Here is a 67,373-nt window from a genome sequence, read left to right as displayed (position 1 = left end):
AACACTTAAATGGCTGGAATTCTGGACGGACTAACCAGGAAACTATAATCGGCAACTGGCACCTTTTGGTGCCTCGAAATTTTGGTACAGAAGCGGCTAATTGAATTTTCTGTTTTACCAAATGCTGCTGCTAGCGGAAAAAAAACCTTGCAAAAATGCATGTTTGTGTTGGTGTTAATATTACGACAGCGGCCGGCGCAGCTTTCAAGAAACATTTGTCTCTGCCATTTCATCATCTATGTAGCCCATCCCTCTTTCTATTTATCTGACGAAGCCTTGGTATAAAACGTATCGTTCGAACATTTCACCCCATCAGTTTCATTATTAAACCGTACCGGATACATACGGACGCTCGGAGGAAAAACAAAATAGTACCGGTCATCTCGTGCCGGTTTGATCCGTGATGCTGGTGGCTACTGCAAAGTACTAAAATGGCTGGAATTCTGGACGGAAACCAGTAAACAAGAAATCGGCAACTGGCACCTTTTGGTGCCTCGCAGTTTTATAATAGAAGCGGTTAGTTGAATTTTATGTTTTACAATTGCTGTTGCTAGCGGAAAAAAAACCTTGCAAAAATGCATGTTCATGTTGATGTTAATTTCACGACAGCGCTAGGTGTTAGCAGCTGAAAGGAGGAAAGACAAAATAGTACCGGTCATCTCGTGCCGGTTTCACCCGTTATGCTGGTGGCTGTTAGTAATAAATGGCTACTGCAAAATACTAAAATGGCTGGAATTCTGGACGAAAATAATCGGAAACTGGTACCTTTTGGAGCCTCGAAATTTTGTTACAGAAGTTTTGTAAAAGAAGCGTTGCAATTCCCTATACTATTTGCTTCAATGGAATATTTTTTTTTTTTTAAGAATACGGTAGTCAACGTCATGCGGTCGTGTCTTGAATACCACCCTCCTACTTTTTTTTAATTTTTTTTAATTTGTTTTAATTTTTTTTTGTATTTTCAGTATGTAATATTTTATTTGGGTATTTTTTTTATTATGAAATTTTTTTAAATACAGGTCGGACTCGATCATCCGAAACATCAGAAATTTTTTCATTCCGGATAATCAAGTTTTCCGGATAATCGAAATGCGTTGGCCAAAAATTGCAGAAGTATCAATACTTGAGAATCGATAATTTCTCCCTGGTTGTATTGATGCCAGGTTGATATCGAGGGCGGAGCATCGATACCAGCTGTATCGATACTCTGCCTGCTACTTGAAACAGGTCTATGAAAAGCTACCATTTTTTCTTAATCATTAATACGGAAAATCAGAGATGCCAGGTGTTTTTGAAAAATTTAAGAAACTATTCGAAAAACTGACAAAATCTGCTTACAGTCTGTAAAAAATTTGCCTGTGATTTGAAAAAATGCGTTCGCGCAGGCAAAAAAAAGTCTGCAAAAATTTTCACAGATATTGAGAAAGTCTGCGTAAACATAAAGAAACTCTGACAAAAATCTGCAGAGACTCTGGAAAAAATACAATTATCTGCGAATCAACAAAAATCTGCACACCGACTCTAAAAATCTGCGTTTTGAAGACAAATCTGCATATTTTGTATCCCTGCGGTCAATAGGCAATGGTACCAGAATGGGACAGTGGTGACAGAATTATATGTCACACACACAAATCAATGCAATACGCGCGTCTGCGGCCTTATTTGAAATATAGGGCAGCACGATAATCCTGGCTTCTTATTCTTAATTACCTGCCTTTTTGCAAAAACTCGGGGCTTACGATTTTGCTCGGCACAGATAGTATTACCAAATGCGGCAGGATTTTTCTCGCAAGAGGCATCTAAAACCGACTTAGAAATGAGCGGGTATATTCAATCCTTTTTACAAAACGAGCACAAACCAAATTTCTGCACTGTTTGTAGAAGACTTTAACGCGATGGATCATATCCGCGCACTTCTACAAGACTTTTCCGTTAGACAATTTGTAGCAATCAACAATATTTTCCGATTTTATAGTTTCTCTTCAGTATCGAAGAAATATCGGGGTGAAAGTATCGATCCAGCATTATATCGAAGTCGCTTGCATCGATAAAAAATAACGATATTTAGGCCCTAAGGTGTCGATACCGTAAGTATCGATACGATATCGGCCAATGCTAATATCGAATCACACAAAAAATACTGAAATTTTGCAATTAACGAACATAAAATAAATATTTCTTTTCTTTATTCTACTTGTATGACGCAGTGGCGTAACCAGAAGTTACTTCTGAGGCGAAAGGGGGTAAAATCTTAAGAAGTAAAAAAAAGAAATTGGACATTGATTATTTTCACTCAATTCGAACTTGTCCCAAACATGCCGAAAGTGACTTGAATGGTAACAAATATGCCAGAAGGGATGGTAAAGGCAAAATTTCGGAAAAAAATTGAAAACGGACACCAAAAAAATAAAATTCCGGATAATCGAGTCTAAAATTCCGGATCATCGAATTCCGGATAATCGAGTTTCCGGATGATCGAGTCTCCGGATAATCGAGTCCGACCTGTATTTTCAAAATTTTCGATTTATTTTAATTTTATTTTAATTTTTTTACTTTCCATCAAGCGTAACGTATTTTATAGATGTCCTCTTACGACATATTAGCTCTAGATAAGTCATATTTGAAATTAAAAAAAATTTTGTTTCTATATATAATCGATATCTCTATGATCGGATAGTTCTCAATGTTTAGGTAATCTTTCGTAGTTTTTATAAAATAAAATGGATTTTTAAAAAATGAGCTTATAAATACTCCCAAGCTCACACATACATACACACACACATCGATACGCACACATACACACACATACATATGTACGCACACACATACACACGTACGCACACACATACACACGTACGCACACACACACACGCGCGCACAGGCACACAAACACGCACAGACACACACACACGCACAGGTACACACACGCACAGCCACACACAAACGCACAGGCACACACACACAAAGGCACACACATTTTTTTAATAAAATTATTATTTGTTCATTGTTCATCAAAACAAACAAAATTAACTTTCGTTTTTTAAAATGAGGAATCCATTCATTTCATCGGTGTTAAGTCAAATCGAGTGATATAATTATCATTTGGAGGAAAACGAATTTGAAGTCTACTTTTTACTTCGGATTTCGAAGTTTTCCTGTGCAATTTTGATCTTATGGTTCGGTTATTGGTCGAATATGATACTGACACTATGGTAATCATACTTGACTTATCATGAACGAACAACATTTAACAACACCAATTTATCCGAAACAAGGTCATTAGAAAAGCAGCACATCTTTTCAATTCAAAAATGGTATATGTGAAAGTAAATGCAGTATGGGTTCGATTTTAAAATTACAGAAAATCGAGATGAGTAAAACACTTGAACAATCGGACCTATACTGTACTTACTTGTACCAAGTACTCACTTATCATTCAGAAATTGAGAATTATTCTCTATTCTTGATTACAATTCGAGTATTTCCAAAAGAAAAACAGAGGTGTATTTTAAACTACACTAAGGGCGTTTTTTACGTGTTTTTTTTTACGCGGCTTTTTTTACGCGGATTCCGGAATTTACGCGGTTTTTTTTTAAGCGGACTCGGGAATTTACGCGGTTAGTGTATATAGCACTGGAACTTATTGAATAATCATTGTGGTAGTGCTTTTCAGCAGGGAAATTGTGCCATTAGCCCGAACAATTTTTTGGTCATGCTGGCCGATTCAACGTCGGATATCACGGAAATCAGAAAAGTCTTTGAAATGATTTCGCAGCGTGTGGTTGCGTGATTAGGTGGAACAATAAAACGAACGAATTTTTCGAGAGCTAGAAGATGAATTGTCGCTATTATATCAAAACTTCTAGCGCGTGAACATAGTTAATTTAGCACACCCTTTTGGCAAACAGGATTCAATATAAGAATTCTGATTTATAAGAGGGAATGTCCTTTCACCATTCGGTGATTCTTTGTAAAAGAGTCAATCCGGAAGGAAACGATGAAAAAAATAAAATATTACACGTACCCTGGAACCCTGAAGCTAGAAAAGAATTATTGTTATGTTTAATAAAAATCTTAGTTCAATACGACTAAAAAGAAATTAGTTTCATGAGATAGGTTCAAGCATTTGAATGTCTACTAATTAGCACGCGAAGATGACTATTGCGTTTATTTCGCGTCCACGTCTCACGATTTATCATGCAAATTATGCCAACCTTGTGTTTTTTTTTAAATTTATTTATATCAGGTAGCCACCTCCTCTCTCTTACCTCTCAGCACTACCTCTCAAATCAATATGAGGAAAATGTTCCCTTCACCAAACCATAACAAAACAAGAGGCAGATAAATTCTTCGACATAACCGCAAGCTTATCGTAATTCGATCTATTGAATAATAGCAAAGTTTAGTACCTATTCGTTTTTGTATTACCTGCTTGAGCAGCCTTCTTTTAAAAATGAATAGAACAAAAAAAAATCCTATTATGTTTCAGACTACTCCAGCAGTTTTTCATTAATTGGTGTAGCAAACCTGCTGAAAACAATCGTTGCCCAAGTAGTCCGATAGCCTAAAATAACTCTCCCTCCCGCCGTCACCATACCACATCATTGCTACTGCGTCACTGTGATACGGAGGGGACAAGTCAAGTTTATTATTCTCTTTTGCTATCGTTTTTCCTCGTGCGACGAGCCACGTACGGAGAAAAAACACAACGAGTTGCGCGGATCATTCTCTTCTAAGAGCTGTATATAGTCTAGTTATGTATTTATTATTTCCGAGTGAGCAATGCATCAACATTTTGTTACGTACTGAGAGGATTCAAGTTTATTCATTACTTGAACACATCGCAATCTGTACACTTTGAAACAAAACGACAATCGGATCATAACCGTTTCGTTTCCATCGCTGCTCAGGAGCAGCGCGGTTCTTCTCAGCGTGTGTCGCCAGACTGCCATTATTCCCCCACTGTTGGGGCAGCATGAAGATTGCCATCAGGAAATTCAATTTTGAAAATCAAAATGCCTTTTTCAAGGTGTTTATTTGACTATTATTATTAGTCATTGAAAGTTAATAATTTTGGACAACGCAAGCAAGCATTCTGTGTTGGATCCTAGCAATTTAAATCTGTCGCATCCGACATATTTACTGAATGTGAAATAGCTTCCACAGTGCATGTTGTTCTTGTATCTTAATTCCCCCACTGTTGAGGCAGCTCAAAGGTTGCGATCAGCATCCGATTTTGAACCGCAAAATGCCCTTTTCAAGGCAAATAAACAAATAATTGAGGGTAATAATTTTCTGACATCAACACAAGCGGACATTCTGTGCGGGATGCAATCAAATTCTGTTGTAGTTGTCTAATTTTTACTTTATTTAGTAAATCCCCCACGGTAGGGGCAGCGCAAAGGCTGCGATCAGCATAACCGACTTTGAATAATAAACTGCCCTGTTAGAACGCATTCACAAAAGCAGTTAGTTCGACTATGCAGAGCTAATATGAAGTCGATTCAATCAATCAGCATGAACAGAATTTCGTCGTCTCCCAGCTGCCAAGTTGCAACATGATGCAACACGCAACAGCGAGCAAACGAAATCGCTTGATGTTACAAATCGCATTAAGATACGGGTTAAAACCGTTGCGTGTGTGAGAGCACCATCGGTGTTTACTCGCTGGATACAAAAATCATATGCGAATTGTCGAATAATTTGTCTGAATAACATTAGGGAATGGAGCAACTTAACTGAAAGGCGTGGCCTATTTCGTAGCGCCCTTCGGCTATAAAAGAGTGTTTCTGGGAAAACTAGCTACATTCATTAGTCGGAAGGTGAGCTAGATGGACCGTCCACAACGTTGACAGCAGTAGCAGCAGATATCAGCACTCAGCGGTAACAGAATATAGCAGCGGGTTGCGCCTGTGGCTGCCTCCAAATTGAACAAATCACTTGCCCTGTGGTTGGTCACCACGTCTCAGGCCTCTGCCTGAGAACGAACGCCAACGCGAGCGATCGGGCGAGAATTTTGCCGTACATCAGCCGGCACTTCCTCTAATGGAAAAGTTGGATCATTTTGTTCAGAAGAATATTACTGTCGGTAATATTACAGAGATGCGATTGCATTATATCCGATATGGAATTGAACAATTGTTCTTTTGAGGACAAATAAAACACTTAATTTGAAGAGTTAATAGTTTTGGGTACCAGTAGCAGTATGGTACAGCCTCAGCGGTAGGTGCAGCCGGTACTTCCCTAAGACCGATGTTATAAGGAAGTAAATGGAAGCGGCACGGCGAAACAGTTAGGGTGTGCTTAGACGCGCGTCATTTTTCGTTGTTGATATTATTCCCGACATGAAACGACGCGCTTTCGTACGAATGCGGCGGTATTAGCGGTGGATGCATTTGCCAACACTTACTCCAGTAAAGCCGTGTCTAATGTTCAATGTGAAAGCACCTTTCTATTGTGTTGGCCGTGCGCATTAGGCCTCTGCCAGGCTAAACGCGAAAAGCGGCGTGAACCGATTCGCCCGGCCGTAGGTTAATGCACAGCCGTAAGTAGAGCTGTGTAAAAGTATTCTACTTCAACCCTCCTGTGGTTTTTTTCAAGTAAATATTAAAAATTTCAAGAGTTTTACTCGGGAAGTTAATTTTCCAATTTTTACTGAATTTGAGTTTTCAAGTTGTTATTGTCATTTGAAATTTAGGTAATTTTTTTTTTTAACACACATATTGCATCGATTTGAATGAAATTTTCACAGCAGATGCATCCTAAGTTGTAGTTTCTGAAAATATTTTTTTTGGACAAAAAAATATTTTTTCAATAGCAACTATTTAAAACAATATGTTGAAAAGCTATGTTCTGGAGCCCTGAAAAATCTGAAAAAAATCACAAGTATTTTTGACGAAACTTCGGAATTGTCCTGAAAATTTCGATTTTTGTTCAAAAGGTATAGGGTTTCAAAGTTGGTGGCGCAACCCATTTTCAAACGAGAAGCTAGCAAGTGGTACTACTATTGAGAATCCCAGTTCAGTTATGTGCAAAAATTCTATAAGGCTTGCAAACTAAGTTTGATAGAAATGATTTTTAGCCGCAGAACGGTCAGAATATGCTAAGTCTGTTACCCGATTTATTGACGAAGACATTAAACTTTATGCCACAAACAACTCGCAAGTCTACCTATACACTTTACTAACAAACAATGTAATATTTAGTTATGGGACAACCGTACAGAACGCACCAGTGGGCTAAGATTGCTCACGCTTTTACTGTTAGTCATTATAAAGCGTTTTTTGATATGAGAACTGAAAAAAGCTCGGTTTATGGGTGTTTCTCGTTTGAAAATGCGTTGTGGCACCAACTTTGAAACCCCATATCTTTTGAACAAAAAATATCACCAACTCGAAATTTTCAGGACAGTTTCGAAATTTCCTCAAAAAAACTTTTGATTTTTTTCAGATTTTTCAGTGCCCCAGAACATAGTTTTTCAACATATTGTTTTAAATAGTTACTATTGAAAAATATTTTTTTGTCAAAAAAAAATATTTTCAGAAACTACAACTTGGGATGCATCTGCTGTGAAAATTTCATTAAAATCGATGCAATATTATTAAAGATATGTTTATTTAAAAAAAATATTTACCCAAATTTAAAATGACAATAACAACTTAAAAACTTACTCAAATTCAGTAAAAATTGGAAAAATCAACTAGCCGAGCGAAACTCTTGAAGTTTTTAATATTTATTTGAAAAAATTAGACATCGTGATTTTTAGTGATCCGTTTCACGAATTCTGACCCAACATTCGAAGTACAAGTACAAGTAGGTAGGCTGAAGGCTCTGCGATTGTTAAGTCTTAACAGGACAAATGAGAAATCACCATTTGAGATTGGCCACACAAAATATTAAATTGATAAGGGACCGTCCACATTCCATCGTCATTTTAAACCCCTCGTGCCTCTCCAGGAAATTAAGTCTCTAAGTTTAAAGAGGCCAAAAACAAAAATACTATTTAAAATGTTGCCGGAAACTTCTGTAATAAAAGCGGAATTGTCTCATAATGGTTGTTACAAAAAAATTGATTCAAAATAGCTTAGAAATCGACCAGACCAGAGAATTACATGATCAAAATTCAGCCAAAATTGTGGGAACAAAAAGAAATCAGCCAAAATGACTAGAAAACGTGAAATAGCGAAAAAGCCACCACAAAAAATAATCAAAAATTTAAAAAAAGAAACCATTCGAAGCAGCAGAGAAACACCTCACAAAAAAAACATAAAAAAAATTGATCTAAAATTAGTATCTGTCACTGACCACGGTAATAAGAAGTAACTTTTTCTCCCGTTATTGTCGATAGAGATGCAGAGGTAAACTCAGTTTCTGGCAACAACGATTGCAACACTTCCTTCTTTCCTTCCCAAACCACCGTAGAGACGTGGTCGACGCCGTAATCGATCTTCACAAAGCTACTGAATTGTTGTACATTGAGGATGGTAAATTAATCCCAAATAGCCATCTATATGTGGTTCTTTGAGCAACTTGACTAGCTGAGTGAGATTCATCGCGAAGGAGCAACTACGAAATGTGCGGTCGTTCAAACTCAAGCTCAAAAACTACATAATGCTAGCTCAATGTTTAGCAAACATTGCGTAGAACTCATTTCGCACCAACTCGACTGAGTGGTTGGCCACACTATGAAAAAAATATATTGGAATTTTTTTTAAGAGTGCCTATTGTGATTTGTTTATAAGAGATTTAGGAAACTTAATTATCTATCTAAAAAACTTTATTTGAAAAAAAACAATCAATTATTTTCACTACAGGTTTTTGAAAATTGTTTCAAATGAAAATTCAGGCAATTCCTTAAAAATATTTTTTTTAAGTATTCAAACATGCTTGATTTGTTAGATTGGCATCACACCTTTGCAAACTTAAAGAAAATATTTTTTTCCAGAATAAATAATTTTATTTATATTAATATATAATATATTATTTATATTGAGACTGACAACATTTTCATTAAAATAATAAGAATATTTTTTCCAATAAGGATATAATTTTCAATTTTCTTTTTCCAATTTTCATCTCAATAATAATATTTTGCGGTGTATATTTTTTCGTAAAGACAATTATTATCTACAACTTTGCCGAAGACGTTACATTGATTAAGCTAACCATTCTGGCTCTAAAAATAATTATAATCATCAAAACCATTTTAACATGAGGGCGTCACACACAATTTACGTAACGCTAAAAATCTAGATTTCAGACCCCCTCCCCCTATGTAACCATAAGTAACCCTCCAAATTTTTAATTTTGAGCAAACATTTCAGTTACGTAAATGTAACAATAAGTAACGCTACATTTCATTTTCAATCAGTTTTCTGCACACATACTTGTCCGTAATACTGTGATAAGTTTTATCTGATCGGTATAATGCTCTTAGTGATAAATTTTTGATGTCGTAATGTGTAGCTAAAAACACTCGTAAAAAAGTTCAGAGTAAAAATCTCAAAATACTCAAAGTTCATAACTTGTTGTTTATAATTCCTCCATCACCAAATTTTGACAGATAGTAGTACATATTGTCATCTTCAATGTGTGAAAAAAATTTTAATACTTTTAAAAAAGGTACTTTTTAAGATATTTAATATTATTGACAATTTGGAAGATTTGTCACGAAAAAAATTTTTTTTTCCACAGTATATATATATATATATATATTTTTTTTTTTGAACCGCAATTTTATCACCTACAACTTTGCTGAAGACACTATCACAGCGGTCACGATTCTACATGAAGAACTGATAAGATAAAATAACCTTTTTATCAAAAAGGAACAACTGTAAAAAGTTTCGGCAAAATCATAAATGACATGCTGAAAAAATTTTTTTTTACCTATTATTCATGCCATGCCTCACAGCGCGTTTGACATTGCATGTGTGTGCTGTCGTCAGTGGCTTTCGGGCTGTGTACCGAACGTATGGGGAGCGGGAAAAGCTGTGCAGTACAATGAGAGCCAAATTAGTTTAAAATTGGCTGTCACAGAGAGACAGTCTTTTTCAGAAGCCTGGCCGCAATAGCACTGGCCGATAAGTATTTGACGTAGGACTACGCCTTACTTTAATAGAGTGCCATAGTATGGAAAGTGTAACGAAAATGTGCCCTCTTGGCCTCTTCAAATGCGTATTCCGATGCTAAACGGATTTTGAACGCCAATGTCTTGATTGAAAGGCGATTCCACCTTTCGGTCACCTCACGATCGTCCGTCAGAATACTTCCACCTTTATCCCGGCTCATTTCTGCTCGCGGCACAAATCCTCTGCGGGATGCGTGGAGTTTCTGGTAGAGCCTTCGCGTTTTCTGAGAATGATGCAACTGTTCCAGCTCTGCAAACTCCTCCTCCTCCAAGCGGCGCTTCTTCTCCAGGAAAATTTGGGTTCACTGCATCTTCTTCTGTCGGTGTCTTTCCACATTCTGACGAGTGGCACTGCGCATCTTTGCTGCCCGCGCAGCATTCTCCTCATCCATCACCCTCCTACATTCGTCGTCGAACCACTCCTTCCGTTGGGTATATCCCGATGATGCCCGATGACGTTCTCCGCTACGCTGTTGATGGCTGTTTTAATTGTGTTCCAACAGTCCTCGAGAGTACTTTCCTCCAGATGGTCCTCTTCCGGCAGCGCAGCGTCGAGTGAATGCGCATAGTTTTCGGCGACGTTGGGTTGCTTCAGTCGCGCGAGATCTAACCGAGGCGGGCGCCGGTACCGAATGTTGTTAACAACGGAGAGTTTTGGACGCATCTTAACCATCACCAGGTAGTGGTCCGAGTCGACGTTAGCGCTCCTATAGGATCTGACGTCGATGATGTCTGAGAAGTGCCGACAATCAATCAGAACGTGGTCGATTTGTGTTTCCGTCTGATTTGGTGCGTCCAGGTGTACTTGTGTAGGAGGTTGTGCTGGAAGCACGGCCTTGTTCTTGGAGGCGGTAAAGTCGATGAGTCTTAGGCCCATCTCGTTGGTCCGCTGGTACGCGCTGAACCCTCCAATCACCGGTTTGTATTCATCCTCCTGGCCGACCTGGGCGTTGAAATCCCCGATGACGATCTTGATATCATGTTTTGGGCAGTGGTCGTACTCACGCTCCAACTGCGCGTAAAATTCATCCTTGTCGTCTTCGGTACTTCCGAGGTGAGGGCTGTGCACGTTTATGATGCTTAGGGATCATACTTAAATGACGTAGCATTCATGGGGGGAGGGGGGATATCACCATTTTGTGACAAGCTGTGGCAGGGGGAGAAGGGTTGGATTAAAATCGACGTTGCATTAATTTTGAAAGACAGATTTATTTTACAGCGAAAATGTATACTAAGATACACTAAAATATTACACAAAGTTTTCCAGCGAGAGCTATCGAAAGCGTTTTATATGTGGGGTCCTGAAATCTTCTATAAGCTCTGCTACTTATGCTTATTTAAATCGTCGAAATAAAATCGTAAATCGAAAAATTAAATCGTTGTTTCTTTGTGGTTTTTAATAGTGAAAATTTCAAGATAGGTAATCGTTTCCTTTCAAAGCTGATAAGCAGCGATGGAAGAAAATCGTTTCTAGCGATTTTCGAATACATATAAATCTCCTTTGTGATGCATTAACATCGCTGTCAGTGTGTGATATACATTTACTCTTCTCACATTTGCAAGCAGATCTATGTGTAACACGAGTTACGAGGATTGCAAAGGAGCACCATGTATATAGTATCCCTGCTGGCGTCCTCTCTTTCGCTTCCTTCGCACTATTCACCTCTTCTCGTTCGTGCTAACAACAACATCTGTATCTAAATGTGCACAGCTGAGTATATGGAGTTAGTCGCAATATGTACATATGATGAACAAAGATCTTTCATGATCATTCTGCCAATGATTGTGATTTTTGTCAAAAAAAGGTCAATATATCCGCAAAAAGTTCGGCAAGTTTTCGCAGTAGAGAATGGCGGTTTCAGATGCATCGCGGCGGAGAAATGCACTTACCGGCCAAAAACTATAATCATTTCAAACTGCCATCGGCATCTCCGGGAGCAGCACCCCATTGAATTTATATTTTAAATTTCGGAAAACGGCTTGATGAAGATGACGAAGTGAAAAACCTTTTGCGCCGCAAAAGAATTAAACACGCTGGGCAACCGGATGAGTCCACGATAGTGAGAGTGCACCGGCGGAAAATTATTGGTGGGCTGATTAAACTATGTACACTAGGGTGCCAATCATCGTATGGAAACCGGAATATCACCCAAGGAGGGGGTACGTGAAATTTTGGTTTTTGAATTTTTTTTTGATGCCAAATGACTTAAAAACGCATGAAACGTCGAGAATTGGTGTCATCTGAAAAAAATTTTTTTTTTTGCAAAAATCGACTCTTAAAACATTTAGAATTTATTCAATGAAATTGATCGCTAGTCTTTCGAAATAGCCTGTATAATGATATACACTATAACTAGCATCGAATACATTATGTTTCATTAGGGTGGCTCATTTATTCGGCATAGGGTGGTTCGTAATATTGTGTAGAAATGGAGATGAAATGAAAAAAATCACTTTTCACTCAATACCAAGAGAAAAATTCCTGAAAATATAATATTTGTTACATAATTGTCCTTAGGGTGGCAATGTTGATTTGGAAAAAAAAACATGTAAGATGGCAAGATATTACGAAACAAATTTACAAAATGTTTCGAAAAACCAGTCTGTGCAAAAAAAAACTATCTCAATCCAAAATTAAGATTGTGTCTCGCGAAAAATGTTGAATGCTTTCATGTCATTTGCAAAATCACACACTTTGAATATTTAAAAAATGTTTTCGATTCCAAATGTCTTAAAAGTGCATGAAACGGTGGAAACTGATGGAATGTTTATTTTTATTTTGTTTGAAAAATCTACACTTGTACTTGTTTTTATGAATGTTGTACCAGACAATTTATTCGTTTTATTTACCACAATAATTTCTTTTGCCAACGGACGATTCCAAAGAACACACAGTGCTCTGGCTTATATTCTCGGACAATAGACTGTATTGATGTTATTCAGTGATAATGAGAGTGTAGGGATCTCAATCAGATACGGAACACAATTGACTCGTTTTTTTCTGGGTTTGCGTCGTTTTGACAGTTCGACCATACATTTTCTGTCAAGTTTACATCATCAGAACGCGAACGTGCCCATTGGCTGAAACTTTACATAGACGTTTTTATAGGCAAAAGATGCCATTTTGTGCTATTGGTTCAGTTTTTTGAAACACAACTCATATTTGAAAAGCTATTGAAAAATGCTATTTTGGATAGGTATTGATGATTACAAATATTTTTAGAGCCAACACGGTTCGTTTGAGCGGTGTGACGTCTTCGGCAAAGTTGTTTTGTCTTCCAAAAAAAAAAAAATATACACTCTAAAAACATACTATTGATTTAAAAAAAAAAGTTAAAAGAAAGTTAAAAATTAATTATCCAAAACAGCCCACTTAAAAAAACGATTTTTTTTATAAAAACTACGAAAGATTACCTGAGCAACGAAACCGGTCATGGAGGAATCAGAAAAAAAATGTTATTTTTTTAATTTAGTTTTTTTTCACAAGGGTACATCTTTTTTGGAAGAACAAGGTTATTATATATAACTAAGTGAGATACACTATGACAATCCAATAAACCTTTTTGACTGTACACATATTCTTAATTCCTCATACAGTGCTCTTTTGAAAAATAAAAATATGTCTACAGTCGAAACGGTTTGATTGATTGACATAGTGTCTTCGCAAAGTTGTAGATAATATTTTGTCCTTCCAAAAGAAAAACATTCCTTTAAAAAAAATAATTGAAAGGATATTTTTTTTTTCAATTTCTAAAAGATCGAATTGTTTTTATTGTTTTGGTTATCTTTTGTAGGTTTTATTAAAAAAAACAAATTTAAAAAAAATGAGCTCATTTGAATAATTAATTTTTAATTTTTCTTCTAACTTTTTTTTCAATAAATAATTTTTTTAATTGTAAATTTTTTAGAAAGACAGAAGTATTATCTACAACATTGTCGAAGACGTCACACCAATCAAACGAATCGAAGTGCTTTTTTAATTTTATACTCATTTTTCACAATATTATGAACCACCCTAATGAAACATAATGTATTCGATGCTAGTTATAGTGTATATCATTATACAGGCTATTACGAGAGACTAGCGATCAATTTCATTGAATAAATTCTAAATATTTTAAACTCCGCCTTCCACACTGATAAAACGACTAAGTCCCAGAGTCGAAAAAGATTTTTTTTCAGATGACACCAATTCTCGACGTTTCATGCGTTTTTAAGTCATTTGGCACCAAAAAAAAATTTTCAGAAACCGAAATTTCACGTACCCCCTCCTTGGGTGATTTTTCGGTTTTCAAAAAGGCCAAACTTCAATCGCTTTGCACCACCCCATTTTAAGTCTGATTGAACTAATATTTTGCACAGGGTGTTTTTTTGAGCAGATGAACATTTGCATAGTTTTTTTTTAAACCCGAAATGACCATTTTGGCTGGCACCCTATTATAATCGATATCTCCATGATCGGACAGTTCTCAATGTTTAAGTAATCTTTCGTTGTTTTTATAAAATAATATGGATTTAAAAAAAAATAGCTTTTTTAGATAATTAATTTTTAATTTCACTTTTGAATCTCTTAAAAAAATTGTTTCAGTGTATTTTTTTAAAGCTGAAATTATTATCTACGTCATTGCCGAAGACCTCACACCGATCAAACGAACCGTTTTGACTATAAAAATATTTGCAATGGTCGACTAAATTGATTGCCCGTTTTTGTGATGGAATTGCTCTGATATGTAACATGATGGTACAACATCGACGTGTTATATAACAAATTACGTAACGTTATAAATCTAAATTTCAGACCCCCTCCTCCTCCGCTATGTACCGATAGGTAGCGTTCGACATGACTCCCCCCCCCTAAAATTACGTAACACTAATCAGTCTGACCCGCCTCCGAAATTTTCAATTTCGAGCAAACATGATAGTTACGTAACTGTCTCTCATACACCCCCCCCCCTCCATCCTGCGTAACAATAAGTAACACAGTGATTCTTTGTAAAAAAGAGTCAATCCGAAAGGAAACGAACGAAACGTACCCTGAAACTTATTGTTGCTAGAAAAGAATTATTGTTATGTTTACTAAAAATTTTAGTTCAATACGACTAAAAAGAAATTAGTTTTAGGAGATAGGATCAAGCATTTGAATGTCTACTAATTAGCACGCGAAGATGACTATTGCGTTTATTTCGCGTCCACGACCCACGATCAATCACGCAAATTATGCCAACCTTGCGTTTTTTTAATTTATTTAACGTGATTGAATAATAGCAAAGTTTGATACCTATCAATTTTTGTGTTACCTACTTAAGCAGCCTTTTTTTAATGAATAAAACAAAAAAATATTATATATCATGTTTCAGACTACTCCAGTAGTTTTTCATTAATTTGTGTAGCAAACCTGCCGGAAACCATCGTTGCCCAAGTTGTCCGATAGCCTAAAATAACTCTCCCTCCCGCCGTAACCGCACCACATCATTGCTACTGCGTCACTGTGATACGAAGGGGACAAGTCAAGTTTATTATTCTCTTTTGCTATCGTTTTTCCTCGTGCGACGAGCCACGTACGGAGAAAAAAACACAACGAGTTGCGCGGATCACTCTCTTCTAAGAGCTGTATATAGTCTAGTTATGTATTTATTATTTCCGAGTGAGCAATGCATCAACATTTTGTTACGTACTGAGGGGATTCAAGTTTATTCATTACTTGAACACATCGCAATCTGTACAGTTTAGGATAAAACGACAATCGGATCATAATCGTTTCGTTTCCATCGCTGCTGATAAGTGCAGGGATTAGGTTTTTTTGCGAATTCCGGAACTTCTCTATGTTTTCTACAGACATAGATCACGAGAAGTTGATCTTTCCTTCTCGTACCAAAACACAAACCCTTCGAAGCAGATCAGTTAACTGTTAACATCATATTAAATGCTGTCACAAGTGTATGAGTGATAATTAAATTGAATTAGACATGGTGATTTTTTTTTTGAAGTAATATTTTTTGTATTTATGTTACCACTTGTATTTTTGTACGTTTCTTTCAGAACAGGGGGGGGGGATTATTCGAATGCTACGTTTTTTTCAGGGGGGTCTAAAGTTTTGTGACCAAATGCTACGAGGGGGGAAGGGGGGGGGTTGAAAATCACGAAAAAAAATGCTACGTCATTTAAGTATGTTCCCTTATGTTTAAGAACCGGCCCTTGATTCTCAACCTGCACATTCGAGGGCTGATTGGCCACCACCCAATCACCCGTTTCCGCATCTCGCCCATCACTATAAAAGCTGTCCTCAGCTCATGTGTGTTGCCGCAGCTCTGGTAGATGGCATGACCATCCCGGAACGTACGTTTCATTGAGCCCTTCCAGCATACCTCCTGCAGCGCTACGACGTCGAACCTGCGGGAGTTCAATACTTCGGGGAGTACTCGAGTGCTCCCTTGGAAATTGAGAGATCGGCAGTTCCACATCCTGAGTTTCCAATCGTTAGTCCGTTTTCGTCGCATGGGTCTGTGCCGATTGTTCCAGTCCGAATTTATTTGTTTCTCGTTTATTACTTGTGAGTGTGTTACAAGCCGCCACGGCTTGTAAGGCCTATGCACCAACCCCCGTCTCGCTGGAGGACCATCGTGCACAACACTGTTTAGAGTCCCACGTTGGCATGAGGACGGTAATAGGCCGCCCCAAACCTCCCAAGTAACAATTTAAGTCGTATTGCATTCTTTTAGCGGTTTTCATGACCAATTTCGCAAAACTGCAGTTCAAACTAGAATTACTATCAGAACCTCCTGATAACCGCTATAAGTTTGCTTTACAGCCAGGTGGCTCACCCTTGCCAAGCTTATTGAAGCAATTATAAGAATGGCAATAAAACTGCTTTAAAACCACATGAAAAGAGTACCGTAAACCGGGGTGACTTTGATCACTTTTTTGATTGTATTTTAAATATTTTCAGAATATACTGAAAACAATATTGTTTGATATTTTTAAAATAAGTACTGGCATGCATTGAGAAAGATTCAGTCACTACTTCAAAAGTTTAGTAACAATTTTGATGTTTTCAAATGTGCTCTAAAAATTTTACACCAATCATCATTCCGGGGTGACTTTGATCACTTCATTATTTTGATGAATTTGGGGCAACGCTTTGCTACTTTCACTAAAATAAACAGCCTAACACGACTTAAACGAGTTCATAAATATAGAAAGCAATTTGGGGGCCATTCACATTCTACGTGAACAGTTTATGTTGGCGAAAGTCCAAGATTCATACAAAATTTTTAGAATATATATGAATGATTATCCACTGAGAGGGAAGGTGGTTCAAAATCGTCAAAAAACCAGTCCACGTGAAGTATGACTTATGCAACTGTCCAAATTTGCATGTTACTTCACGTCTTGGGTTTCTGTTAAGAAGAAATATGTAATACGCTGTTGAGATTATTGGGACTCAACATTGCCTTCGAGGAAAAACTTGCAAAAATAACAATGAAATGCATTGTTATAATATTTGTTCATCTTACGAACTAATCTGAGAATAAAATAAAAAACTTTACGTATTGCAACTTGTTGTTTTGAATCTGCTTGAACCGATTGTTTGTATGCAACAAAAATCGCCAAAAATACACTTTATTTTCAATTAATATTCTAGCATGAAAAACACTGTTCAAATAGCAGGAAACGCATGAATAGTAGCAATGCAGACATATATCCACACAATCAGTAAAGATTACGACAAATCCCTAGCACTACGAGCGCATTTTAAAAAAAGAGGTACAGTGATCAAAGTCACCCCGGTGATCAAAGTCACCCCAGTTTACGGTACCGCATACTATAAGCAGCTGGCATTACCTCTTTAAGAGCGCAATAAGTTTGGTTGCATTATTGCTAATTTATTCACTTATGTTCGAGCGTCTTGATAGAAAAATTTTCACTACTCTTTTCACTTTTTATTCACTTTCACTATTTAATTCTAGCACTTTTCTTTATCACAAAAAGTGATAGAATTAAATAGTGAAAGTGAATAAATAGTGAAAAGTGTAGTGCATTATTGCGCTCTGCTACTTGCCACAATAAATCCAATTCAACTTTTCATTGCTTGACAGTAACCGTAATAAGTTGATTTGTTGTGCCGTTCCTGCACACACACCAGAACATCACGCCACTTTTTTTAATAAGTTAATCTCTCGTCGCGGGAGAAATGTTTCACCTGTGTTGGTTATCATCGTGCAATCGATTTTATTTGATGGTGATATTGTAGAAAGATAAGGAATAAGAGGGTTTTATGAGATATTTTTCATAGCCAACTAGTAGTTTTTTTAGATTTTGAATGACCGCAATACAACTGGTTTCTATGTTATATGACAGGAAGCTGGAGTGGTTTTATGGGGTAATAGATAGTAATAATAAATCCAATAATAAATCGCATTGACTCTTGCCGGTTTTATTGTAAGTTTTATTAGAGTTTTATTGACAGCTATCAGTGTTTATTACGACTTGCCATTTTTGGCAACGGGTTTAACCGCCATAAAACCGTTGGTAATAATCATTAATGTGATAAAACCGTTAGAAAACCAAGTGGCTATAGAATTCCTACTTGGGCTGGAGTACAGACGCCGTTTTGAGCCGCTCCTAACATGGAGGACAGACGCTCAGAAACTCAAAAGAGCCCTCCTCACCTGTCAGCATACGACCAAGTTCCCACCGGGGTTGGTTACCCGATCTTCCCTTGGTTGCTCGTATCACAGCTGGCACCGCGTGAAGGTTGGGATAGGAGTGGCTGGATAAGAGGCTAAGGACCACGTGTGGGGTCTATTGTATTCCTGGAGGTGCACTTAGCACCGATGGTACGCATTATGCAGCCGTTTACCAGTCAAAAAGTGTTATGGTCAGTATTATCGAATTGTTGTAAACATCCCACTATAGCATAATTTCAATTTGGTGAAAGATCCACTCGCTTCACGAATTTTTATTTCATATCAATGTTGGTAGTGGCCCCGCCCTTTTTTCAAGTTATGTCATTCTCTTTGTTTCGCAAAATGCAGACATTTTATTTCGTATCAAAAATGTACGGGAAATAAAATATTGTAAGTGATCCCGCATTTTTTTCAAGTCATATCATTCCCTCAGATTTGGCGAGACACAGAGATAGTTTAGTCTATTTTAAGAATGTCGAACATAAACATCTAGTTTCGTGTTGGCAACCTTCGAAAGCTTCTACCAGCCACGCAACAATACAACACGATGTATCATGTTGCTTCTTGGGTTGCGGTTCGGAAGGAGAACTATCATACTCTTTTCATTTCTGATGGAAGCAACTGACAAGAGCGCAGCACTCTCAGCCACGCAACATCTTGCCACGTTGAGAGCAGCCATCTTGCAGTTGCGTCTGGGGGACAACCCAACACACCAATTTTCTACAGTAAATGATGAGTTATTCTTAAGTTTTTTTTTTCTTACATAAACAATAACACTACTTTAAATAAAAATAAAAATAGCTTGAATTGCATTATAGTCATTAAAAATAAGAAAGATAAACATTTCATGACGGACGTCAAGATGTTGCCGTTTGTAGAGACGGCAGCAGGCTGATGCTTTTCGATTTCTTACTGATGCAATAAATACCACTGTGACTTGAGAGTTATGAAAACGACAACCAACCACAAAACAATACTCTCTACTGAGTGAATGCATGACGTGCGAAAAGTGCGCAAGCTCTATGTGCGTAGTCCTACGTCAGGCCTGTGTTTGGCACATAGACGCTAACTTCACATCTGTTTTTACTCAGGGTTTTCTGAAAAGTTGGCGGCGTGTGTTATTGCAATTAATTTCCATTCTTGCTTTTGCAAAAAATTATACAAGTATGGGTCGCATCTGTAACATTTTAACCCGCATAAACTTAATTTAACTTATTGAACACTTGTCGATTTTAAATTAAATTCAATGGCACTTCCAACGTTTTGTGATACCTCATTAACGCCAATTAACGCCAAAAGATGCAGTTTGACAGAGAAAATCATATCAAGCAAGTTTAGTTTTGTACACGGACGCAGTATTTATCCAAAATTAAAAAAAATCATATTCAAGGAGAATTGTGGGTTGATTTAGGTTAGGTAGCTTGTTCCAAAATAAATCTGCAATATTTTGAGTCGTAACTGTTTTGACAGATTTTAAGTAGGTCGATTTATCAATTTTCTCAAAACATCGATAATCACATTGACATTTGACAATCTTGATTCGCACTAATTACATAAACAGACGTCAACACTACGTTTTTGTGAAGCGAAAAAGCCCTTACACTTGTTTCTGTCAGACTGATAAACGCCTGTACCTCGATGGATGGCAACTAATCAACTACCTAATCAGAAGCGTATAATTAACGTGCAGCCATTCTTATCAGTAAGTGTAAAATTGTAAACACTTTCCAAAACAAAAAGTAATTTTTATTAACCAGTTATTGTTGACAAAACCTAAGGTTCTATTGCATGGTGTGCGCTAGAACCCACGCTCTTTGATTGGATACTCGAGTGAACACGTCTGGATGGAGACCACCACAGGACATTCCCCAAGACACAATACCATGCAGTTCTCCATTGTACACCAACGGAGAACCAGCATCTCCCACACAGGCACTCTGACCCGCTGGGTATGCAGAGCACATCACAACATCCGGTATCAATTCGTCATTGAAGTGATCTCTGCACTCCTCCTGGGAAATTATTGTGACCGACAGGTACTGCAACCAGTCCGGGAAGGCAGGGCTGCCCATCTACAAAAAATAGATCAAATAAATATCACTTTAAGAATCGAGCTTGTAACTTACCGATCGTCGACCCCAGCCGGAAAGTACAGCTCCGAGAGCCGTGTCTAAGCGATAGTTGGCCATCTGAAGAGCGAACGTATCGGAGGCAAGAACTATTGGTGTTCGAACTCGAACAACTGCCACGTCATTTGCCAGATAGTTGAAGTTCGGATGGATGATGATTCTGTCAGCCTGGTGGTTGGTTCCACCTCGCGTTAGACTTTGGCTGCCCGTCCAAACCAACACGTTGGCCGGATCCATTCCGTTAACGCACTTAGCTCCCGTAATGATCCATCGATTATTCAGAATTGCTCCACCGCAGAAGTGAACCATCTGCTGATCCCGCAGCGATACCTGGTAGGGAAACTGTCCCTCACCGGCGTTCTGGCCTCCGGTAATGCGTTGTCGCCAACTTGCTGAAATTACCGTTAACACAAAATTATTTACATTCCAAACGACGATCACGATCGCGTAATAACGTACGGCTCGCCGCAGCCACGGCTAGACACAAGCTCACAGCCAGTACACTGATTCCGTGCATTTCTAAAGGTATTCTAAGGCGCGGGTTCCTCGAGAGCAGCTTTAAAAACCGTCAGATTATCGCGAAAGCGCGCAATAAACGAAAATTTATCAATAAAGTCGAGCGAGATAATCTAGCATACTTTGGCCATGGGTGAGTTATACCCAAAAGATCCAGCCTTCTAAAATGGGGCTACTTCCAAGATGCGTTCGCTAGCCATTTTTAGTTTCGTTGCTTTCAAAATTTACTTTCAACTTGATTCTGTTTATACAATGGTATTGACTCCCTTTTTCCCTTTTATACCCCATGATTAAAAATATCCTGAACGACAGAGGCCCGCTTGTCATCATACTAACGTGTTTTAGAATGTGTTTTGAATCCTACAACGAAGATAGCTTTGCCAAAATTTCTGGTACAAAGCATCACTTCATGATTTCGCTAAAGAAAATTGCACCACTGTAGTTAGTGAAGTGTTCGCTAAGCAATAAAACTCCGATAAGAAAAATGCAATAGCAGCACTCGTAATTGATTGCAGGCTTAAGCCCCAAGATAACCTCGCAGCTGTTATAGCATAATGATTCGTTTTTTTTGTATCCTTTGACGTAAGAGTACCTATTACTGCACTTTTCTGATTATCATTATGAAACCATACAGTAGAATAATGCGGTCAACAAAATGGGATTCACATTACTTAAATTTCTTTTTTACAAAAAGAATGAAATGCAGATGGAATAAAATCAATCATACACAAGCAACGTGATGCAACTGCATCAATTGCGTGATGATCATGATGTTGATAATGAGAATTGCTACTGAATCAATTAAATCCAGTTGAAGCTTCTTCTGAGAAAATTGAGTCGTAATTATTTGCTGTAACCGAGATATTTAAAAAATATCGTTATTGTTAGTTAGGAGCAAATAAGTTGCAGTCGTTTATTAGCATTGCATAAGTATTTTTGTATACCTTAATGAACGTCCCTCGCGAGTTGCTGGGGGGCTTTCCAGGGATTAATCTAGCTCTTTCCCTCACATGCAGTCCGAATGGTTATCTAATTGACTGTACTAATCTAGTCTGTCTCGAGCATGATTTTCAAGCTTGCTAAGCAATAAACGTTTGATAAGAGGACAAAAAATGCTTTTCATTGTCCACTCAAGCAGCTCTGAAACTGTCTCGAGCGCTGTGCACGAGATAACCGTTTTTATCTCATTTTTTTCGGGTCCTTTTCATCGATAACTTTCTAAATGCACAGCTGATAACACGATCAAGATCGATAGACTGGATCCGCGAGAGACAGAGAAGAAACTCTAAAATTTAACCTTATCGACCCAGTTTACCTTGTATCAAGGTACCGATGGAATTCAGCGCTGTGGATTAGCGTTATCCTGGCCTTATAAAGCTACGTGTTCTCAGTCTAAGCGCCAGACGGTTTTCCACTATGTACAAACTTAGTGTCCTACTCGTGAGCCTGTGTTTAGGTTTATCAGCTGCCAGCCGTAAGTAGACTAGACGGGAGTTACGTAATGATTACTTCTGGAATTCGATTGAGGAAATGATAATTTCAGCAAATGGGCGCATCGCTGGAGGCATCGATGCAACCGAGGGCCAGTTCCCATACCAGGTGTCCCTGCGAGACCAGGAGTTGACACACTTCTGTGGCGGAGCGATCATAAACAATCGTTGGATCATTACGGCGGCCTCGTGTGCTGTTGGAAGAGAACCAGCGAATGTGCTGGTACTAACGGGAAGTGCGCGTTTGTCCACTGGCGGAACTAACCATCAAGCGGATAGAATTATAGTGCATCCATTTTTCAACGAATTAACGCTGGAGAATGATGTGGCGGTGATTCGAACACGTACGCCCATCATCCTGACTGGGGACACTTCCGCTATCCAGATGGCAAGCAGCTATTTATCAATAGCATACGGAGCCCTGATTTCTGGATGGGGACGACGGGCGGTAAGTTTTTTAGAATAATTACAAGAGACAGGAATAATCGTGCATTTTCTAGATTGACAGTCCCCAGTTCCCGGATTGGTTGCAGTATATTTCGACTACGATCTTAACTCACACGGAATGCCAAGGGAGATTCGAGTCTCCGTACGATGATCGGATAGTGACCAGTGTAATTTGCACGGCAAGCCCGCCAGGGGAAGGAGCCTGCCTTGGTGACGCTGGATCCCCGGTGGTTTACAACGGCGAACTGCAGGGTGTTGTGTCATGGAGCATTCCATGCGGAATGGGACATCCGGATGTGCACTCTAGGGTGACTAGCCACAGGCCATGGGTTATGGTGCACACGATGATTTAAGCTAGGAATAAAAAATTGAATCCACAGTATTCTGCACTATGCATTTGGGGAAGAAATTGTTTAAATAGGACGACAATTACCAAAACCTAAAAAACCATCGTTCTACAGTTACTTGTTAATATACCAAAATGAGCTTGTTATTACACCAACATGTGCTATTCGAAGAAACGAAAAAGCCTCCCGACTCAAGAACTCCCCTAGTCCTGGGGCGACCTTTTTTTTGCTCGTCACCTTCCAGAGTTACGGAAAATTCCAAACGGAACCACGAATAATACCGCTAGACTTTCTTCATTTGCAACGCATGCAAGATTCATGACTCACGACGTCCAGAGATGCCATTACGAGTACTAATCATTATTCTAATAAGACCAAAAAAGAAGATAACGAAAAATAATACAACTTTATTGCTTGAATGGTGAATACCATGAGTTCTCCCAGATGGTCTCGAGGTACGATGCTGGCCTAACAAACCAGTCGTCGTAGGTTCGAGTCTCGGCTCGGGAGAGACTGTTAGTGTCAGTAGGATCGTAGCGCTAGCACCGCAATTGTCCTGTACTCTGTCTGCGAAGTCTGTGTATAACAAACAGAAGGTCAAGTTCCGATTCGGAATGTAGCACCAAGGCATTGCTTTTTTTACCATGAGTTCTGTAACAACATCTGTCAAAAATATGATTTTAGGAAAATAAAGCCCAAAGATATACGTAGATTATCATAGTTTTTCAGCTGTTACTCAAACCAGAGTTTTGAGTAATTTTTAAAAGAAATTTAAAAAACGTGAGTTCATCTGGCTACGATCATGAATCTTGCATAGTAACATTTTTTTTCTAACACACAGATGCATTATTATTATTGTTTTAACGTAGGACTACCTCTAACGTTAGTAAGGTGGCAAACTGTGGAAAGTGTAACGAAAATATGCCCTCTTAAAACGCATTTTATATTACTTCCACTGAACGGATTTTCAACACCAATGTCTTGAACGAAAGGTAAAGGCTACCTCTAACTTGTCGTATGATAGTCGGCATAGCATTTGAATAGTAAATCAATGGAAAATTGAGTTAAAAATGAATCATTTTTGGTTCAGTTTCGCAGTATTTTACTAAAGCGTTCATATTCCGACAGATTCAGCTTCCTAGGAAATGAATATTTGATTTCCCAAGAAATCCCGGGAAAAAGTACAAGAAAAATTATTAGAAAAGCATAAATCAGCGAATTTGAACATTATTTTTTTCCCCGCATAAAAATTACGTAACGCAATTGTAGAATTTGCTTAACGAAAATACTCATTTTGGGAGTACAATTATAGCCTTAACAGAGATTTTTCGTTACCTTCTTGGTCAACTTTAGCTATTTGAAGAATCCAATTTGATTTTTTCATCTACTGCACCTTGGAGCTGATCGGCAATTCCCTAGTCGTCAAACTCTTGTTCTACAAAAAAGCATCAAGGATACTAGCTCCTTGTTTTGTCGCGTGATGATGACATGATGAAATACCTAAATACGTTGATCTGGAACGTTCCATTCCATACTCATGCCTAAATTGCATTTTTTTTCCACGAAATACATGGCTCAGATGTTTCTCTTTCGGTTCTAGGTGAACCAGTGAAATGACATTAACGTGTCATCTTTCATCTTCAACAAAGTGGAAGAGATAATTCAAACTGTTCCGCGCCGGGTTTGTTTGTATAAGATTATGAATCTAAAAATAAGAGGAGTGAAACAAAGTCATTCACAAGCACGCGGTTATATAATCTTACTAAACATTGCGTAAAGATGTACTCAGTTTTTAAAGAACCTGTAATTTTTATTCAATTTTCCAATAATTTTTATTGCAGAAAATATTTCCTGGGATTTCGATAATTATTTCCCGAGACTTAAGATTCCTGGGAATTTAAAATTTCCTGGAAAAACCCAACCCCTGACTTCCTGGGGGAGACAGACGCTGAACATTCAACCAATCGCCAGATTGCTTCTATAGCTAAGAACAAGATGGAATAATGTAGAATAGTACGTGCCATGTGCCATTCAAAAGAATGCACGCATTGTTACTAAACAGATCTTGAACACAAATATCTCAATCAATAAGTGTAATTTGCCTCAAGTTTGTGGTAAAATAAAAAGCTTATCCTTTTAATTGCAAACCAGGTGAATAATGAACTAAAAACCAATTTAGGAGTAGGGGCTGACCAATGACGAGCTGGCTTTCTGTACGAAATGTTTATTCAAAATCCATGATAAAAGTGGCCCCACCTTTTTTCAAGTTACGTCATTTTCCCAGTTTAGCAAGACGCAAAGAGATTTTATTCCGTATGTAATGCGAATGTTCAAAAAACAAATCTCATTAGGTGCTAAGCGGACATTACACGAAGCAAATATTTGCCTAAAATGACGGTCAATATTTGTTTGCCCGTGTAAAGTATTTGCCTAAATTATTTGTTGAAAAATATTTGCCATCGTATTTGCTGAACAAAAAATTAGGCAAATATTTCATTCGTCTAATGTCGTTTTTTGCTAGTGAGGTCACTACCAAGCGAATATTTGCTTGTATTTTTTCTATGTTCATACTGAAATTTGGTATGAGCAAACAGCAGCAAATGTGTCACTTCACCTCAAATGTTTTAAATCAATATATTAAAACCAAATTCACAAGTCATGCTTAAAACAGTGCAACAAAAATTTACTTTTTTTCTGCCTTGGTTTCTAAAATTCAAATAATATAATATAATTTTTTGTGTATTTTGATGCAAAACCTAATTTCCCCGAGTTTGACCATATTTGAACTTAAGGGGCAACAATAGCGCCATTTTGAATTTTTGAGAAATCGGAGATTTTCGAATTTTTTTCGACGCTATTTTGTTTTAAAACCAAAAATCAAAACTATAAGAGTTTGTCCACATATAAGCATCTTCTTACCCATCTTTTAAAAAAACTGATCTTAAATCGGACAAAAACTGAGCTCAAAACGGTGATTCTACGATAACGGTTTTAAAATGATTTTAGTATACCATGGAATTGGGTTAAATTGATCAATTTTTATAACAATTTCCAATTCACTAATATTATGTACATTTTTCCCGAAATAGTATAATTTTAAAACAAGTACTGATATGTGCTCCAGTAAACCTCTATGGCTATTGGTGAAATTTCTATCGTCTACTTCATGAAATAAATTCGATAATTCTATAAGCTACTCAGAGCCGTAGCTACTCCGTTTTGCGTGGGGGGCAGAGAATTTTTTTTAAATGAAGATTTTTTTGGAGAGAAAGCAGTTTAAAACCTGGGATGCTGGGTAATTTTTTCAAAAGTCTTCACGCTCCGCGAAAAAATGTCTTCACATGTCTACCCGCCCGAGGCGCCAGGTGAAAAAATGCCCAAAGGCTGCAAAAATCACCGGCAAATCGAAAACTATCGAACAAAAACCTAAATTAATCCACCTAGCGGTCAGACCCAGCCTTTCTCATTCAAACTTTTATTTGTAAAAATAGAATATATATTCACTCTTTAGGTTCTTGAATATTGATGTTGTAATCTATACATATAATAGGTTCTAAAATATTGATGTTGTAACTTATACATATTAAAATGCAGCCGGTCTGTCTGCCTGTCTGTCTGATCCAAATAGGCTCGAAAATTACCGAGTCGATCGACGTGAAAATTTGTTTAGGGATTTTCGGTGCCAATAAAGATTCCTATGATAGTTTGAGACCCCTCCCTCTTCTGGAAGGGAAGGGTCCCATACAAATGAAACATAAATTTCTGCACAACTTAAGAACAAACCAAGCATATTAAACCGAATTTGGCATGTGGATGTTTTAAGGGGTCACAAATATATCCATAATAGTTGGACGCCACTCCCTTTTCTGGAAGGGAGGGGTTCCATACAAATGAAACACAAATTTCTGCACATCTCGAGAACTAGCCGAGTAAATGGAACCAAATTTAGCATGTGGATGTTTTAAGAGGTAACAAGTATGTTCCATAATCGACCTTAGGCAACATTTTAGATTGTAAGATGGCAACTTCCGGTTTCTGGAAATCAGCCAAAAATGGCCGATTTCCACCCAATTTAACATCCGGATCTAGCATGATACACAGAAGCTGAAATCAACCACAGATACCATTTTGAATTCTAAGATGGCGACTTCCGGTTTTGGGTGTTATTCGATCATTTTCGGCTGTTTCCCAGGAACATGTGATTCTAGTATATATATAGAATTAGGGCGATGTACAGAAGCCAAAAGTCGAGGATGTTGTCATTTCGATAAAACCAATCATTTCAAACGATTTGTTATTCGACTTTGATCATATCATATGACCGATTCGTCGTGCATTTTCAGACTTTAAACACATCGCAAGGAATCAATGAATTTGGAACGTTCAAATAGTACTATACCACATTTAAAATATGTTGAGGCCACATATATCGATCAAAGCAGGTGTAGTTTTAAATATTTTAATTTCTTTTCTTTCCATTACTTTTGAGCCACATCAAATTGTATTGAAGCTTGTTATCTGTAAGTTTGAGAGATGACTCGTTCGTATGACACTAGTTATGCTCAAATAAGTCATGTAATCTTTGAGATAATAGACTTTCGTTGTTTTATTAACAATTTAATACATAACGGTTGCTTAAGTTCGATTATAATCAAATGAAAATAGGGCAGCCTAACTTTGAAACCACGTGTTCAATCATAATTCATCAGTTTACCTTAAACTAGCCCGCTTATCTGATAATAATATTGATCAAAGCCGTTGTGTAGTTTCTGAGATAATGAAGTTTCGTGATTTTCACATTCCGGTACATTACAGACGAAGTTACAGTTCGATTACAGCAAAATTCAATAGGGTGTCATGAGGTAGCTAGACCTTTCATTTGACACTAATTTTGTGGAAATCGGGTCAGCCATCTCTGAGAAAAGCGAGTGAATTCAAGTAGTCTTCGGAATATGTTCCTTTTCATAGCTGGATTTCACATTTTTAAACATAATAGGCAAAGTAATAGTCTGATTGCAAAACAAATCAATAGGTCTTATGGGGCAACTAGACCTTCCATTTGACATTGAAAATGGAAAATACCAATTTTTTCGTGATGCAATTTGGTCCCGGACACTCTTTACCCAATCCAACGAATCTGCTTCACAACAGTCCTGTCGAAGATTTCTGTATGATTTCATGTTCCTTGGTGTGCAAAAACAACTGGAGAGCAACAAAATTTCAGTTGTCACCCGTTAGCTAATAACTGCACTGGTTACCTCGCAAAAACTACTACGATAGATCATTACCATGTCCAATGTAAATGTTTCATCGTATAACGTTGATTTGCGAAATTCTTGCGATAAATCTTCTTCTTCTTTTTCTTTATCTATAAAATAGATGACACCAGCCCGCGTTGCTGCGCCTCTTAGTTTGTAACGACAATTATGTATTTCTGGAATGTGCCACAATTTCAAACATGTTTTACCATGCAATAAAAACCTAAATTAATCCAGCTAGCGGTCAGACTTATTATTTGTAGAAATAGATTTACATGGATGCTTAAATCCAATAAATGTTTATCCACTCTTTGGGTTCTAAAATATTGATGTTGTAATTAAAGTATAAAATATGAAATTTGACGTAATGTTAGTACTTAAGAAATAGCGAAATAAAAGCAATGACTCTTAATTTCGAACAATTTAATCACGAGCGATGCCGGGAACGTTCAGATAGTACGATACCACATTTAAATCATGTTGAGGCCATATATATTGATCGAAGCAGGTAAAGTGTTGAATGGTCTTTGAATTTCTTTTCTTTCTAAAACTTTTAAACAGCATATCAAATTGTTATGAAGTTTGTTATTTGTAAGTTTGAGAGATGACTCATTTGTATGACACTAGTTATGTTCAAATAAGTCGTGTAATACTTGAGATAATAGACTTTCGTTGTTTTACAAATTAAAACATAACGCTTGCTTAAGTTTGGTTACAATCAAATGAAAAAGTAACGTATGGGGCAGCCAAACTTTGAAACCACGTGTTCAATCATAATTCATCAGTTAACCCTTAACTAGCCCGTTCATCTGATATCAATATTGTTCAAATCGGTTGTGTAGTTTCTAAGATAATGAAGTTTCGTGATTTTCACATTTCGATACATTACAGACGAAGTTACAGTCCGATTACTGCAAAATTCAATAGGGTGTCATGAGGTAGGTAGACCTTTCATTTGATACTAATTCTGTGGAAATCGGGTCAACCATCTCTGAGAAATATGAGTGAGTCCAAGTAAGTTGTCTTGGAATATGTTTCTTTTCATAGCTGGATTTCACATTTTTAAACATAACAGGCGAAGTAATAATCCGTTTGTAAAAAAAATCATTAGCGTCTTATGGGGCAACAAGACCTTTCATATGACACTAATTTTATGAAAATCGGGCCAGCCATCTCTGAGAAACATGAGTGCGATTAAATAGTCTCCAGAACACGTTTCTTTCCATAACTTCTGAACCACATGTTCAATCTTCATAAAATGCAAAAGTTAAGAGTTTTTAAGGTAGCCCGTCATTTGAAACTAATTTTGATCAAATCAGATGTGTGGTTTCTGAGATATTGATGTTTCGTGATTTTTACACTTTGATACATAACCTCTAAACTAGAAATCAGGTTACAATAAAATTCAATAGGGTCTTATAGGGCAGCTAGACCTTTCATTTGCAACTAATTTCATTGAAATCTGTTCGGTCGGACCATCTCTGAGAATAGTGAGTGCGAAAAAAGGTGCACATACACACGAACACACCCACACACAAACATATACACCTATACATGCTTATATGCAGAAAATGCTCGATACATCTAACTAAGTCGAGTAGTATATGACATTCGGCCATTTGGATCACTTTTCTACCTTTTATTTAGCCAGTGATCGTTAGGAGGAAGTCAATATGTTTACTTTCATTATGTGATTTCACATTTCCATGAACAACGGACAAAGTTACAATCCGATTGCAATGAAATTCAATAGCAACCTATGGGGCAACTAGACCTTTCATTTGACACTAATTTTGTGAAAATCGGTTCAGCCATCTCTGAGAAAAATGAGTGAGTTTAAACAACCTCAGGATAACTTTTCTTTACATAACTTTTGAACCATATGTTCAATCATTACGAAATTCAAAAATTAAGGGTTCTGGAGACAGCCCAATCATTTGAAACCAATTTTATTAAAATCGGTTGTGTGGTTTCTGAGATATTGATGTTTCGTGATTTTTACATTTTGATACATAACCTCTAAACTAAAAATCCGATTACAATGAAATTCAATATCAACCTATGGCGCAACTAGGCCTTTCATTTGCAATTAATTTTATGAAAATCGGTCCAGCCATCTCTGAGAAAAGTGAGTGAGAAAAAAAAGTTGCACATACATAAACACACACACACACACACACACACACACACACACACACACACACACACACATATACACACATACACACATACATACATACATACAGAAAATGCTCAGTTCGTCGAAAGGGGTCGAGTGGTATATGACATTCGGCCATTGGGACCACTTTTATACCTTTGGTTTTTCCAGTGATTGCTATACCTTTCTAGGAGAAAGGCAAAAAGTAGCATTACGGGTCCAACGGAGTACCCGGGTACTCACAAATTAAAATTCTTGTAAGTTTTACAGTTTTCCTCCTATTTCGATAGATTTAGCACTAAAAGATTCAGAAGCTCATTTGTTTTCACATAAGCGTTAGTGGTGTACCGTAAGAATTTTCTTATTCCCGAAAATCAGGGTTTTCGTTTGATCAATGTTTATGTCCGATTTTATTTCGAACAGAACTTGAACATATCCGGGCCCGGTGACGGACTGGGTGATGCTTCCGAGGTGCGGAAAGTCCGGCCAAAATAAATTGAATTGAACACATGAATCACAAGAAGCACACTACAGGGAGTTTGGATACTGACTGAAAATTTAATATTTGAAAGAAAACTAGTCTTGTGTGTCATTTTTTGCCCACGATTTGTCAATCCATGAAATCAAAAAAATAAAAACTTCTGGAAAAGCTGGTCAAATTTTGCAGCAAAACTTGTTTTGCAATGTTCTTTTATAATCAAACATATAAATCTGTGATTGGTTCCTTATGAGTTCGACCGTTTTGATTGTTCGGACTTAAACACGGTTCTTTTGAGATTTAATGAACTACCAAATAACAAGAGACTATTCAATGATGCATATTTCAGATTTTTTTTTTGTTTTTTTTATGTACCTAGTATCAATCAAATATACGAGAAAATTGCGTGGTGGGGCAATGCAAACGCGTGGGGGGCTAAGCCCCCCCTAGCCCCTCCGGTAGCTACAGGCCTGAAGGTACTCTGAGGTAAATTGGGATGAAATTGATCACCATTGAAATCCATACATTTTTTTGGCAATGTGCTTTTTTTCGATATGGGGTCAGAATTCGTGAAACGAATCACTAAAAATCGCGATATCTAATTTTTTCAAATAAGTATTCAAAACTTCAAGTGTTTCACTCGGGAAGTTGATTTTCCAATTTTTATTGAATTTGAGTAAGTTTACAAGTTGTTATTGTCATTTAAAATTTAGGTCAAAATTGTTTTTAAACAGACATAGCTCTAAAAATATTGCATCGACTTTGATGAAATTTTCACAGCAGATGCATCCTAAGTTGTAGTTTACGAAAATAATTTTTTTGGAGAAAAAAATATTTTTTCAATAGTAACTTTTTAAAACAATATTTTGAAAATCTATGTTCTGGGGCACTGAAAAATCTGAAAAAAATCACAAGTGTTTTTGACGAAATTTCGAAACTGCTTTGAAAATTTCGCGGTGGTGATATTTTTTGATCAAAAGATATGGGCCTTCAAAGTTGGTGCCAAGCGCATTTCAAGCGAGAAGCGAGTGAGCAGTACTACTATTGACAATCCCAGTTTCAGTTATGTGCAAAAATTCTGTAAGGTTTGTAAAATTAGTTTAATAGAAATGATTTTCAATCGCAAAATAGTCAAAATATGCTTACCCAACTTAATGATGAAGACAGTATATTTTATGCCCCTTACAACTCGCAAGCCTACCTACACATTTTACTAAAAATATAATGCAAAATTTAGTTAGGGGACAACCGTACAGAACGCATTAGCGGGTTAAGATCGCCCGTGCTATTACTTTTAGCCATTATGGTGCACTTTTTGGTATGAGAACTGATGAAAACTTGGTTTAGGAGCATTTCTCGCTTGAAAAATGCGTTGCGGCACCAACTTTGAAGGCCCATATCTTTTGATCAAAAAATATCACCACCGCGAAATTTTCAGGGCAGTTTCAAAATTTCGTCAAACATACTTGTGATTTTTTTCAGATTTTTCAGTGCCCCAGAACATAGATTTTCAACATATTGTTTTAAATAGTTACTATTGAAAAAATATTTTTTTCTTCAAAAAAAAAACAGTTTCGTAAACTACAACTCAGGATGCATCTGCTGTGAAAATTTCATTAAATTCGATGCAATATTTTTAGAGCTATGTCTATTTAAAAACAATTTTGACCTAAATTTTAAATGACAATAACAACTTGTAAATTTACTCAAATTCAATAAAAATTGGAAAATCAACTTCCCGAGTGAAACTCTTGAAGTTTTTAATACTTATTTGAAAAAGTTAGATATCGCGATTTTTAGTGATCCGTTTCACGAATTCTGACCCTATGATCAAGATAAATGATGACTTCTGTACTGAAAAATATCATTGACAGCTAGTTTGGAAACGAAAATAACCATATTTCAGGTTAAAATTGGCTTATTTCGGTTCATGAGCTGCTTGTTGCTAAATTTGCTCTTATTTGATCATCGTTAGACCGATTTCAATTCGGTTTGTTGCAAAAGCCCAAAAACTAACTCTGAAATAAAAAAAAAACTTTGTGGTTTTCTGCGAATTTATCAGTATTTCTTTAATGGTATGGAATAATCATTGTTGAAAGTTACATTTTTTGAGCTTTTATCAAACATTACTCACTTCTCCAAATTAAACGTAATTAACCCTTAACTAAGATCACTTTAAGTAAATTCAATACTTTTTTTATTATTTGGGAACTTGTTTGATCAAATTTGATTGAGTTTTGACTGAGTTAGAAGAATTTTTCGAAAATATGAAAAATTGCACCGGGCATGCAAGGGTTAATTTTGACAGGTATGTGAATCATGCAAAAGTGGCGTTTAAGGACACGTTAATATTGCCTAGTGTTATAAGAGCAATATCTTTTGATTAGTTTTTTTTTTATCACGAATTTTCAGGTGATCAATTTCACCCCACTGAACAATTTCACCCCATTCCACGGTATTTCACAAAGCAAAGTAATATCGAGTATGTCTGAGCATTAATGGTAATGCGATAATATCTAAGAGTGGTAGTCAAATTATATCTTAGATTGTGCAGAAAAGTCACAGCAATTGATTGGTAGGTGTCTTATCCACGTAAAATATCAGCAACATGTCAATTTTGCCCCAATTCCCCTACAATACTAAAATAATTTTATCTCGACGTTAGATTAGTTTATTTGAAATCTGTTTAATGCTATACCAAGAGTGCAAGCGATACTCAAAGATACAATAACAATTTGTGTTTACATGATACTCCACTTTTTGCGGGGAGGAGGATGCATTTTTGGCCAGGACTGGTTAAAACATGAAAAACTCGCTACAGCTATCAGACAGAATCATCGCGTCTTTAATAAAGTCAAATGCGACCCCCTCCCCGCAAATGGAGAGAGTCATGTGAAGACAAATTATTATTGTATCTTTGAGTATCACTTACACTATTGATACAACATTAAACAGATTTCAAATAAGTTAATTTAACGCCGAGATAAACCTATTTTAGTATTGTAGAGAAATTGGGGCAAAATCGACATTTTGCTGACATTTTACATAAATCAAACACCTACCAATCGATTTCTGAGACTTTTTACTCAATATAAGATATAATTTGACTACCATTTTCAAATTTTAGCGCATTACCATTAAGGCTCAAACATACTCGATATTATTTTGCCTTGTGAAATATACTAAAAACATGAAAAAACCGGTTTCGTAGAATCACCGTTTCGAGCTCAGTTTTTATCTGATTTACGATCTGTTGTTTTAAAATATGGGTAATAAGATGCTAATAGGTGGACAAACTCTTAGAATTTTTATATTTGGCTTCGAAACAAAATGGCGTCGAAAAAACTTCGAAAAATTTTCGATTTCCTAAAAACTCAAAATGGCGCCATTATTGCCCCTTAAGCTGAAATATGTTCAAACTCGGGGAAACTTGGTTTTGCATCAAACTTCAACAAAAAATCATACATAGAAGCCAAGGCAAAAAAATTGTTGCACTGTGTTATTATTTATTTCTTAATCCAACTAGATAATATAATTGCAGAATCAAGTAATACGGTAAATTTAACCTATAATCGATGTTAGTACATTGAAAATTGTTCTGATATTTCGAAAATTCGACTTGACATAAATATTTAAATATTTTTTCCCAGCAACAATACGGATTATGGCACGCGCAATTATATAGTTCTTCGCTGAAAATCGTCGAATTATGTAGAAACCTTTATATTTATTAACTAAAATCCCCATACAAAATGCTCCTTTTAATCAATGGATATACAAACTCCAGAACGGTATGAAAAATAACTGTTCATGTGCAAGAAGTTTTGATTTAAAAGTGGTACTTCATCAGTTAAACGTAGTATTTTCGTTTCACCCTGAAAGTTTGGCCCAATCTCGCACCAGCACGCATTCAAACAGCCTTCTGATTCTCGTCATTTCCGATTGTAAATTGGTGAGCATGACCAGAAGGGCAAGCTAAAAACACTTCCTTTTATTTGCGATGGGCAATTGTTAATCGGAACTAAATATATTATATTGCAACGGTAGCCTTTATGAACCGAAACAAAGAAATTATATTTTCTAGTGGCAGATGAAATATTTTTTGGGCAATGGACACTAGATTTGTTATATTTCTACGAAGTTTATTTTCTGGAAATAATTCGCATCGTGTAATAGCACAGAAAATATATTTGCAAAAAAATGAGCGAAGAGACTTTGATGTCATTTACGCAAACAGAGTTTTGAACAAATATTTGTTATAGGGGAACTGCTCCAATATTCATCTCATTAAGCCGATATTCACGAAGAATGCACGGATTAAACACCAAATTTTCAAGAAATCATTGAACAAATAAACAAAATGCGCTTACGTGCTCTTATGAAATCGTTCAGCATTCCATATTTAGTAAACTTAGTTAGATTTATCCTGAATTTTGTAAAACAAACCATTTTTCACAACGCTTCCATATCCATCTCAAAACTTGAATCACTGCTCAATTATTCATCTCACGACGCCCCATATTCATCACACTGTTAATCATGAATTAAAAACATTATCATGAATGAACGTAGCCGCAGCCCGTCGTAGTAGGTTACCTAGATAACCGCTGTAGTTGTTCATGTGCAAAATTAGTAACCTAGGTAACCACTGCAGTGCTGTCGATGTATGTCAATTACTTCGGAATAACTCAATATTTCCAGTATGATGTTTTCGTATGAACAAAAACTGATTTGGCAAGTTTTGATTTTCCTTAACGCAGTGAAAACAGATAATAATACATACAGTTGAAATGTAGGATTTGTAGAAATTCATCTCATATATTTCTTTTTTTTTTTTCTTATTCTCGCTTATTTTCCGTCGGTCTAGTTCCGCCACTGTTGTGGCCAATCACCGACGCCCAGAGAGGCGACTCCACACCCAGGACCCTAACTCACGACCCGTTTATTAACGGACCGGCGCCAACGGCTTTACTTCCTCATGCGATGGAAGGCGTGATCCCAGAGATTTTTCGCCTCAGGAAATCTCCCGGTGTCGGCTAGGATTGAATCTAGACCAGTTGGGTTGGTTGTGAGTGGATCACGCCATCTCACAACCATCGACACCTATGTCGGCGGTGGGATTCGAACTCAGGCGTCGAGCGTGGTTGGCGGAGACGTTACCAACCACACTAGGCCCCCGCTCACTCATATATTTCTACTAATTCAAGTTTTTGGAAATTTGAGATGAACATTTCAAAGATTAAAGTATTCTTAGTGTAGGGAGTGATTTTGTTTTGTTAACCCATGCTTAGCTCAGGGGTAACGAGGAAGTAGGCAAGGTGGGGATTCGATCTACGCCTCAAGCTGCTTTTATACCCACCACGTTACTCGTATTTCGACGAACGGGAACCTAGGGAAAGTGAACCACCGAACGAAGAGCGACCCAGGTGAAAAGCGTTGCCTGATATTAACGTGCCAACCCCTACTGGCTCAAAAGCTTCTGCTTAGAACACTCTTTCGTTAGACCAGTAGCGAAAAGGGGTAAAACCTCTGTATGGATTCGGAATACCGGACTAATTGGCAGGTGTAAATAAGTATGAATCTCAAAGCTGATGGTTGTACACTAATTCTACATTATATTCATCTTGCTATCGAACAATGTTTCTCTTAACCTAAGTTTACTTGCGCTTGTGTAACCATAGTAGCTTTTTCCCCAAGTTCAGCGGGTCGACCTCGCTGTACATCTGCTGCTGCCTGTGTTCCCACGGCTTGGGCTTGGCTTCAATAATTGCTGGGTCTCCCTGCCGACCAGCACGGGTTCAATCACACCGCACGACGAGGATGTATGTTCTAGCTTACCCTGCGGGGCGGGTTTATCTTTGACCACCACAGAAGGGCGTTCTGGCCACTGATGCTCTTTGTCCTGATGTCTGTGAAGTAGAAGTTCTGGTGTAACAAGAGCAAAACATAAAAAGGCCCTCCACGGACCTGTTCGGGGGCAATTAGCTATCATTTCACGGTTTCTTATAGTTATGGTACACAAGCGTTCTATTAACTATCAACATATAATTGTAATTTTTACCTTTTTTTTTGTTTTACAATAAGTTTTTCTTTATCCTTTTAAAACACTGTTTTCCGCTCTTTTCTTCTCTTCGTGTTTTTGTTTTGTTTTTACTACACTATAATAACTTTAAATAGGATTAACAATTAGACATAGGAAACAATTTGTCTTACACAATAAGGTTTTACAGACAGTGACTAGCATCTTTTGTTTTACACAAATAATTTTTAGATCCTTTTGTTTTCCACACAATTAGTTTTCAGATAATAATTGTTCCTTTTGTCTGCTTTCTTCTTAATTATACTGATTTACACCTTTTATGTATTTTTAATTGTAAAAATGACTTCGCGCGTAACGACTTCGCTTACTGTTCAGCGTAAAAAGGAGTCTTCCCCGCTTTGGCTGAGCCTTATAAACCCTTTCGAATTACCCTAATCTTGACATATCTATATCTTGGCAACACTGTATAGGTCGTTAAGTTTTGATGATCCAAAACCCTTGTGGCAAAACATGTCTCGGTGCATCTGATCGTGAATCGGTATGAGCGACCCCTCCGTCCCAGATGCAAAAGCACCAGACGTGGAGGGATATCACACATGCAGAACGAGGTATTCGTGGTCGTATAAAAAAGCTTGCCTTCGTGGGTGACCCCTCCGTCCCAGACGCAAAGCGACAGAATTGGAGGGATATCACTCTTTCAGTGGGCTCTATCTACAGAGTCGTAATAAGGGGGTCTGAGCAGCTTTAACTGTTTGTAAGTTTGACAAAGTCAACACATTATCCTTGAAACCAACGGTTACAGTTTAGTGATTAAAATAAAAAGTGGTCCGCTAGTGTTGAAATAAACTCTGGTTGGCTGCTGAACGAGTCCCGTTGTAGCCGTTTAGAACAAAGCGCGGATTTTGTTTTCTGAGGTAGGTGATTGAAATAAATGAGTTTTAGAGTGCATATGCTTGAATATAATATCAAATTTAGAGCTTTTAAGTGAGTTTTTGAGGATTTTACTTTATGAGAAATCTAAAGTGAACTAGGAAGAATCCATTCCATGGATTAGTAGATTGTTTTAGTTAGAAAATATGCGTTTTTTCCTGTTTTCAATGCGACACCCGGAAAAATGTTCAATGCTAAGAGATGGCGCTGTAGTGGTAGTGGTAATAAAATCGAAATTTCCACGATCATTTTACTTAATGACCGAAAAAACTGCTGTTAGTTACCCTGTTTTTATATTACTCTCACTTTCTAGTACTTACTTCTACTATACGCAATCTATTTTTATCAAAAAACTTGATTTTCCTATACAACTCAATTGACTCAATAAAGTTGTATAGGAAAATCAAGTTTGCTGATACAAATAGATTGCGTATAGATAAAGTAACTACTAGAAAGTAAGAATAGTATAAAAACGAGGTAAATAATAGCAGTTTTCCCGGCCATCAAGCAAAATGCTCGTAGAAATTTCGATTTTACTACCACTACCACTACAGCGCCTCCCGGGTGTCCCATTGTGTTTTCATATGTATGAGATGAATATATGGGCTGAGATGAATAATGAAACAGTTCCCCTAAATAGATTAAAACTACCACTATCACATCCTATAGTGGACTACCGGTCAAATTCACTCAAATTATGCGTTCACTATAGGAAAGGGGTCCACTGTAGGTTAATTTACCCTATAAATGTTTCTGAAGTTTTCTGAAAATCCCTCGAATTTTTGCATTAATTGAGTTGCGAAAACGCGAGGAATTGCCAGAAAACTAATATCGTGGCACATTTTATCTACCTAACTAATCTGTATCAAAATCACAAAAAACATTTGTAGGGTAAATTAACCAGCTTGATTTCGCAAATCACTGTAATAATACATAACATTGTAATACAGTGCTTCTCCATCAATTGTATCATAAATGCGAACGCATGGTAGTTTGCGTTTTTTTCTGCTAAGTTATCAAACAATGTCATCACAGTTGGTAAATAAACATTACTTATCCTACACAGTGTAACTACAAAATTTGTCTCAGACTGAGAAAAAATCGACGTCGTCTGAAATATAGCGATAAGATAGTGTTAGCACAGCCAATCAAAGAAAACCTACCAGAAGCTTACTGCAAACTTTTGGTTTTACGCCTGAATGTTGTCTCCAATGCGCTTTGATTGTATTTACAGAAACATTTATTACAACAATGTGAATAATACAGAATTCTTCAAATTTGGTTATTTTCGATCGGGTTACAAAACTATATTTATTTATTTCGTCGTGCTCAAGATGAGTGAACGAAAGCACGTAAATACTAATGTTAGAAATAGGTTAGATATAGACTAATAACTGAGGCTTGAATCATACAACAACAAATTGGGACTTCCAGTAGATGAGTAGGATGAATTTTATCTTGCAACCAAGTAACGGTTTAACCGAACATTCATTTACGTGCTGCCCAACATCGGCAATAGATTATCTACTAGCGCGATAACTAATGCTGCTTATCAATTGAAATTGAACTGAAAACGTTACTACGTCACACATATACAAACCTGATAGAATTATTAGAGTACTCCAAACCCAAATCTTCCAAAACAAAGAAGGATGTCTGTGCATTATCGATAATTTGACTTACTATATAATGACGGGCCATAAACAGCTTCTGATAAGTTGTGATCACAACTGAGCCTATTTTTAGCAGGAAAAAACATCTCTAGAAAATGCATTGATTATATGGACCTCTATAAAAACCGCAAAAGGAATTTTGACTCTCCCATTTCGACACTGAAAACGGTGAAAACATGTTTCGACTTTGTTTATTATTTGTGATTGGAGGGGCCGTTGCTGTTTTCGGCAGTAGTAAGTAACTTAATCAACTAACTTGAGAAGCTGTTTAATAAAATCTTTCTCTTCTTTAGCTCTACCAGCCAAGTTCCTCGAGTGGGAAGGACGCATCGTCGGAGGATCGAATGCCGCATCGGGCCAGTTTCCGTACCAGGTTTCACTGCGTTCGTCCGGCAATGCACATTTCTGCGGAGCATCTATAATTAACAGCCGTTGGGTGCTCTCGGCTGCTCACTGCACCGTGGGACGCACCTTGGCTAACACTCGGGTGGTGGTTGGAACGCATCTGTTGAACAGCGGTGGCATATCCCATGCCTCCTCCCGCATTGTGAACCATGGATCGTACAACGCCAACACCCTAGCCAACGATGTTTCACTGGTCCAGACGTCGTCGACTATCACATTCAACAATCTTGTCCAAACTATTGGTCTAGCATCTAACTTTATCAATACTGGCAGTGGTGCCCTTGCTTCAGGCTGGGGACGTCTCGGAGCTAATGCTGGAATCCCGAACAACCTGCAGTGGCTGAGCACCAGCATCATCACCCTGGCCGATTGTCGCGCCCGTCATTCGGCAGCAAACCGAAACAGTGTCTTCGATAACACCGTGTGCACTCTAAGTCCATCCGGTCAGGGTATGTGCATGGGAGATTCCGGTGGCCCACTGGTCCATGGTGGTCTGCAGCAAGGTATCGTATCCTGGGGAATTCCATGCGGTCTAGGTGCTCCGGATGTATTCGCTCGTGTATCGTCGCATCGCACCTGGATTCTGAACAATGCTGTGTAAGTCGTGAACGGAAACTTGTTAAATCATTACTTCTTACTGATGATTCTTGATACCATTGCATTGTTATGTAGCACAGCTTGAGAGCAATAATTAAAAATTAAATTCATTCATTTTCAAATTTTGTCAATCGTTTCAAAGCAATCACATTTACCTGAAACTAAAACCGACCAATAACATGAAAAATAATACGAAAACTTTTAATACGGCCTTCACGGTTGCAGTGAACTGTGAATCCGCTGAAGCGTACTAAATTAGCAATTGATAGTGGTATGCACATCAGGTCAGCATTCTCCACATTTGGAATTCCCGGAACCACTCAACGCCAGCGAATCGTGACAAACACATTCCAACCGTACGGTTCGGATCCGGAATCCTTGTGTTAGACGCTGCTCAAGAAGAGGAACTCGTTCATTCGTTCGCTCCAGCTGATGAAACGGTTCTGTGGAATCGCAATGCGTATGGCATCAAGAAATTGAGATTTCAGTTGGCAGAGCAGTACAACCCAGCTCATTCGTTTAGTGGAATCGAGTGTGTCAGGTTTGCGTAAATGCTTTCTATTTCTCGATGCAATCAGAAGATATCTTTTCAGAAACCAGAAGCTACTCAACTTGCCGAATACCACGAACACTATCTTGTAGCAAACGCATTTTATACCGCCGAGAATTAATAATGGCGATGAAAATGCTGTTTGTACGGTAATTGTTGCTTTTCTCTTGACCAATATTCTTTAAGTTTTCATTTCAGAAATTTTTGAATAACCTCAAAGGCATGGTCTAACATTAACAAATCACTTATAATTCTTCAAAGTATGATTCAAATGCGTCAATGCGCTGCGAAACAATATTGTTCACAAATAAAACTGTTGAAAATTTTGCAAAGCTTTTTCATACATGGTGCTTCATATAATGTAAGCGGAAACTGTGTCCAGCCTATTTTACAAAGAACATACTTTAGAAATTGCTTTTGTACTGATTTTATTCTTTCCTCGTTGTACTGATTTTATAATTCAAATGCTGCAGTATCCCAGTATTGACATCACATAGGAAATATATATGGTTTTGATGTTATATAAGTACTAAAAGTTGGACCAAAAGCGTTTGATAAAGCCTAGCATGGTATCAGTCTTGTGAATTTTTGTGTTTGAAAGTTAGTTTGAATTCTAAGATGACTCCTGAATCCCTAACGATTTAACAGTTTTCTATAGTTTGATTTTCCAATGTTATTATGATATTCGGTGTCGCTCTTTTTCGACAGAAAACATTTTTCACTTTTATTCTAACAAGCTTTTTTTGCATCACATATAGAGTATGTGTATCTCATTCATAAATGCTGAAAAAGAACTCCATGTAGCCGGCATAAACTAACACAATTAGTTTCTTGAAAATAAGGAAAGTGTCAATAAATAAAAAGGGAGGGGTCCTGAGATAGGGCCTTGCGGGACACCAGACTTGAATCTATCTAACTGCCTAATAATGTTAAAATCAATTTTACATCCAAAACGGTTTGTTTGACCGGTATAGTGTCTTCGGCGACGTTGTAGATGATAGTTTAGTCCTTCCAAAATATGCAATCTGTAAAAAAATGAATAAAAAAATTTTGTTGTTTTACAATTATTTTTGCATTTTTTTTAAATTTTTCTTATTTCGTCAAGTCCAGTCAACTGTCAATGTTGAGTTAACGATGTGTAGCTAAATAAATCCGATTCGTAAAAAATAACAAATAAATTATTTTTTGACGATTTCAGTTCATTACATACTTCACTTTTAAAGCGACAGACCGATTAGCGATCCAGTGTCGAATCCAGAATACGTCGCCATGTCCCTCGGTCTTGGGCTGCTATCCTCCAATCGCCCCTAACACCTATTTCGCGTGTATCCTCGTCGACAGCACACATCCAACCAGTGCGGGGTCTACCCCGAAGTCGACGACCTCTATAGGGATTCCTGCTGAACATAGCCTTCGCTTGACGCTCAACCGGCATTCTCGCTACATGCCTAGCCCACTGAAGCCTGCCGTGTTTTTTCCGCTTGACTATATCCACCGATTTGTATGCCTGGAACACTTCATGGTTTATGCATCTGCACCAAACACCATTCCCTCACTAACACGCAGAGAATCCTGAGTAAGAATCCCCAGGATACCTTTAACTCGGTTACGAAATCGTGAAAGAAATCGCACACATCATCAAGAGGATTCCCACTTAGGGGGGGGGGGGCATTCCTGAAGATTTTTGTTTTTCAGAAACTCTTTTCAAGGACGCTCACGAATCCAATGTAAGGAATCCTAGAGAATCTATGCGAATCGTATGTGTTCGCCCGGGTTTTCAAGTTTGCCGCCAAGGGTTGAACGCAAAATCCTACGCTCAAAAACACCAAGAGCTCGCCGATCAGCCTCTTTCAGCGTCCATGATTCATGGCCGTAGAGAGCCACCGGAAGAATCAGTGTTTTATAGAGTGCAAGCTTAGTACGGATTTGCAGACTGCGGGACCTTAGCTGGTTACGTAATCCGTAAAAGGCCCTGTTTGCGGTTGCTATCCGCCTCTTTATCTCACGGCTAACCTCGTTGTCACATGTTACTAATGTTCCCAGGTAAATAAATTCGTCGACTACTTCAAATGTTTTCCCATCTAGAACCATCGCAGCACCAACATCCAAAAGACTACCACGCACTCTGCCAGCCACCATGTATTTCGTTTTGGCAGAGTTTATGATAAGCCCTAATCTCTCAGCTTCCCTCCTGAGAGGTCCGAAGGCCTCTTCCACAGCTCTACGATTAATTCCAATAATGTCGATATCATCCGCAAAACCTAGAAGCATGTGCGACTTCGTAATGATGGTGCCGCTTCTCTGCACACCAGCCCTCCGTATAGCACCTTCCAATGCGATGTTGAACAATAAGTTCGACAGCCCGTCACCCTGCTTCAAACCATCTAACGTCACGAAAGATTCCGATATCTCACCGGCTATCCTGACGCTTGATGTAGAACCTTCAAGGGTGGCACGTATCAGCCTAATCAGTTTTGTTGGGAAGCCATGTTCGAGCATAATCTGCCATAACTCATTTCTCTTAACTGAATCGTACGCTGCCCTGAAGTCTATGAACAGATGGTGCGTCTGCAAGTTGAATTCTCGAAATTTATCCAGGATTTGTCGCGGAGCGTCCCCCTCGAAAACCGCATTGGTACTCGCCAACAAAGGTCTCTTGCAATGGCGTCAGTCTGTGCAGCAGGATGCGGGAGAGAATTTTGTACACGGTATTGAGAAGAGTTATGCCCCGACAATTGCTACAGTCCAGGTGATGACCTCTTTGTGGTTCGGGCATATGAGACCCTTCAACCAGTCCGAGGGCAATTCTTTCATTTCAGTTCATAATTATGTTTTTATATGTTATTTTTGAAGTAGAATACTTCTCTCAAGAAGTTCGGCTACATAGGGATGTGAAATGAAAATCTAAAACCGAGAAAAGTGAAAAATATGTCCAATTTCAAATGCTAATAAATCGGTTAGTATTCGATGGATTTCCTTCGTTCTTGCAGCAATAGATTGGAAAATCTTCTAAGATTCTTCCCAAAAGAAGATAATTGTAATTTTATTATTCAAACTATTGTACTATTGAAAATAGTCAAGCCTTGTCAAAACGAAGAATTCGACCTCTGATTGGTCGTTATATGATTGCTTCCCAAGCACGGTCGACAGAATCATATACCTTGCAATTGAAAACATGATATTTGGCCTATATAAGAGCCTGTTTTAGCTGAAGTCTCTCATGATAGTTTAGACAGCGACAACAGCAGTCCTTAGCAGCAGTACTAGCCCTGTGGTTGCTCACCACGTCTCAGGAGCAGCACGGTTCTTCTAAGCGTGTGTCCCCAGACTGCCATTATTCCCCCCGTGTTGGGTTGAAGGTTGCCATCAGGAAATCCAATTTTAAACATCAAAATGCCTTTTTCAGGGCAAATAAACAAGTCATTGAAAGTTAATAGTTTTTGACAACGCAAGCAAGCATTCTGTGTTGGATCCCAGCAATTTAAATCTATCGCGCCCGTCTTATTCACTGAATGTGAAATATCTTCCACAGTGCATGTTGTCCATGTATCTGAATTCCCCCACTGTTAGGGAAGCTCAAAGGTCGCGATCAGCAACCGATTTTGAAAATAGAAATGTTGAAAGCCTTTTTCAAGGTAAATAAACAAGTAATTGAAGGTTAATAATTTTCTGGCACCAACACAGGCAGACATTCTGTGCGGGATGCAATCAAATTCTGTTGTAGTTGTCTAATTTTTACTTTGTTTAGTAAACCCCCCACTGTAAGGGCAGCGCAAAGGTTGCGATCAGCATGACCGTCTTTGAATAACAAACTGCCCTGTTAGAACGCATTCACAAAAGCAGTTACTTCGACTATGCAGAGCTAATGTGAAGTCGATTCAATCAATCAGCATGAACAGAATTTCATCGTCTCCCAGCTGCCAAGTTGCAACATGATGCAACACGCAACAGCGAGCAAACGAAATCGCTTGATGTTACTAGCCGCAATACAATTAGGGGTTAAATCGTTGCGTGTGTGAGAGCACCATCGGTGTTTATTCGCTGGATGTAAAAATCAAATGCGAATTGTGGAATAATTCGTCTAAAGAATATTAGAAAATGGTACAACTGAAAAGAAATGCGTGGCCTATTTCATAGCACCCTTCGGCTATAAAAGAGTGTTTCTGGGAAAACTAGCTACATTCATTAGTCGGAAGGTGAGCAGGATAGACCTCCACAACGTTGACAGCAGTAGCAGCAGATATCAGCACTCAGCAGTAACAGAGGATAGCAGCGGGTTGCGCCTGTGGCTGCCTTCAAATTAAACGAATCACTTGCTCTGTGGTTGGTCACCACGCCTCAGGCTTCTGCCAGGCTGAACGCCAACGCAAGCGGTCGGGCGAGATTTTTGCCGTACATCATCCGGCACTTCCTTTAATGTAAAAGTTGGATTATTTTGTTCAGAAGAATATTACTGTCGGTAATATTACAAAGATGCGATTGCATTATATCCGATATGGAATTGAATAAATGTTCTTTTGAGGACAAATAAAACACTTAATTTGAAGAGTTAATAGCTTTGGGTACCAGTAGCAGTATGGTAACAGCCTCAGCGGTAGGTGCAGCCGGTACTTCCATGAGACCGATGCTATAAGGAAGTAAATGGAAGCGGCACGGCGAAACAGTTCGGGTGTGCTTAGACGCTCGTCATTTTTCGTTGTTGATATTATTCCCCACATGAAACGACGCGCTTTCGTACGATAGCGGCGGTATTAGCGGTAGATGCATTTGGCAACACTCACTCCAGTAAAGCCGTGTCTAATTTTCAATGTGAAAACACCTTTCTCTTGTGTTGGCCGTGCGCATCAGGCCTCTGCCAGGCTAATCGCGAAAATCGGCGCGAACCGATTCGCCCGGTCGCTGCCGTTCCTGAATGCGAAACCACTATTTTCATCCTTGCCGGTTGATGGTTTCGTTTTCAGTGTGAAAACAGCCTTTAACTTTGTTATCAGAGTGCCTGACTACGATTTGGTAATACTGTTTGAATCAAATGTTTACAAAATTTTATATCATTCCTCTTTCTCCCATTCAATAAAACAGGTAATACGATGCCTTCGTCATGCGCAAGTTCCCCATAAGTCCCGCTATAGGCGTAACACATAGATACAATCAGCGTCATATCCGATTTTGAATTCAACAACAAACAGTCCTTTTCAGGACAACCAATCAGATGAATTGAAGATTTAATATTTTCTCGTTCTGAACTTTAACCAAAAGTTAATTATCTTAATTTGAATTCACATGTACATATACTCTGACTGTTGAAACTTGTTTGCGCCACAAAGAGTTTGTACTTTGCCTGTTCAGTGAGGTCGTATTTATATGTGCAAACTGAAATTGAGTTCAGAAGGCAGAATTTTCAATACTGCCAATGAGCGGTGAACATTTTTTACTAGGAAAAATGACTGACACGCAAGCAGCCGGGTTATCTCTCTTGTAAAAGTATTCGACTTCAACCTTACGGTCGTGGCTTTGCAAACAACCCTGCTGTTATTTCAGATCAATAATGTTACACTTTAGCTTTTGCAAAGATATTAAATAAGAAGTCTATATCTCAAAATGAAACAAAACAAAACTGGACACATTTTATCTCAAATAATAAAATTTGTAAAATATAAACTCCTTATGTAAGTCATATTTTTTTCAAGCTCAACCAAACTCTATCGAGAGTATCAAACTGATATCTCAATCAGTTTTGTGAAAAAAATTGGTTCACGGAACAAAACAAGGAATCCGAGAAATCACAAAACAATTTTTGCCGCGTATATTTATAGAATCATCGAAAGCGATAGAGAATCAGTTTGGATAGCTGATTGATTATCACTTGAATGATTTTTATATCCTTGTTACAGTCTCTGCATAGTGGCGAAATAGAATTCAGAAATATTGACCATCGTTAACAAAAGCTCTGAAAGTATACGATTGGTGTATATTTTGGTAAACTGTTTAGCAGCTGCCGTTGTTTTTGTTTTCTTCGAGTTTTAGGTGCAAGATGAATTTTAGAATATAGAACTAAAACACTATCTATAGCAAAATTGTAAATATATATTTAAACTTCACCATAAAAATGTGAATAGATCATAATAACATTAAGACGAAAACTATTATCTACATAAAATAGTAATGTCGAAAACCGAGAACAAATTTTACATAGAAAATAAATGAATAGATAAATAAATTACTACAGGAACTACTTTGCAAACTTTTGCCATTTTTAGCCACAAGATTTATAACTAAAATATTTGCGTTGTACATAATATATGAAGTAAGCTCCACTAAGAACTCTCCCATCTTAACGTTAAAGAGGTTGTTTCTATAAATTTTAGTCTTGTGGAATGAGTGATAACTTCGTCAAGAGTTATTTTCAAATTTCCATAGAAAACACGCATTTTACTTATACAAACGTCATCATTAGCGTTCGAAAAACTTTGCTTTAGAAAAAAACAATCAAAAAGATACAAGAGGGATTAAAATAATAAAAGAATCTCTGTAATAAATAAATCCAAACCTACAAGGCAATTTTTAAAGTGATATCTTTAAGATTCAGTAACGGTCATTCATCGATTAAATATTCAATGCTTTCAACACAGTTGAAAAATTGAAGAGTAAAAACCACAGTTAAAGGAAAACGAAAATTTATTACACGCCTCAACAAAACGACTTACACAGCATTGTTCAGAATCCAGGTGCGATGCGACGAGACACGAGCGAAGACATCCGGAGAGCCCAGGCCGCACGGAATACCCCACGATACAATACCTTGCTGCAGACCACCATGGACCAGTGGGCCACCGGAATCTCCCATGCACATACCCTGACCCGATGGGCTCAAGGTACATACAGTGGTATCGAAGACACGAGCTGCGTTTGCCGCCGAATGACGAGAGCGGCAATCGGCCAGGGTAATGATACTGGTGCTCAGCCACTGCAAGTTGTTCGGAATGCCAGCATTGGCTCCCAGCTGTCCCCAACCCGAAGCTAAGGCACCGCTGCCGGTGTTGATGAAGTTCATGGCCAAACCAATGGTCTGGACAAGATTGTTGAAAGTGATAGTCGAAGCCGTCTGCACTAACGATACATCGTTGGCTAAGGTGTTGGCGTTGTACGATCCATGATTAACAATACGAGCAACATTGTGCATCACACCGCCACTATTCAGCAAATGGGTTCCTACAACCACGCGGGTGTTGGCAGTTGTGCGTCCGATAGTGCAGTGAGCTGCCGACAGTGCATAGCGGTTGTTGATCACTGAACCTCCGCAGAAGTGAGCGTTGGCAGCCGAGCGAAGCGAAACCTGGTAAGGAAACTGTCCCGAACCTGCGTTCGAACCTCCGACGATGCGTCCTTCCCACTCGGTGTATTCCGCAGGAAGAGCTGTAATTTAAACGTACCTCATAATAGTCTCGACAATAAAAGATGTTTTTCCTCAACTTACTGCCGGCGAAAACGGCCACGGCACTGACGACCACAAACAGCAAGCTTAGACGGAACATTTTGTATTCCCTTCCGATGGTTGACTAATAGACCAAATCGGTTATCCACCATGGTTTATATAGTTACGCTCTTATCTGAACTTCCAAAGATACAAGCATCGGAGCGATAATCGGAAATTCAAAAATCACAAACCCATACACTCGAATCCGGGATACATGGCATGGCACGGGCATTGATTTATGATCCATTTGACATCAGGTACGAGCTAACATCGGCTTGTTTCGGCTACCGTACACTTGATAAGCATGTGAAACATCTGTACTGGTAATTTCCCCGATTTATTGCTTCGAATGTCATTAAGCTTGCTGGTTGCGACACACCAGGTAAGATATGAATTTTTTTTTTTTTTGAAGTGCATGATAGGATTGGATGCACTCAACACTGTTAATCTGATGACATCAAAGAGCCATGAATTGCAAAATACAGTTTTCAGTGTCAGTTTAGTATATAAATATATACCTGGTTGGGAATCCATAGTCGCAAATATATATATTTTGCTTGAGCTTGAGCTTGAGCTTGATTGATCACCACCGGTTGCCACTTCGTTACTGACCAGGATCGATTGGAGTTGTAAATCGATTACTGCTTGGGATTTAGCTTTTCGATGTGCATCTCCAATAATCCCTGCATGCTGATCAGTACCGACGCCTGCCGGTCCAGAACGTAGATCAAAGGAAGGAAGGAAAGGGGTGTTAGTTCGATACTTGTTGTTACTAGAGGCCGGATATACTCCTGCACACTCCACAAGCACCACGGGTATAGGAATTTTGTGTTAGTTGTCTGTCGCGTTTCTTCTCTACATAAGATAAAACGCTTGGCGGTATTTATGGGCACTCGTCCACTAAGATATTTTTCGCGAACCTATCTTTTATGTTTCTAAGACGTTTCATTTCATTGATTAAGGATTTTAGGAGTACGACGGAAATAACGAGTTTTGTACTAATAGAGGAACTGACCGACTCTTCCGATTTTGAACCCGACGTGCACGCACTTTCCCGAGGTAAGTGGTGCGATCTTCGATATATGAACTCACGAAAGCGCGCCAGGTGCATGTGCATGTTTGAAACCTTATCATATTTGCAGTGACGGGGTACCAGCGAATCGTGGAGGTTAAGTGATTTCGGTTACCTTACGTATCGTACGACTCTACGCGTTTCTGCTCATGAACACCTTAATTTACCCATTCACGAATCAATGAGTAGCTTTATTTCGTAAAACGTTAAACTTTATTCGGAAACTGTGAGCCGACCGCAATTTTAGAGGATATAATATCTACAACGCGTTTTTTCTCTTGTAATATAATTTTTCGAGAGTTGGTGCTAGATAGAAAACAACTCGGACGGAATCTCTAAGACCTCCCGAACATCTCACTGTTACACCGTGCGATCATTGAAAGGTAAAGCCATCGTACTCGAAGAGCAATACTGTTCACGAGAGTGCGCGCGAAATCCCCGACAGACCGCCTATTGCGAAAACAAGCTCGACGCGTTCGCTACTGTAATGAACAAGCTATGTCGCTCATCTAATCTGTAAAATGGCAAAGTTGCATGAATTCGAAGCCTGTGAAACTTGTACAAATGGAACATATGCTAGTTCCAAATTTAATCACAAAACGCCGAACTAATCACGATAAATATAATGTCGTTGAGGTCGCCACTTCGCCATACATGATTTCAGCGCAACTGAATAACGTTTTTGTATAGCAATATTTGTCAAAAGCTAGGGGATTTGTTAGAAAAAAATTGAAATAAATAAATTAACGGCATGCCAAATATTACCGATGCCGGAAGTTTTGGTGATGGCATTTTTAAGTATCACATATACGCAGAGAAATGGCAAGTCAGTTTGAGCTAACTTTGTGACACGGTAAGTTTCATTTGCTTTCTGTTTTTAAATCGAGCGATCGAATTCGTATGATCTCTGTTTCTACACCAATATTAAAAGATGTGAAAACATTGTAAAATTAACAAACCGATGTAATTTGTCAATGGGCTTCTTTTGTATAATGCCCGAGTATCCGCCAGTAGACGGCGCTCCAAGCGTCCGTTTCTTTGGCGCTTTTAGCTTTGATTCTTTGATCTTTCTGTTAGGTGCGTGCCACATGCTAACAATAAAAATTCGATATTTTTCCTTAACCACTAAGTATGAGCATGAGCAAAACCACATTATTTAAAAAAACGACGTGAAAAAAAAAACCGCGGTATTTGAAAACCCGTTGTAAAAACCGTGTAAAAAAAATCACAGGAAGGTTGTATGCAAAGCCACGACCGCAAGTTGAAGTAGAATACTTTTACAAGAAAGACAACCCGGTTGCCCGCGTGTCAGTCACCTTTTCTAGTAAATAAACGTTGACCGTTCATTGGCAGTATTGTAATTTCACTTTGTTTGATATTTTGAATCTATTTTATTGAATATTTTTAAAATTTTGCGCAAATGAGAAGTTGAAGTGCTGCCGAATTGTAATATGCACATGCGATGCGATTCGCCTTACCGTGGTGAAGTGTACAGCTCTTCTTAAGGCGAAGTAGAGCTATACATTTCAACACATTTCGTCTTGCCGAATCGCATCGCGCCGTCATTTGCGTTCTGCATAACCATAGCCAAACACTTAGCGACGCAAACACGTAATAATAGCCAGAGCATGCATGTAGATGACGATAATCAACTTTGGATTATAGCGCAAAACGAGAAAATATTACTTCTTCAAATATTCATTTGTGTTCTTCAAATTTCAGTTGATCTCTGATATCTGATGTCTGTTTAATATCTGATGAAGGCTCTTATATAGGCCAAATAATGCATTCCCAATTTACTAGGTCCATAACTCTGTCGACCGTGCTTGGGAAAGCAATCATATAACGACCAATCAGAGGTCTAATTTTTCGTTTTGACAAGGCTTGACTATTTTCAATAGTACAATAGTGTGAATAATAAAATTACAATTATCTTATTTTGGGAAGAATTTTAGAAGATTTTCCAATCTATTGCTGCAAAAACGAAGGAAATCCATCGAAAACTAACCGATTTATTAGCATTTGAAATTGGACATATTTTTCACTTTTTCGGTTCTAGATTTTCATTTCACATCCCTATGTAGCCGAACTTCCTGAGAGAAGTATTCTACACTCAAAATATTTTTCACGTTATTGTTACGTGAAATTTCCTGTACTTAATCATTTTCTGTCAGTTTTCATGATTTATGTGACAAACATAACATCTACGTGAAAGTCACATGCATACTATGTTTTATCACGTAGTATCTACGTGAACCTTGCAACGTCAAACAGAATGAACTCTCCGTGCGAAAATATACAAGAATCAAAATGGCGAAGCTGTTGTGTAATTCGGTCTCTGAACATAAAATTGATTTCATCGATGGCTTGCCAATGAGTGAGATTTAGGAAAAACCATAATTCGACATGGAATCTTTAGCTTACAGATTTTGTACAGATTCAGTTCAAAGATCCAGGAGTTTCCTGAACATAAACAGTAGCAGCTAACAGTAATTATAGACGGTCAGTTTTTATGTCGTTCAATCCATTTTCGAATTGGAAATTTTGCATGCCCGTGCGATTTATCTAGCAACATATATCAAAAAATTCTGGAATCTAATTTCTCTCTTAAGAATTTGGGAAACCACAATCGAAATTAATACGTTTTATAAAACGTAGTAGCTATCCGTTAATCAAATGCTTTTCACTTTGCCGGTAGTTAAATTCTGCGTGAAAATCACATGAAACGCATATGTCTACTTAATAATATTCACAGGATAAATCATCTCACCAGATAATGATGAACTCAAATGACAATCACGTAAAATCTACGTGAAAATGACAGTGGAAAATATTCACATAACTTTTCCGGTAATCATAACGTGAAAAATATTTTGAGTGTACTTCAAAAGATCTTACTGTACAAACAAAGTTTATTTAAAAAAAGCCAAACCATTCAAAATCCGAATATATAGTAGAACTCGTGTCAAGTCCACTTATAAATTTCAACATGATCAAATGAAAAAATGTGAATATTTAACAGTTGTTCAAAAGCTAGAGAAATCATGAATTGTAATAATATAGGAAGCGAATATATATATTTCTTTAACTCACGCTAATAAATGTTTGACTATATACTTAAACTTTCTCTATACAAGCGAAACGGCGTATTCTACTAACAGATTTCATTTTGTTCGTATGCATCTCCCCGTGAAAAATTAAACTTCACGGTTGGTGTTTTTTATGTCTGGTTCAGCTGATCTCAAAACTAACAAATAGCTTTAAAAATGTAACGGTACTTATCCTGCTAAGAGCGATCGGATGATCTCCTTCTTCAGAGTTCATTCAGAGTTAACAGGAGAAACCAAACTTTGCCATTTCATCAATTACACTATTTTATTTCATGGGAGAAAGCAGTACGCGCACAGCACTAAGTTTGCTTTGTTATCAGCTCCACCAACACTATATGATTTACATTGCAGTGGTGAAAGCAAGTCATATATGAAGCAAACAGTTTGCGTTTAGTGTGCGTGACTGGCATCGTCACTTTCGAGAATACATCACACAAACACCATATGATGCAAAAGAATGAGTAGGGATACTTAGCTGGTGTTGTCTCTTTCGCTGGTGTTGTCAAACCAAAAGAAAGCGTTCTTCGCGAGCTTTTTCGATGAACGATAACTTGTGTCATCCTGCTAATACTTTAGACTCATTTTACACGACCGAAGATTTTCAATGTTCATTTTAACGATTTTTCACTAAACGATGCACTCAAACCTAATTATTTTTTCACTTTCGTACAAACCGCGCACCAGTTTAACGTTTCTAAGAACTTATGCTGTTTATACTTATAAAAAACACTAATAATTTGAAGATTAACATAGAACAAGCAGAACTGCGTGTTGATTGTTGGCTGTGCTGTCAGTTCTCTGTCGTCGCAAATATATATATTTTGAAATGAAAAAAAAAAAATTGATTTTTTTACAAAATAAAATCTTTGCACTAACAGTTCTAAGTGATACACTTTCTATTCGGCATATTTGATCAATTCGCTCCGTCTACTATCGCTACTGATCGAACCTGATAAGAGAACTCAATCCGTTCCCTATGCCATATCTTCGATTTTCCCCGGAAGCCCAGGTTAGATGTACTGACAATTCTTTTCTGGACACATTGCCATTCGCCATTAAACGTTAGGGGGAATTTTGAAATTAATCCTTTCCAATGTCATTTATCTTGAAACCCAGTGCCGTGATCCACTTGTCAATCACGACTACTCAGTGTTCCTAAAACGTTGATTATTTCGATAGTAAAACGGTTGTTGACGATTGCTTTTCTAGGGGTTTTCAAGGAAAGAACATTCGGATTCAAAGCCGCTTACAGTCTTTCTTTCCTTTGTTTCTGATAACAGAAAATGTTTTATTTTTTGCAAAAAACATCATTCGTTTGAATTTTTTTTTTTTTGAATTCACTCAAACATTCCGTCCATCTGCATCTTTGACTTTGATTGATATAGGTAGTTTGTAAACTTCAATCAATTGGTAGTTTCCCGTCATAGCTCAAAAAGGGCCACTTTCGCGTCTTTATTATTTTTTTTTAATAACTGAAGTTGTAGAAATTTGTTCTACGTGAAATATTACAATGAAAGAAAAAACTCGCTTCATGATCAAAATGCAATACATAGTTTGAGCAACACACTGTCGTCTCATGCCCTTATGCCTTATTCTTTTTGAAAGAGAACTTCAATCATTCGTAAAAACACTTAACAAAGATTAATCCACGGAAATTTTCTACTGTTTTTTTTTTTTGCTTGTATTCGAAATATAAGGTTTACATACAAATAAATGAAATTCAAATATGTAAAAAAAATGGTGCTTCAAAAAAACTAAAAGGTAAAACTTGTCAGCACAGGTGCACTCCAAAAGCGTAAACCGGAAAAAATGAAAGATTATAGCTATTTAACCATTCCTGTTAATTTTGCTGTCCCTAGCCACTAACATGTTTTTGGAGACTTAATGAGTTTTCTCGTAAACAAAACGTTGAAGTGACGAACCCGGCGAGCAATTACTATTCGAATTCTTGCGTAAGTTGATGCGTTTTGGTAATGGCTAGGGGCACCAAAATTCATAGAAATGGTTGAATAGCTATAATCGTTCATTTTTTCCGGTTTGAGCTTTTGGAATGCACTTTTTTGATTTTATCGACCAGTGTATTTGAGAACAATTTGACCAAAATTTTTTTCTTTTTGTTCTTTTCTCCAAGTTTTTCATGTTTCCCAGCCGCTCTTACATTAGCCAATTATTTTAAACCAACCAAACGAAAGCTTTCATTCTTTACTCATTTTTTGAACCAAGATAAATTCAATTGACAGAAACATTTTAACCGCAATATATATATATCTAAATTACTATTTATATTAGGAGAAATTGAAGTATTTTTACGGGTGGTCCACTATACAAAATGGGTTTACTATAGGGCAATTTACCCTAAGCCGAGAGAACAAACAGTTTTTTGTCAGGGTGGTCCATTCGAAGTAGGGTTAGTTGATCTATAGTGAACTCGTTCCCAATTGTGGACCACTCGTCAGATTAACCCAGTTTCTCTTATCATAAATCGAAATTTCTAAATGTTTCTCGTGATTTTGATGCAGATCTGTGGAATAACATGGTTCCCAATGGAAGTTTTTTTGAAAATCCCCCGAATTTTTGCATAAATTGAGTTTATCTGGCGGGTGGTCCACCATTGGAAAGGGGTCCACTGTAGGTAATTTACTTGATGTCAACCACCAATTTCCAGCTTACATTTCCCGTGAGGTGAGAGGGAGTCTACGTAAGCTACGTAACCAACTGAGGCCCCGTTGTTTTCAAACTCGCACAAAACTAGCGCTGTATAGGACGCTGATACTCCTCCGGTTGCCCCTTTATGAACATGAAGCATGGACACGAGTTGTACCAAGTATACAAACATGCTGATATAGTGAAGGTAATACAGCGTGGCAGGCTTCAGTGGGCTGGACATGTAGCCAGAATGCCAGACGAAAGAGCCGCCAAAACTATCTTCAGCAGAGAACCAGGAAGAGGCCGTCGACTTCATGGTAGGCCTCGCACTCGGTGCATGTGCGCGGTGGAAAAAGATGCACGATCGGCTGGTGTACTAGGTGACTGGAGAACGGCTGCCCAAGATAGAAGTAGCTGGACATCACTACTTCGTTAAGCCCTAGACCGGTAACGGTCCGTCGGCCAATAAAGTAAAAGTAAACTTATAGTGGACCACTTGTCAGATTTACTGAATTTCTCTCAACATAAATTGGAATTTATAAATGTTTGAGATGCAAATTGGCTGGATAAGTTGTTTCCCGATGTAATTTTTTTGAGAATCTCTCGAATTTATGCAAAAATTGAGTTAATCTGGCGGGTTGCCCAGTATAGGAAAGGGGTCCACGTTCTTTAGTGGACTACCGTTCAGACAAACTCCATTTCTGTGAAAACTTGACGAATTTCCATTGGAAAACATATTTCTCGGACATACTTTCATTGGGAAACATAATTTCCAGCTAATCTTCACTAGAATCACGAGAAACATTTGTAAGTTTCAATTTATTTCAAAAGAATAAATAATATCCAAAGTAATTCTACCCTAATCTGCATCAGAATCACGAGAGCATTTGTAAATTCCAATTCAGGGTAGAGCAACCCTGGATGGCCCACTTCGTACAGTGGACCAGCCCTGACGAAATACTGTTTATTTTTTGATATTAATTGAAATTCAGGGCAAATTATCCTCTAGTGGACCACTCGTCAGGTTAACTAAATTTTTAGCAAAAACTCGAGACTTTTTTAGATAACTTCCATCGTGAAACATCTTATCCAACCGATCTGTGTCAGAACAACGGGCAACATTCATAAATTTCGATTTATTGTTTAGAGATATTGAGTCAATATGACGATTGGTCCACTATGGGATAATTTACCCTAATTTCCGATTCATGTTAAGAGAAGTTGTAGTATTCTGACGGGTGATCCACTATAGGAAATGCGTCCACTGTAGATTGATTTATCCTAAACCAAGATAGTAAAAAGATTTCGTTTTTTTAACTAATCTATAGTGGACCCCTTTCCTAGGATAAATTAACCTATAGTGGACCACTTTTCTTCAGTGGACCACCCGCCAGATTAACTCATTTTATGCAAAGACTCGAGGGATTTTCAGAAAACTTCCATCGGAAAACATCTTGTCCAACCAGTCCGCATCACCAACATTTTTAAATTCCGATTCACATTTGAGGTAATCTGACGGGTGGTCCACTATAGGTTAGTTTAGCCTATAGTGGACTTCTCATCAGATTAACTCAGTTTCTATTAACATAAATCGCAATTTATAAAGTGAACGGATAAGATCTTTCCCGATAGAAGTTTTATAAAAATATCCAACCCTAATCTGGCTCTTAACTGAAATTTTTACTGACTGGCTGATGATAATTAGGGTAATTACCTAAAGTGGACCAACCGCCAGAAAAACTCAGTGTATACGTAAACTCGGGGGATTTTTAGAAAGCTTTCATCAGGAAACCACTTATCCAGCCAATCTGCATCACAATCACGAGAAACATTTTTAGGGTAAATTAACGTGTAGTGGACTTCGTTCCTAGGGTGGATCACTTACCAGATAAATTCAATTTATGCGAAATCTCGAGAGTTTTTTTTAGAAAACCTTCATCGGGATACCTCCTATCCAGCCAATCTGCAACAGAAACACGAGAATATTTTATAATTTCTGACTCATGTTAGGAGAAATTGGGTTAAACTGACGACTGGTCCACTTTACGAATGGGGTCCACTAAGGGTTGATTTACCCTATATCTAGATAATAAACAGTCTTCAATCTAGGTTAAATTAACCTATATTGCACCCCTTTTCTATAGTTGACCTAACGAGTATTTCTCTTATCATAAAATCGGAGTTTAGAGTAAATTAACCTATAGTGGACCACTTTTTTGTAGTAGGTTACCCATCATATTAACTCGACTTAGACGAAAACTCGAAAGGATTCTAGAAAACTTCCACCAGGAGACATCTTATCCAGCCAATGTGCATCACACATTTTTATAAATAGAGTTAATTTGATGGGTGATCAACTATTTCTTAATAAAGAAAAGTGGTCCACTAGAGGTCAATTTATCCTATGAATGATTTTCGTGATTCTGATACAGATTGGCTAAATGAGATGTTTTCCGATGGAAGTTTTCTGAAAATTCGATTTTTCGCTTGAATTGAGGTTAATCTGGCGTGTGGTCCACTAAATGTTTTCTATAGTGACCACTTTTCCAGATTAACTCAATTTTTTCCAACATAAGGTAAAATTATGTTGGAAAAAATTGAGTTAATCTGGAAGCGTGGTCCACTATATAAAAGAGGTCCCATATAGGTTAATTCACCCTATATTGGTCGAACAAGATAAGTTCTATTTAAGTCTTTCTAGGGTATATTAACCTATAGTGGACCATTTTCCACGAGTGAACCACTGCACCAGATTAACTCAATTTCCTGTCTTCATTGAGGTAAAATCGGAATTTATGCGTTTATAAAAGATAGAAAGTATTCGAATGCAGAGTGAATTAACCTATAATTGACCCTTTTCCTATAGTGGACCACTCGCCCAAGATTCCCGAAAATTCGAGGGATATCAGAAAACTTCAAGCGGGAAACATCTCATCCAACCAATCTGCATGAAAATCAAGAGAAACCTTTATGAATTCCGATTAAATGTTAAGAGAAATTGAGCTAAGCTGATGAGTGGTTCACTCTAGGAAAGGGGTCTCTGCATCACACACATTGTTAATGTTAAGGGGTTATATACCTTTTTAGTTTTTAAAAAACCGAGAAAAATTTTATTGCATTATCTTCAAATACAACATCTTAAGAACATTTTCACAAATTTTCATAAAGATCTGAGCAATAGGAAGAAAGTTAGAGCGATTTGCAGCGCGCCTCGCCACGGCCGCATAAGCTAAACTTGAAACTTTACACGCGATTATCTCGGAATAGTATTTTTTTTCGAAAAATGACTTTGCCGTGATCCTGATTGCGGGAAAACTACTGAACCGATTTCCTTCATCTTTTTTTTTTAAATTTTCGTTATTAAATTCGCCGGTCCTTGAACGATCGCTTTTTGAAACACACAGCTACATTTTGCCGCAGAAAATTTTAAAATGCAATTTTTGGGGCTCAAAACGTGCATTTTTTGGGAAAAAAGGTTCCCGTTTGCACTGAAAACAAAATACTCATCAAAACGATCGTTCAAGGACCCGGCACACTTCTAAACTATTGAAATAATATGAGTTTCGGTTGACCCGCTGAGTCTCTATCAGGATCACCGCAAGTCTCTGCAAAAAAATAGCGTTTCGGGGAAACGGCCATTACTCCAGTAATAATTGGTATATCTCAAAATCAAACATATTTTTTTGTTGTTTATAAACTGCACTTTCAGAAAAATATCACTTTGATGCAATGAAAATGGTGCTATGCACTTAAAAATAAATTCAAACTTCCCTCATTTTTCTCGACCAAAAAGGTATATAACCCCTTATGAAAATGGAGTTAATCTGACGAGTGGTCCACTATAGGTTGATAAAATAAGGGGTCCATTATAATTTATCCTAGTTGGATTTTAGAATCGTCTATTCTGTTTTGACGTGTTAATTCTCTTTTTTTTACTCCCGCTTAGTCCGAGATTTGACGAAATTTTGTCATCATAACTGGTTCACGTAATCAATTTTCACAATTTCAACTGGTGGAATTGGTGAATAGATCACTATGTGGACAGCAATCTCCGTCGATTATTATAATATGCATAAACTTTTTTGGTACTCTTGAAGTACTGCACGGGTTTTTGCTGGTTCGACACAACAATGGGAGGTAATAAAGAGTAAGACAGGCGTATCTCTAAAACGGTTGCCGACTACGCGCTGGAGTAGCCACCAAGCTGCAGTCAAAATCATCGAAAATAGATTTGATTGTCTCATTGAAGCTTTACAACTTCTCTGTGATTCAACGGGGAGTAATAGCAAGAGAGGTATCGTGCAAGGGGTCATCCATAGTATGTATTAGAGATGGTCGGGTTGGATGTTTTTCAAACCCGTACCCGACCCGAACCCAATTTTTTATCGGTCGAAACCCGAGCCCGACCCGAACCCGAAACTTTTTTTTCGTTCAAACCCGAACCCGAAAATTTTATTTCTTTGAAATCCGACCCCGAAATTGTGAAACCCAAACCCGAGATTTCATAGATTTTATAGTCGGGTTTCGGGTTTTTATACCCAAACCCGACCCGAACCCGACATTTTCAAACCCGAACACGACCTGAACCCGAAAATATTTTTTTTACAAAACCCGAACCCGACGCTTTCAAAAATTTTCAAACCCGAACCCGACCCAAACCCGTCGGGTACGGGTCGGGCTCGGGTTTCGAGTTTGAAAACCCGAAACCCGACCATTTCTAGTATGTATGTGCAACGCATCAGATACAATAAAACTAATACTCGGCAAAACACTCGAACGCTGCAGGACAAAGAACTGGCGACGATTTACGATTGTTCGGACAAATTTAAACAAGAACTCATCGGTCGTAAGAGAGGTATGGGGTCATGAGGCTTTTTGCAGCTATTCGGCTTAAAAATCTTGTTTTTTCAAATTGGAAATATTTGTTCGAGAGCTGTCGTTATTCTACTACGAGGTTTCGGAACAAGATCTCCTGACGGAAATCCTACGATTTCGAAGACACTTGGTCACTGCAGGAATAGCAATTGAGAACGTTCTCAATTGAAGTTCACGTGAAATATTCACATTTATCGTTGAGTGAGATTTAATGGGAGCAAAGGCGTTTTTCTGAGCTTGATTTCATCAAGAATTATTTTATAACGGCTATAGCACAGTCTCACCTGGATAACATTTTGTCTGTGGATATCGAAATAAGAAGTTATAGATAATTTTGCCTTACTCAAGGCCTGAAGAGTAAATTGTCATTTGCAATGATTTTTTTTTTTTTTTTTTTTTTTTTGAAAGAATTTTGAATCCGTTTCTGAAGGGGAGGTTCTCCGAATTTATAAATGTTTGTGATTCAGATTGGCCAAAGAAGATGTTTCCCGATGAATGTTATAAGAAAATCCCTCGAATTTTTGTTTAATTTGAGTTTATTTAGCGGGTGGTCCACCATAGGAACATAGGTTAAATTACTCTAAATTCTAAATTATATCAAGAGAAGAATAAACAGGTTTTCGTCTGATGGTCCACTGAAGGACATGGTCCATCCAACGTAGGTTTACCCTATAGATTCAATAGAGACGTAGAATATCAATTTGCGAGTTCAATCAACCAGGCCTCAGTAGCTTCTAAATCACCTTAACAACAAAAATTGATATTGAATCACGAGCAAGATAATAAATAATCCTGAGTAGAGATAGAATCGCTTGTAATAAAAAAGGGTTGACGAAGTTTCCTTCCGTGGATGTCAGTATGATGACTTCGCATTTTTTATGTTTATTTAAGTTGTGTTGAGCCAGCCAATAAAACTAGGGTGAATTAACCTATGGTGGAACCTTTTTCTATGCTGGACCAACCGCCAGGGTAACCCAATTTTTGCGAAAACTCGAGGGATTTTCAGGACACTTGCATCGGAAAATATCTTATCCAGCCAATCTGCATCAGAATCACGAGAAACATTTATAAATTCCGATCTATGTTGAAATAAATTGAAGTAACGTGACGAGTGGTCTACGTCCAAATAAATAATACGAAGTGTCGTCTATTGCCTTCAGTAATAACTGAAAGTAACCGTCCAGCAGATTTTAAATAGGATAGAACTATCTTGGACCACTTCCTTTAGTGGACCACTATGACAAAAACATGTTTATTTGCTTAATACAGAGTGAAACTACTTTGGATAGACCACGTCTTTAGTGGACCAAATTTCAGATTAACTTAATATATGCAAAAACTTGAGAAAACTTTTAGCGGGAATCATCTTTTCCAACCAGTCTGCATCAGATTCAACTTTTGTAAATTCCAATTCAGATCAAGGGAGTAAACAGTTCCTCGTTAGAAACTGGAGGAAGTGGTTCATCCAAGATAGCTCTATTCTATCTGGAAAAGCCTGGAGTTTTTGCATAAATTGAGATAATCTGACCGGTGGTCCATTACAGAACGTAGTCCATTCTAGGTAGTTTTACCCTATTTGATGCTTACCTGATGGTAGACAGATTAGCATATCACACCATCACATTTTCTGTGGAACGCGTCAATCAATCAACGATATGCTCATTTCTTCTAAGTACCTGGTGACTCTACATTACGAGGTGAATGAAACAGTCCCCGATATATCTTGCAGTATACAAAAATACAGTAATGTCTAGAATAAATAAATATAGAATATAAAATATAAAAACGTTGAAGCATCTGTCGTACCTCGTCTATTAAAGGTGTTATTCTGCAAACCTGGAGATTTCCATAAAACATAAGTAAAACGATAAAAAATACCTTAAGGCAATCCTAAAATTCACTAAAAAACTGAAAATGTTCAACTACAGACTCAATACAGCACACTAACAAGTTTGAAGTGGAAAAAATGTCTTTCACGGACAAAGTTTTCTGTCACTCGGAATCTCTCGGAATTTGAGCCTCCATTTTGTATTTTTTTAGCAAACTGACAGTGTGCTAGTGCTAGTAGACAGTAGTGGTGTAGAACAATTAAAGAAATTGTTATTACATGTTTTAAGACTTGTAATAACTCGGAAGTTTTGTTTCTATTCTCCTCGTTTTACAGTATTTTACTTAAGTGGAGACTGTGTGTGGATTGAAAATAAGAACTCTTAAACTACGTGCAGTAAAAGAAAGATATATTTCTATTGCTCGGTTACCAAAGTTCAGTCGCTTGTGTTTTCCAAAACCCAATCGCGGTGGGAAGAGACGCGTGCGAAAACATCCGGGAAGTTCTGAGCGCACGCAATACCCCACGACACAATACCCTGCTGGCGGCCCTGGTGCGTCAGTGGACCACCGGAATCTCCCATGCACATTCCGATGCCGGCCGGAGCGAGCGTACAAATCGTGTTATCGTGGACACGGGCTGCGTTCACCGCGTTATGGCGACTACGGCAATCGGCCAGACTGATGATGTCAGTGTTGACCCACTGCAGATGATTTGGAATCGATCCTGGATGCTGTCGAAAAATAGTATGAGTATTAAAAACAAAATCAGATGTCGATGTCAATAATTTAACTAACCGAGGTTTGACCCCAACCGGAAGCTTGGGCACTGGCGGCGGTTTCAACAAAACTAGACTCCAACTCAACAGCACCGACGGTTGCGGTGAAAACGAAAGGCGATGACACACGAACCAGGGAGATGTCGTTGGCCAAGGACAGTGAACTATAGGCAGGATGATTCACGATGCGCTCCGAAGGGTGCGACGTACCGCCGGCGTTCAAGAGAAGCGATCCTGCAACCACAATCGTATTTGCTGTAGTTCTGCCCACGGTACAATGTGCCGCAGACATAACCCAGTTGACGTTGATGATTGATCCTCCGCAGAAGTGGTTGCCAGCTGCTGAGCGGAGCGAAACCTGGTACGGAAATTGTCCTTCGATGGCATCCGAACCTCCTACAATACGTCCTGACCACGCCGCAGATTCATCCGGAAGGATTCGGGCGTATGAAGCACCGAACAAAGCGATCACGAGAACCAAACTTAACCGAGACATTGCGAATGTTGAAGCTCCCTCGGGTCAACGGGCCACTTTTATACAAACACGGTACACCTCTTTATCTTCCGGAAAACCATCCGAACATTCCCCATTGTTACTAGATTACTAATCTCGCCAGCCAGCGATAAAGAAGGTTTTTGTTAATTCGAGAGCCCGTATCAATTTTGACACGATAACAATGTAAAATACCCTCACGTCATGGGAAACCAGACTTAAGAGTGAGTGTTCATCGCAATATAACTAATGCCCTGGAGCGGCTTTATTCGTCATATGAGCTTGCAATATTCGATGAACATCCCAATCGGTTTAATATCATTATTATTTTCATCACCCAACATTCATCATTTCAAATGCATTACTTTTCGCGGTGATTTATGAGCGTTCTCGTTCGACGCCGGTGCAACTCGGGGGCGGGTTTTCTCAGCAAGGTGATAAATATTCCACGATGCAGCAGCGCGTCGCTGTTTGCCTACAACTTTCGAGTATGCAATTGCAATTGCAGACGAGGCGGAACTTTTTTTTACCCTCTATTCCTGAAATCTGCTTCCCTATTTCCCGATTCTTTTCAGCTTGTCCCCACAGCAATCGACGGCTTACTGCCGGTTAGTAATGCTTGTATGTGGCAGATAATTTAATGCGAGAATCCTATTCACCATCAGCAAATGGCTATCATTTTCCTATTTCCCAACCTGATGCAGAGTATCAGTAGTAGTATGTGCACGCGCTGTTTATTATAATTTATGCCAGCAAAACTCCGCTTGCTCCTGTACCGAGGCAAGGGAGTCGGCTTTAATATTCATCGTTGAGCTTTCAACAACAAAACACTCGCATCACAGAAAACTGATGCCAAAACCTAATCAGTGGAAGAAACTATCGTCATTTAAACTAAACTTTACTTTATTTTTCTAGGCGTTTTCCTGTTGCTGATAGTAATATTTGTTTAAATTCCGACTGATGAGTTCGAGAATTTTGTGACCCTGTTAACCTAAATTATTTTGTATCTGACAAATTCCATTGGATTTTTTTCCTAATTCATGCATTTTGCACAAGTTTGAACCCAATTATTCTACTTTGACAGTAAATCGTAACCAAACCTACTTCAAGATCTGGACCCGCTTGTGCTGAATTATGCTAAATTAAAATCAAACTTCAAGAGACGTTCACTTTCTCAGCACAAACTTTTCCGAATCATTTTGAATACATTTGCAATCTGCCCCGTTCTTTCTCCGAGCAGATAAATCTCCGAAAATTATTACGATAAATGATAGCCTCTGTGGGACCCAAGTTCAACACTTTCCCGTGCAATGCAAACCAGACTGGCAGCAGCAGTAGATGTGTTAACAACGACCAAGCTCTTATCAAACAAGATTATCACCCAAACCATTAGCTAATAGTACTGAATACTTCTGCTAGCTGCACAGACTAAAGTAAAGTAGGTGGCAATTTGCTTCATACTGCATATAGTAAACCAACTCAAGCTCTGCAGAGGTTTTGTGCAAATGAACTCCAGAGCTGGCGCTTCTTTTGGGAATGTTTGAGTTTCAATTTGGCAAACTTTTCTCCAACTCGGTCGGTGCCTTAGCCACACAATTCGCTTCTTGCGATTGAATTCCACTCAAAGTGCGACCGTCGGGCCAGCAATATTCATGCAAGAGGCAAACAAAAGCACGTCTTGGCCAAGGAAACCTAAAGTGCTTACACGACTTCATTGTGCTTGAGTAGGAAAGGTTATTGTAAAGCACGTTTTCGGCGATGAAATTGAATTAAATTAAATTTGTATTAAATTTGATTTTACAATATAAACAAACTAGCCGAGTTGAGGACAGCGTTGAACGAATTATAAATATTGGTTGAAGCGCTGAGACTGCGAGGCAGGCAGTGCTTCCAGCTCCTATCTGAAATATAATTATCGTTCAAGTATCATTTAACGGAGCCCAAATGTCTTGCCTAGTTACAATAATGATCCACCGGATAGGCAAAACAACCGATGTTCATCCTGTCCCATAAGCGGAGCAATCAAGTACGGGTAAAACATTGAATTTAATTACTTTCCGTTTGCGTTTCGAAACAACCAGGGCCAGCATGTTAACCGAACGTCGTTATTCGAACACACACATACCCACGCACCGCTGTCAAATATAATCTAATTTCTGCACCGGAGGAATAGCAAATTTATTTTCAACCTAGCCAAGTGATTACACGTGACGTTGCACTGACGTCGAGCTTCATCTAGACGTGAAGGATGAACGTTACTCGCTAATACGTAGATCGGCTTTGACGAGATATAATAAATTCGAACGACACGTGGAACTAGGGTAGCCTTTGTCTGTCATATATCAAAATATCTGAGTGACATCTTTTACATTCAATTCTAAAGAGAGGAGCTGTTTTGATCCTGAAATTTCATTTATCGATTAGTATGAGAATATGACAAATTAAGTGTCATCCTAAAATAGAATTTATGAAGCGTCGAGCAGGAGGACATTTAGATACAAAGGTTAGGCCTTTTAGCTGTTTTTGTGCACTGGGGAATCTGCTGACCTTTGTTAGACTACACCTGGCACGACATGCTTGATTAATAATCCATCAATAATAAATTGTGTATCCGAAATCAACATGGCGAGTGACTACCATGTTCAAAAACATATTCATTTATGTGAAGGTGCTGCCCATGTGAGCTGGTTTTCTAATGGATCGATCGAAGCTTACAGTTTATCAATTCCTTTGCAAAACGGTGAAATTGCTTCGGACCGATTTTATATCCTTGAGTAATAATTGTTCTATCTATTTTTATTCTTGAATTATAATTTTCATAAGCTAATGAGATTCATGGATGTTTTGAAGTAGAATACTTCTCTCAGGAAGTTCGGCTACATAGGGATGTGAAATGAAAATCTAAAACCGAAAAAAGTGAAAAATATGTCCAATTTCAAATGCTAATGAATCGGTTAGTATTCGATGGATTTCCTTCGTTCTTGCAGCAATAGATTGGAAAATCTTCTAAGATTCTTCCCAAAATAAGATAATTGTAATTTTATTATTCACACTATGGTACTATTGAAAATAGCCAAGCCTTGTCAAAACGAAAAATTCGACCTCTGATTGGTCGTTATATGATTGCTTCCCAAGCACCGACGACAGAATCATATACCTTGCAATTGAAAACATGCTATTTGGCCTATATAAGAGCCTGTTTCAGCTGGAACCGCTCATAATAGTTCTAGACAACAGCGACAACAGCAGTCGTCTTTCCTTAGCAG

General features: G+C 38.0%; 4 protein-coding genes across 4 annotated transcripts; 1 reads left to right on the top strand and 3 right to left on the bottom strand.

Moving 5' to 3' along the window:
* Nucleotides 1-20,537: 20,537 nt before the first annotated feature.
* On the bottom strand, nucleotides 20,538-21,545 carry LOC129723896 (chymotrypsin-2-like). Its single transcript, XM_055678383.1, has 3 exons — nucleotides 21,402-21,545; nucleotides 20,940-21,334; nucleotides 20,538-20,885 (listed from the first exon to the last, which is right to left on the bottom strand). Exons 1-3 carry the CDS (start codon nucleotides 21,457-21,459, stop codon nucleotides 20,595-20,597), a joined length of 744 nt encoding a protein of 247 aa, XP_055534358.1. The 5' UTR covers nucleotides 21,460-21,545; the 3' UTR covers nucleotides 20,538-20,594.
* A 1,244-nt stretch (nucleotides 21,546-22,789) lies between these two features.
* Nucleotides 22,790-41,403, top strand: LOC129720545 (transmembrane protease serine 9-like). The gene is made up of 5 exons (XM_055672023.1): nucleotides 22,790-22,932; nucleotides 23,002-23,396; nucleotides 23,449-23,745; nucleotides 40,432-40,513; nucleotides 40,573-41,403. Exons 1-5 carry the CDS (start codon nucleotides 22,875-22,877, stop codon nucleotides 41,283-41,285), a joined length of 1,545 nt encoding a protein of 514 aa, XP_055527998.1. The 5' UTR covers nucleotides 22,790-22,874; the 3' UTR covers nucleotides 41,286-41,403.
* A 7,085-nt stretch (nucleotides 41,404-48,488) lies between these two features.
* Nucleotides 48,489-49,415, bottom strand: LOC129722202 (chymotrypsin-2-like). The gene is made up of 2 exons (XM_055675488.1): nucleotides 49,306-49,415; nucleotides 48,489-49,244 (listed from the first exon to the last, which is right to left on the bottom strand). Exons 1-2 carry the CDS (start codon nucleotides 49,361-49,363, stop codon nucleotides 48,532-48,534), a joined length of 771 nt encoding a protein of 256 aa, XP_055531463.1. The 5' UTR covers nucleotides 49,364-49,415; the 3' UTR covers nucleotides 48,489-48,531.
* A 13,809-nt stretch (nucleotides 49,416-63,224) lies between these two features.
* LOC129722201 (chymotrypsin-2-like) lies at nucleotides 63,225-64,134 on the bottom strand. Its single transcript, XM_055675487.1, has 2 exons — nucleotides 63,634-64,134; nucleotides 63,225-63,569 (listed from the first exon to the last, which is right to left on the bottom strand). Exons 1-2 carry the CDS (start codon nucleotides 64,108-64,110, stop codon nucleotides 63,273-63,275), a joined length of 774 nt encoding a protein of 257 aa, XP_055531462.1. The 5' UTR covers nucleotides 64,111-64,134; the 3' UTR covers nucleotides 63,225-63,272.
* Between the last annotated feature and the right edge of the window lie 3,239 nt (nucleotides 64,135-67,373).

This window comes from Wyeomyia smithii, chromosome 2 (genome assembly GCF_029784165.1).
Source record: "Wyeomyia smithii strain HCP4-BCI-WySm-NY-G18 chromosome 2, ASM2978416v1, whole genome shotgun sequence".
Classification (NCBI taxonomy): Eukaryota; Metazoa; Arthropoda; class Insecta; order Diptera; family Culicidae; genus Wyeomyia; species Wyeomyia smithii.
Note: the sequence above shows the minus strand (reverse complement) of the source record. Positions and strands in the feature narration are given on the sequence as shown.

Excerpts from the sequence above, each read along its gene's own strand:
- LOC129723896 (XM_055678383.1), bottom strand. The coding sequence starts at position 21,459 with ATGCACGGAATCAGTGTACTGGCTGTGAGCTTGTGTCTAGCCGTGGCT. Across the intron at positions 21,335-21,401 it reads AGCCGTGGCTGCGGCGAGCC|CAAGTTGGCGACAACGCATT; the intron begins GTACGTTATTAC and ends CGGTAATTTCAG. Across the intron at positions 20,886-20,939 it reads CCGGCTGGGGTCGACGATCG|ATGGGCAGCCCTGCCTTCCC; the intron begins GTAAGTTACAAG and ends TATTTTTTGTAG.
- LOC129720545 (XM_055672023.1), top strand. The coding sequence starts at position 22,875 with ATGTACAAACTTAGTGTCCTACTCGTGAGCCTGTGTTTAGGTTTATCA. Across the intron at positions 23,397-23,448 it reads CTGGATGGGGACGACGGGCG|ATTGACAGTCCCCAGTTCCC; the intron begins GTAAGTTTTTTA and ends TGCATTTTCTAG. Across the intron at positions 23,746-40,431 it reads TTATGGTGCACACGATGATT|TTCGACACTGAAAACGGTGA; the intron begins TAAGCTAGGAAT and ends TGACTCTCCCAT.
- LOC129722202 (XM_055675488.1), bottom strand. The coding sequence starts at position 49,363 with ATGTTCCGTCTAAGCTTGCTGTTTGTGGTCGTCAGTGCCGTGGCCGTT. Across the intron at positions 49,245-49,305 it reads CGTGGCCGTTTTCGCCGGCA|CTCTTCCTGCGGAATACACC; the intron begins GTAAGTTGAGGA and ends TTTAAATTACAG.
- LOC129722201 (XM_055675487.1), bottom strand. The coding sequence starts at position 64,110 with ATGTCTCGGTTAAGTTTGGTTCTCGTGATCGCTTTGTTCGGTGCTTCA. Across the intron at positions 63,570-63,633 it reads CCGGTTGGGGTCAAACCTCG|CATCCAGGATCGATTCCAAA; the intron begins GTTAGTTAAATT and ends ATTTTTCGACAG.